At 39.2% G+C, this 54,825-nt stretch overlaps 3 protein-coding genes across 3 annotated transcripts; 1 reads left to right on the plus strand and 2 right to left on the minus strand.

Annotated features, from left to right (window-relative positions):
• Positions 1 to 7,875: 7,875 nt before the first annotated feature.
• Positions 7,876 to 10,787, minus strand: LOC6048420 (TATA box-binding protein-associated factor RNA polymerase I subunit B). The gene is made up of 3 exons (XM_001865308.2): positions 10,476 to 10,787; positions 10,211 to 10,415; positions 7,876 to 10,149 (listed from the first exon to the last, which is right to left on the minus strand). The coding sequence occupies exons 1-3, from the start codon at positions 10,642 to 10,644 to the stop codon at positions 7,965 to 7,967; spliced, it is 2,559 nt and encodes an 852-aa protein (XP_001865343.2). The 5' UTR covers positions 10,645 to 10,787; the 3' UTR covers positions 7,876 to 7,964.
• A 4,581-nt stretch (positions 10,788 to 15,368) lies between these two features.
• LOC6046294 lies at positions 15,369 to 46,522 on the plus strand. The gene is given in 11 exon segments (XM_038250233.1): positions 15,369 to 16,024; positions 38,159 to 38,357; positions 38,423 to 38,783; positions 38,849 to 38,942; positions 42,810 to 42,901; positions 42,904 to 43,539; positions 43,762 to 44,326; positions 44,328 to 45,064; positions 45,067 to 45,921; positions 45,924 to 46,040; positions 46,043 to 46,522. Coding segments are annotated over 11 exon segments (4,155 nt in total). The 5' UTR covers positions 15,369 to 15,974; the 3' UTR covers positions 46,492 to 46,522.
• A 334-nt stretch (positions 46,523 to 46,856) lies between these two features.
• On the minus strand, positions 46,857 to 53,056 carry LOC6046303 (partner of bursicon). Its single transcript, XM_001863478.2, has 2 exons — positions 52,659 to 53,056; positions 46,857 to 47,483 (listed from the first exon to the last, which is right to left on the minus strand). Exons 1-2 carry the CDS (start codon positions 52,810 to 52,812, stop codon positions 47,188 to 47,190), a joined length of 450 nt encoding a protein of 149 aa, XP_001863513.1. The 5' UTR covers positions 52,813 to 53,056; the 3' UTR covers positions 46,857 to 47,187.
• Positions 53,057 to 54,825: the final 1,769 nt, after the last annotated feature.

Genomic DNA, 54,825 nt, shown 5'->3' on the forward strand with positions numbered 1-54,825 from the left:
GCAAATTTATATAAATTTATCTTACCTATAGTATCGAAGTAAAGTTTGATTCATTGAAACTTGCAAAAAAACTCTAATTTGATAGAGATTTGAGTTGACCTTTATTATCAATCAACGTTAAAAAGAAACCAAATTAATCGTATCCGATTGTCTGTGGAAAAAATGCCACACACAAATAAAAATAAAAGTTTACAAATTTTATTCTCGCTGTTTGCCGCAACTGTCGTGTGAAACAAACAAATCAAGCGCGAGAGCTTTCCGCAAACAACAGGTTTTTCCCTCGGGTTTTCCTCATTTTTTCAGGCAAAGTTTTACAGACAGGGAAAACTTTTCAATTGATGGTATTTTAAGGGTGCCAAATTACGCACGAGATGATGTTTCGGACCCTGCGGTGGGAATTTTACGTCAGTTTGATGTTTTATGACTATTTTGTCTTTGGTTGTGGCGTAACATTGGCAGTTTACCCTCTAATGCCACCTTTTAAAAAGATTTTTATTTTTCCCTGGTTTAGGAGGTCATTTTGAGTTACTTTTATTCTAGGAAAAACTTTACCTCTCTTGTGTTATGTTTTTTTTTGTTTTTTTTTTTTAATTTGCATTTATCATATTAATTTTTATTTTTTATATTATTTGGGTTATTCTACCACATCTTATCGTTAACTTTGGCCTATTTTTAATCTTTCATTTTTTTTTTCGGCCACTTTTCCATTTTTTGCTTGGTTTTCATATTTTCTACTATAGAAAAAAATCCGACATTCAAAGATTTTAGAATTCAAGAATCTTAAAATAAAAAAAAAACATTTTTTCATTTAGAAATTAAGAAATTAAAAAAAAGAAATATCCAACATTTTAAATGGGCGTTATATTCAGTGTTTGGCCCTTTTAAAATGTTAGTCTTGATTTAAAAAATTTCAAAATATTTTTTTTCGAAAAGATCGGAAAATTTCACGAATGTTTCATGTTTTAGCATTGATATTCGGACCATTAGTTGCTGAGATATCGTCATTAGAAAATAGTAGGTTTTTTTGGTGAGATTTAGAAAACTTCAATTTTTGTGTTTCTTTTTCTTAAAGCGGCTCTATTTCAGCAACCCGAGGTCCAATCTTCAATGTCTCTTAGACAATTTTATAGCAAATTTTCTGAACTTTTCAAAAAAAATATTTTTAGAAATGGTCACTTATGGTCACTATTTTTAAAAATCGAAAAACTGCAAATATTTCGCTACAATCAAACTTTCGGTGGCTATATCTTGAAAACGGAGCCCTTTATCAAAAAATCTGTGAAGTACTTTTTGATTGCAAATTCAATTTTGCATTAAAAAATAATGTCAAACTTGTTTTTGCATGAAACATCGATTTATTTCCAAAAATCACTGTTTTTTTTTCAAAAATTCATAGCTCGGCGGCAGATTTTGTGACCATGTTTCTCTATGGCTCAAAAGTTGAGGATTTTTGTCCCCTAAAACATATCAAAAAATCTCGAAAATCAAAAAATACGTATTTTGGGAAATTGAGTTTTAGTGAAAAAAAAGTTGATAAAAAAATCTGCAAATTTTTTCCGTGTACCTATTTTTTTCTCAAAAGTCCTCAACAATACCTACAACTTTGCCGAAGACACCAAATTGATCAGAAAATTCATTCAAAAGTTACAGCTGTTTGAATATTTACATACCATTTTTGTATGGACAACAGCCAAAATTGTATGGAGACTTGTACACCCTTACCAAAAATCATGATTTTTTGAGTTCCAAATCCCGCTTTTTATACGATTTTTTGAGTTCAGGTACTACAACCATAAAAATGGTTATATGGGTTGAACTGAAAAAATCGTATGAAAAGTGGGATTTGGAACTCAAAAAGTCATGATTTTTGGTAAGGGTGTATGGGTGAACCAATTACGCAAAATAGCTTATTTGTTCATAGGGAAGGCCCCCACAAAGTTTAAGCCAAAAAAAAAACTACAAAAAAATAAAAATGGTCGAAATCGGCCGATTTCGTAGAGAGTAGCTCAAATCAAGAATTTAAAATCCAACTAAAAAAAAGTTTAAAATTTAAAAAAAACGGAAACTAAAGTTTTTTTTAACTTTTTTTTCAAAAACTTAATAAATCATCAAAAAAGATTTTTTTTTTAATATTAAATTTGAAAATTAAAAAAAATATGGAAATCTAAAACTTTAAAATTTTCATATTCAAAAATTTCAGAATTAACAAACTAGAAAAAAAAATCAAATCCAGGGATTCGAAAATTTAGATACAATACAATATCAGAATTAAAGAATTTTAGATTTTTTTTCCGAAGTTTGATTCGAAACCATTGTGCAATCATTTGAATTTTTTTTATGCATCAAGGCATGATCTAGACACTACCAAAATCACTGCATACTTCCACCCTTAAATTATTTGTAAAATTTGAAGAGTGCTTTTTTCCAATGCTTTTTACAGATAGGTTGAAAGATTTATTTTTGGCGAGTTTTTAGATCGGAGGCCGCTTACAGACGTGGTTGGGTTGTAGAGGGTTAATGGACTTGAAAATTTCGACGGTAACATTTCAAAAGGCATCATGTACATTTTGACACTTTCTGGGTTATTGCATATTCTGAAAGTACTCCTAATAAGCTACCTCTCCACCAAAAATGAGCAAAAGTTACTTCAGTAAAGTCTGTTTAATCATGATTTTAAATAAAGTAACATAAACAAAATCTCTGCCATCAGCAGTCCCTGTTTATATCGAGAAATTAAAAGTTAGAGTGTGTGCGTGCAACATGGAGTTAAACTTTTCGAAGTGCCATGGGAACCTTCACAGCAGCTGCACAGAAAGTTTAACTCCATGTTGCATACACTCTCACTTTTAATTTCTCGATAGCCCTGTCAATCTGTCAAACAAAAGACTACATGAACCTCGTGACGAAAAAAAAGCAACATGAACAAAGCGCCATGTACATTCGGCGAAGAAAAACGAATCATAACAAAGCGCCCCCCTCAGTGACAGCAGGGTGATATCGGTGATTTCAAAAGAAGTTATGTTTGTTTTTTCTCAAATAAAATTACGGAAATAATGTTTTATTGAATTTGGATGATCAAGTATCAATAAAAGCAACGTTTTTCATCGTTTGTTATCATTAGAACATCTTATTTTGCTTTTATATTAAAATGGAAATTGAAAATGGATGCTCAACATTCAAATGCGTTTTTCTCAAAACGCATGGTTTGTACATGATGCTTTTTGAAATATTGGCGTCGATTTTATTGATATACGCAATCAATTTGATCAACAAAATGGCTAGAATTTGAAAATGAATAAATTAGCTCCCAGCGGCAGGGTTACCAGGTCAAAATTAGAAAAATCTGGCAAAGTATCGATAAAAAATCTGGAAAAATCTGGCAGACGAAAATCTAACCATTCTCAATGGTGAAGGGAAGGAGGAAATGAATTAGTTCAAAAATTTGTAGAATTCAGGTTGTTAATTGATTTTATGACCTCAAAAATGTTTCATTAACATTCCCTCTAAGAAAAACTCATTCAATTTTTTATTCTTTTCAATTGAATTCGTTCATTTTAATCAAAAAGTTGTTCAAAATGGGCATGAAGTGAAAAATCTGGCAAAATCTGTCAATATCTGGCACTGAGAAGGATGAATCTTTATTCTGGCTGATACTTGAAAAATCTGGCATTCCCAGATTTATCTGGCAACCTGGCAACCCTGCCCAGCGGTGCGGAAACGTGCATTATCTATAGATACGGAGCAAAGCTAAAACTGGGGGTCCAGCCGATAGGTTTGCCACGCAATTAGATCTCTGCGGTGCAGATGCCCTCAGATTGTCAAATTGTTTTGGTCACGTTGTTCCAAATTGACGACTTTTTTGCTAACGTTGTTCCAAAACGGTATTTATTTTGAGAAAAGTTTTAAAACATGGAGCGTCCGAATGTTAAAATACAGTGTGCCGCGTGTGGTTTGCCGAAATGCAAAAAAACTATGCAGCATCTGTCGGTGGTGTTCCACAAATTTCCGAGCGATCCGAACCAGAGGAAACTATGGGAGGAGTTTGCTGGAAAATCTGGCGAGGCGATTTGCTCCCGGCACTTCGATGAATCGTGCTATTTTGTCAACGATGTTGATCTACAACAGCGGCGCCGGCTTCTCCGTAATTGTATATTCAAAACAAATCAAGTTGACAGCCAAATCAACGTACAATTTCAGTTCAACTTGCTGATTTTTACACTGCGGTAGATAGGCGGCAATAATCTCCTGTCACTCACAGCGAAAGAGAAACGTGATTTTATCTTGCAATAAGCAATATGAAAAAAATTATTAAATGTTACTTTTAAACACACACATTTTTTTACAATTTCAAAAGCCGTACCAACGATTACAATTCGGGACGATGGTGTAGACGAGCTGTTCGGATATATTTCGTCCAGGTCGAAGTCCGCGAAGCAGATCGTGTACGATGTACAACCAACGACGTCGTTTCAGTCAACTCCGACGAACTGTTGGTTCGAGTGGGTCGGATCGGACAGTGAGCATCGGCCTGGAGAGGTGCAGAGTTATGTTCCGGATTGTCCGGAAATTCCAGCTGTCGCGCAAAAACCGTTTCAAGCTGAGGAGCCAGTACCAGTACCGCATGCTGTTCATGCGAATGATTGTGATTTGCCGATCGTGTTTGAATCGGTCGCTTCGCCTTATCGGTGTCTGGATTTTGGTACGCGTGAGCCTGGAGATGCTGGATGCGACATATCTCTTGATTCCATTCTTCCCGTTGCTCTGGCGGACGTACATCGTCCGGCCGGCGAACAGCAGGTCAAAGCCGTGATTCCGCTGTCCGAACCGTACGTGACACAGGCTGCAGTGGATGCCACATTCGGCGGACAAGCCCACGCAACTGCGCAACCGCACGTGGCCGATCGGGGAACCTCCGGCAACAAGCGCGACAAATTGACAATCCAGACACAACGCGCAACGCTTCAGAAGCTCCGGCAGGAAGTTTGTATGTTGAAGGCAAAGCTGCAGCTTACATCGAGGCAGTTGCGAAACAAGGACACCGAACTTGCCGCTCAAAAAGCGCTTATCGACCAGATGAAGAAAGACCACCTCCACCAACTGCAACAACAACAACACCAATTCGAAACAGATTTCAAAGAAAAGTTCCGGAACATCGATATTCTAAAAATGTAATAGTTCTACTTCGCAATAAATTTTGATGATTCAAAATTAGTTAAAAAATTGTTGTTTGGATTTTTTTAGAACTAAGTCTGGATATTAGGAGGTTAACTCTCGCTTTACTTTTTCTAAAGGTCTTATGTACAAAGGAAACCAATGGCGCATTGGTTGTTTTGAAGAGTAATTTAGAATTATCCGAAACATGTTGTTGCTGTTTTTAATTAATTTATTTCTGGCAGCTTTAACTTTCTTGGTCATGCGTTGCCCTAAATACGAAACTTGATAAAACATAAGCTTGACATTTTGGGACCCGGGATTAATTAGGGAATTGAATTATATACTAGAAATGAAAAATACAAAAAAAATAAGGCATAAGATTCGACATGATTCTATCATCTAATAATCCTTAGGAAATATCGGTTGGTTTTGGCTTTTTGACGATTATCCTTGCGTTTGTCTGCTTTATAACTGGACTACGGCTCAGTTATCGAGCGCCCAGTTAAAAAGCAGACCAGTTAAACAACGCCCAGTTACTGAAGCACTGTAGTACTTAAACAGTCAAGAAAATTTAAAATTTCAACGATATGTTCAACAATACATATGAATAACTTTCAAACCTAATCGGTTATGGTTCAGAAAAGTATAGAACTACTACTATGCACTCAACGAAATCTGCAACAATTCTGAAAATTATTCAATCAAACCTCGAATCAAACACAATACTGCATCAAAGCGCTTTAAGCTCTCCCAAGTTTAAATCTCTCTACAAAAAAGGACATCTCAATTCAACCGTAAAACGGGAAAAGCTTCACACAGAAGGAGGAAAGCTTGTTGAGCCGTGAAGACCAGACAGGTGGTTAAAAATAGCTTTACACACGATGCCTGTGGTGCGAACGTGTTGTGCTAGAGAGGAGGGTTTGCTCACATACTGTGTAAAAAAGGGCAAATGTTTAGAGGATTACGCGCTTATGTAACGGAACGGTATAGCTTCCGGATCCGGTTTAGGGGGAGGAAAGAATGTTCGTACAAGCACGTTACTCTAGCTTTGTGTTGTGAACTTGTTTGAAACGTGGAAATAAATTAAAGGGGACGCGTTCAAGTTGCAAGTGCCCTATTTTCTTACCTCCACGTTGGCTTGGTTTTCATGATGACCTAGCTGGTGGCCTGTGGAAACGGCTCGTAAACCTTTGACCGCCGTGAGTCAGAATCGAGACGGCTAAAAGAAAGGGGCGCGCCAATGTGGGACAGGGAAGTAATTTGTGATTGTAGACGGTATTGTTTTGATTCGCAGTATGTTGAGTCAACTGCTGTGGATGTACCTGAGCATCGCAGAACGGGGCTCTTCTTTCCATTTTATCTACCATCTATATTCTGTTTATTTTGTTTCACTGATTCTCTAACACGCCTTCTGTTTATTATCGTTCACTTGTTTTAGATTTTACTTTCATGATTCTCTTATTTCTCAACGCTTTTCCACTCTATTTACTAATAGAGTTATCTAAGCCCGATCTCACGCACACTAGCGCACCATTTGTTTTGCTGGCGGGTACAAAATTTAACCTCAATCTTTTTCGTGTACGTACACGCAATACATGCGCACGTAGATAACTCTATTGATGCTGCTGTAACAAACTGTCTGTTTCCTCTTAATTTGGCAGCGATGTCAATTTTGTTTATCTTTATTTATCTGTTTGAATAATTTTTCATCTGCCCTATAAATTGCACTTAACACAATCTAAGCTTGTTTGTTACCTCTATTTATTAACTAATGTTAATTTTTTTATCTACTTCATAAATTATTATCTTTCTTTTACTATTGATTCTTCAAATAGTATATTTCTATCACTGTCCATTGTTTTCAATCTTCACCCTTTTCTTCTAACAAGTGAGGTTTGAGCCCTTATTCAATTTAACACAAATATTACTATTGTACTTTTGAAAAACTTTTATAAAATGCTTAGGACCAAAAATTGTTACAAAACACCGCGACAAAAGAAATAGCAACATATAAACACGACTCAACACTAGGAAAGCTTTCAGTAGAAAACAAAACGCAGTAAATAACAATTAGTTTTTGAATTCAAACTAAAAATAAAACACTTTTTGCTTTAATGAAATATGTTAGGCACACTTTAAAAGGTAAGGCGCTTATACTTACATCAAACCCTACGTAATGTACCACCCCCGGCCGAGTTAAAATGCGTAACCGGAAAAGAAGGTGTGCATGCCTGGCACGTACACTCAAAGCGTGTTCTAGCGTGTTGCTCGTACTGACTCAGAGCAAGGGTGAGATGTAGGTGTAAGGGCAGTGCGTGTTCGTCGGGAACCTGGTGCATAAGATCGGTCAAGGCCCGTTCTTACACTGAAAATTGTGAATTGCGAATTTAGAAAACAAAATAACTGCGCGGCCCTTCTTGACAGAAAAAGTCTTTCTTGACAGATCTTTCCAAGTGGACTATAGTTGATCCATCCAAAAAATGTTGTCCTGTTATTTGTTTTTGCATTAAAATGAAAAAAAAAGTGATTAGAAGTTGTTTTTAACCGTGTTTTTGACCGTTGTACATAAAAATTGACCTAGGGCTTTATGACCCTATTTTGGCTCGAGCCTCGACTCGATTAAGGCTCAGTGGGAAGAAACAAAGTTTTGTCTGTGTTTCTACGTGTTCTACGTTAAAATATTTTAAAATTTTGGCATTCGGATATGGATTTAAACAGTTTTCTACCTTTCCTGAAGTCTTGACAATAATTCTTTATTCAGTCGTAATTTTCGAAGAAAACAAAAACCTGTAAAAACAAATCAACCCCAGCTAGTAAGCCCGAATGACATCCTCCACGAACTTTTCCCCCAATTTCGACCTGAACTCCGTCCTAAACTGCACCTTAACCTCATGCGGCTGCACCTCCTCCTCCTCCTCACCCCCCATCTCGGTAAAGAACCACCGCTCGACGGGTTCGACCGCGTAGCAAAAGTAGTTCTCCACCCGAAGAAGCTCCACAAACAGCGTATGCGTGTTGTTCTCAACGACGCGGGCACACTCGCCGAGCACCAGCCGGAAGCTCTCGGGCAGCATGTGCGCAACCTGCTTGTCAAAGGACGCCTGGGTCGCTTCGGTTTCCGAGTACTGCCGCAGCCAGCACTCGTAGTTGGGACAGAGCAGCGTCAACGAGGAGAAGGGTTTCGACGGGGACGACCCGGTGGAACCGCCGGATGTTTGCGAGGAGAAGAGCGACTCCGAGAGGAAGGACGTTTCGTCGGGTATTCTGGCTTGGGGCGGAGCGACGAGGCGGGTTTGTTCCGCTTCGACGCTGTTTTCGATGATGATTTTGGCGAGCATTTCTTCGTGGGTTAGCAAGGGTGGAGGGATTCGTTTCAGCGTCCAGTTTGGGTCTTCCGGGATGATAGTGACCTTTGAGACGTTGTTATGCCATTTCTTACGCTCCGGATTTTTAGGAGGATTTTCTTGATAGTGGAACTTGTCACGACCCGATTTGGCCCGCTTGATGATGAGACGAATCTGGTGATGCTTCGTCAGCTGTTCGCGGAAGTTGGCTGGTTCGATGAAGGGAATAACGGTGCGATCGGAGTGGTCGACATACATAAACTCAGGCACGTGCACGGGGGAGGCTTTGGCGTAGGCAAGCAGGAATGTTTCCAGGTAGGACTTAAAGGGCGTCAGGCTGGCTTCAAAGTCGATGCTGGAGCGTCCATCGGTGCGGTTTGTTCCTGCTTGTCGATGGTTTGTGTCCACAACCTGCGTGACGACCTGTTTCAGATTAATCACTGCGGCACTTGCGATTCTCTTGTTGACCATGAACGAATCAACGTTGCGTTTCTTGCGTAAATTGCTGTCGATGAACAGCGTCGGATCCGGACTAATTCCGGACTCCCAAGCGACCTGCCTGTTGATAGGATGGTTCACCTGGCTGAGAATAATTTTGCGCATCTCGACGTACCGAGCCCACTCGGTGAACACAAACAACGGCTTGTAAGTGCCGAGTGCGGTGAGCCGCCGGTTTAGCTTTGCTGCCGACTTGGAAATGCTTTTTTCGGTAGAGTCGTTCAGTCCAAACAGTAGCTTCAACACAAAAATAATTATGGCCATCGCTCGGCCCTCATAATTCGGAATCTTTTTTGTTTCGTTAAACTTCAGCTGCGGCGGAAAAATCGCCAACAGTCGATCAATGTAGATCATCAGGTCCGCCGGCAGACACAACTCCGCCAAGTAACGCTTGCACAGCGCATGCCAATCAGGAGTAACGATTTTAACCTTCATAAACATGGACAAATCCGCTGTAGTCTCACGTAACTCGATATGACTGCCCACGGCTGAAGCCTGCAGTCGCCTTATGGTATCAGTGTAACAGTCCGGGTCCAACTCATCCGGCAAATATTGCATCAGATTCGCGTGCGGGATGTGCTCCTCCCGATTCAACCGCACCAAATCTGCCAACTGCAGCTGACTCCGATCGACATTCAACGCCATACCCAACATCGACACCAGCAGCGATCGCGTCAACGACTGCGGCTTACCACTCCTACCCTCCAGCAACATCTTGCGTCCATTGGGCAAATACAACTCCTTCGTACTGCAACAAGTCATCTCCCCATCCAAATCATGCTCATGCTTATCAATGTGCTCTTCCTGCACCCCAATCTTCCTCTTCATGTGCTTCTTCGCCACCCGCGAGTATCGAATCCTCTTGGGCTTACCACGTTCCTCTTCGTCCGTGTCCGCGCCGGATCTACTCGCGTTCAGCGATCGAATCGACAGCTCGTGCAACGACCGGTTCACATCCGACCGCTGGCTTGCCAAAAACGAATCGTGCTCCGCCGTCAGCAGATCCCGCTGCTCTTGTCTGAGCTGGCGCGAAACGGAGTGGCTGCTGCGCACCGTAGACAACGACGTACCCGTACGGCGTGAACTGGCACTGCTAGCACCACTGCTGCGGACGGACGGGGCACGTTTGCGGTTGTAGATGATCTCGGCGTCCCTAGAATTGATGTCACATTAGTCAAAATTGACGAACAAACCCAACAAAAAAAAAAACCTACGCCTTATGGTAAAACACCGGAAGTCGAGGCAACTCCGGCGCCTCCTTGTCGAAGAAGGCAATCTCCATCCGGCGCAGGTAGGTGGTCCACAGCTGCAGCACGGTCATCTTAAAGCTCGCTCCCGCCCCGAGCGTTGCCAGCAAATCTGTGTAGCCCAACAGGATGTAGTTGGCCTGCTCCCAGCTCGTGATCCGATTCAGTTTCTCTACAAAAAGGACGAAATGTGAAATCAAAAACCCCCACACTTCATAGCAAAGCAACTCACTCTTGGGTTTGGCCGAGATCTTAACCTTTGGGCCCTGGTCCGCACCCTCGTGGAACTCGTCGACCATTTCCTGGCCCCGTTGGGACTTGGTGCCACACTCGACGCAGTAGAAGAACCCGGCTTCCGCTGTGAACTCGTTCAGGCCACATACCTCGCATGCATCGGCCATTTCGGTGGGCGGTGCGGATTGTTGCTGTTCCGGGTCGAACTGGATGAAACGGCTTGGAAACCGATGGTCTTCGGCATACACGCGAGGGCTACACACGATTCCAAAAGGATTCAGAACAGATGACAGAAACAAAAATAAAAAAAAGGATTCAAGGACAAAGTTTGTTTACTTCTTTCAGTTATGTTACAGCGGCACGCTCGTTCAGCTAGAAGGTTCCTTGGTGGTGTTTTTAAGCAAAGATTCTACTTTGCATAGATTAATAACTCCCAAATTTCTTTAGAAATCAATCAACTGAAATTGCAGATTAAATTTTTTAACGACAAAAGCGCAATTCAAGTAAAACAATGTAAATGGGCCAAAGCCTAAGTGTAAACAAAGAGTCTGTCCTGGTCGTTTTTAATGTAAACATTACGATGTAACAAAACGGGTCAATTCTGCGGGCATTTCAGGGCATGAAACCCTGTGCCTGAATCCCAAATATGAGCTTGATTGGTTGCGACAGGACCTGGCGCTTTGATTTTGAATTTTAAATGGGATTTAACCCGAACAATCGGTGCGTTTTGTGTTTGCCAGTTTTGAGCCTCTTAATGATTTTTATATTTTTTTAAAAGCGTACAGCCCGTGTTCCAGGGATCAACTTTGCCGAAGAGTGCGAAAAGATTTGTCCACTATTCAAAATGTTACAGAATTTATAACACCGCCGCTTAAAACATCAACTTTTTCTTCACTCTCTTCAATCACTGACGTAAGCAGGATAAATTCTTTGTTCGACTTTGGCCCATTTACATTGTTTTGCTTGATTTTTTTGTAAATGTCCTAAAAGTCCTAAAATTAAGCTTAGATTGCTGATATTATTGTTTACAGCGATAAAGCTTATTTTTCTGAGTACAATGACCCTTTGTACGACTACAAAGAGTTTAAAATGGATTTTTAAACCAATTTTGAAAAATTAACCTTGCGGTCCTTCTTGACAGAAAAGCTCCTACTTGACAGCTCGTTCCAAGGTGACCATAGTTGATCATCGAAAAAATTTTGTCTTGTCGAAATTTTTTTAGCATTAAAATGAAAAAAAGTGATCAGAAATGGTTTTAATCGTGTTTTTTTACCGTTGTACATAAAAATTTACATAGGGCGTTAGTACTCAATTGTAACTTGTTGTATATTGGTTACGATTTGTTTAAAAAATATATAAGAAATATATATCTACTTCGGTTATGTTTGCAAACAACTGCTCGATCTCTGTACATGCAAAAAAAGTTGACTAGACAACATTTTTTTCGATGGATCAACTATGGTCCCTTGGAAAGAGCTATCAAGTAGGACCTTTTCTGTCAAAAAGGACCGCGAGGCTCGCCACGAGGTGAATTTTTCAAAATTTATTTAAAACTCTATTAGGTCGTACAAAGGGTCATTGTACTCAGAAAATAATATTTATCGCTGTAAACAATAATATTCGATGCCAACATTTCAAAAGGCATCATGTACACACCATCCTTTTTGAGAAAAACGCATTTGAATGTTGAGCATCCATTTTCAATTCCCATTTTAATATCAAAGCAAAATAAGATGTTCTAATGATAACAAACGATGAAAAACGCTTTGTTATGATTCGTTTTTCTTCGCCGTAGTCTTTTGTTTGACAGGTTGACAGGACTATATAAACAGGGACTGCTGATGGCAGAGATTTTGTTTGTGTTACTTTATTTAAAATCATTATTAAACAGACTTTACTGAAGTAACTTTTGCTTATTTTTGGTGGAGAGGTAGCTTATTAGGAGTACTTTCAGAATATGCAATAATGGCCTATCTACAATCACTTAGCTTAGAACATCTAAGTAAAGTAGTTACTTAGGAAAGTCTGCAACTTACGTTCGTCATCCACAATCAACTTAGAAAACTTGCTGGGCTGATATACGTTGCTATGCAGTTGTTTGTTTACCTTTGATATGGAAACGTCAACTTACCGTGGATTTTGAAATTTTCCAAACCAAACGTCAGTTTCTAATTTGATTACTTTTCCATTGTAGAAACTCAGATTCATTTCCATTGATTCAAATTTCTAAGCTAAGTGAAATTTTCTAAGCTAAGTGATTGTAGATAGGCCATAACCCAGAAAGTGTCAAAATGTACATGATGCCTTTTGAAATGTTACCGTCGAATTCAGCAATCTAAGCTTCATTTCTGGCGTTTTTTTAAAGGTTCAATAATACAAATTTTCAGTTTATGCTTTTTGGGTGTTTTTTAATACCCCTGACTCAAGGCGGTTTCAAAAACACCCAAGAAGCAAAAACTGGTAATTTGGTTTATTGGGCCTTTTCAAAAAAAAAAAAAAAAAAAACTCCAGATTGGAAACTTAAGTGCATGTAGGGGAAATATACCATTTCTCAGCCTATTTGTATTATCGGCCTATCAGCACTTTGATCATAAATTACAGCTTTCATAAAGTGTTTTTGACAGGTCCAAAGTAATAAATAGTCCAAACAAAAGTGAGCAAGCAACTCTCCATTGTTGGTTTATCTGAAATTTTGCTTCAAAAGCGGAAAACTGCAAAAGTGATTAGAATTGGGTACTAAAGCCCTAAGTCAATTTTTATGTACAACGGTAAAAAACACGATTAAAAACCATTTCTGATCACTTTTTTTCATTTGAAAGCAAAAAATTTTTTTTTGACGAGACTACATTTTTTCGATGGATCAACTATGGTCCCCTTGGAACGAACTGTCAAGTAGGAGCTTTCCTGTCAAGAAGGATCGCGAGGTTAATTTTTCAATATTGATTTAAAAATCCATTTTAAACTCTTTGTGATCGTACAAAGGGTCGTTGTACTCAGAAAAATAAGCTATATCGCTGGAAACAATAATATCAGCAATCTAAGCTTAATTTTAGGACCCAATTGGTCGAACAGCTTAGACTGATTAAAATGGGTATAATTCAAGCAAAACATTGTAAAAGGTCCAAAGTCAAAATGTAAACAAACGGGATTTTTACTGCAAACGATGCTTTCAGTCGTTAACTATCACTACATATCGAGAAAAGTATAAAAAGTAGATTGTTAGTTGAAAAAAATACAGTTTTGCAAAAGACCTAAGTTTATGAAATCTTGTTTGTTTTCATCCTCCACATAGACCCCTTGTACCAAAGGGTCAATATGGAAACTGGTTTGTTTTGTTTTGAAATTGTGTTAGTGCTAGAGACAAACACAAAGCCGTTTCAAAACAAAAATCAAAACAAAGTATGGCCCTTTGCGAAAAAAACAAGCGACCGTGATGCAACGAAGTAGCTATGCCGTGCAAAGCCTGCCACGAAGCACATTTTCACTTACGGTTGCGTCGGAAAGGACGATCATCAACCTGGCCCACTTGAACACGGAAACGACGAACAGTTGCACAGCCCGCAGGAAAGTCCAGACAACTTATGCGGAAATAGTTTTACGGCCAAGCCTAGAGCCAAGCGCAAATCGTACATCACCAAGCGGGCGTCTTCCACCGCCCTGCTTCGGCAGCAACAAGTTCCTGACAGTTTGGTCACTTTGACTTCGTGATTTTTCACAGCTCCTACTGAAACATTGATATGTTAACAGGGCATTCAACTACACTTTACAATGCTATCAGACTTACCTGCGTTTATTTTGATCCTTGGGGAGTGGTGAGAACTATCGTGAAGTAACGGGAACTTCTTTCTGATTCTTCAGAATCAATTCTTGAGGGATAAAAATCCCTACTTTATTGCACCTACCACTTTGCCTACAGCTTTAGGTGTCAGACGATCTCTTTTTTTGCAAAAAATATCACAAAAATCATTCAAAGACCTCAAAAATCAAATTAAAACACCGAAAAACTAAATTCGCTGCAAAAGGCCAAAAAGAAAAGTGAAGTTTGTTTTGGTTAATTCTGTTTTGGCCACTGGCCGAACAAACAAAGCATAAACATAAACAAAACAGAATCGTGTTTGGCCTGGGGCCAAAACGGAAAGTGAAACTGCCACTGTTTACAAAGGTATTAAAACGCAAAGGGCCAACACATATCGCTTGGAACACAAATTTTATTGCAGGGTCTATGTTGCTTTTTTATGAATTTTCTCGAATAAAAATCATTTGTTGGTAAATTTGAACATTAGGCAATGTATACGTAATAGTTTTCCCTCTTTTAAGGGAATAATTCTTCAAATTCTCACAGTTCTATTAAAATAGGATTTCAACAACTTTTCCCAAACTTCAAATTGATTTTTCTTAATGTTTTTAAAATCGACAACGTGCCTTTTACAATGTTTTGCTTGAATGGGTCCTAAAATGAAGCTTAGATTGCTGATATTATTGTTTACAGCGATAAAGCTTACTTTTCTGAGTACAATGACCCTTTGTACGAGCACAAAGAGTTTAAAATGGATTTTTAAATCAATTTTGAAAAATTAACCTCGCGGTCCTTCTTGACAGAAAAGCTCCTACTTGACAGCTCGTTCCAAGGGGACCATAGTTGATCCATCGAAAAAATGTTGTCTTGTCAAAAAAAAATTTGCATTAAAATGAAAAAAAGTGATCAGAAATGGTTTTTAATCGTGTTTTTTACCGTTGTACATAAAAATTGACATAGGACTTTAGTACCCAATTCCCCTATTTCAACTTAAAAATCCGTAAAAATATAAATACAGACTTTCCATCAAATACCCGGTGAATCTGACAACCCTGCTGTCAGAGTTCTTTTTGCTTGCGTGTTTGTGCTTCTCAAAAGTGACACTCCGTTTTCAGATTTCTCCTCTCGTCAGTTCAGTTCGCCAGCAGTCAGATTCCGTCATCGTCGTCGTTCATCGCCGTTGAGCAATCTACGAGAGAAAAAAAAACCTGGAATTTCCAGCACTTTTTGGGCGTGAAATCGGTTCCCCAACCCCGGAACATCCGTCGCGGAACGCGGTGCCGTCGGTGTAGTTTGTGGCAAACGGGTTGTGTGGCCCACACAAGGGGGTTTGGAACAGGGTAGAATCTTACTTTTTCAACACCTTCGCGAAAGAGGTGCGGTGGTGGCAGCAGGGAGTGAGTGAGACAGGAAGAGCAAGTGACCTGCTGGAAGTTTTAGCTCGCTTTCAAGGTGTGCGCTGGCAGTGTGTGTGTGTGTGTGTGAAGTAAAAGCTATCAAGCTGGAGAAGAAGAAGCAGAAGCAGGGGAAGGTTGTTTTGTGAAACGTCAGAATTAAATTTGGGTTGTTTTGGAAGGGCAGTGAGTTGGTGGAATAAATTGGGTCTTGCGTAGCGCGCGCCGTGTAGAAGAGGATTATCCTTCCGGAGCTTGTGTGTTTTCAAGTTTGGGAGGCGACCCTGAAGACAATCAATCACACAAAATGGATAAATTTATCAGCATGTGGAAGGTGCGAGAACTCGCCGATAAAGTGTAAGTATTGCAACTGATTATACATATTTTAAGTATCAAATTTAAAGAGTATAAAGTCTTCAAAATATGTAATAATATAATTTCAATTTTTGAAGAGAATTGTTTGTTTAATGTATCTTGATTATTTTTACAATGTGAACATTCAACTCAACGTTTTTCCCCTGGGCTTTGTCATAATGAGTGTCATAGGTTTGATGCTTGTTTGGCAAAGAGTATGATTTGATTCGATGTGGAATTAAAATCGAAGTGTTCAGTATATTGCTGAAGCTTCCATTTTTACACATGGACACCACTTCATGCTGCGAGAACCCACTTTGGCGTAGTCTCAGGGCTTAATCGATGGCCGGTAAGCTGTCATCGAGACAAGGAGGTTCTCTGATAGTGGAAATATCACATTTGTACAATGAACCGCTACATATGTGATTTTTCCCTATCTTAATGTGGGTGTCAGGTTAGGATGCGGGTTTAAAAAATAGTGTTTGTAGAATTTAGGATTTTAACTATAAATATCAACTTTTTATACTTTGCCTTTAGTTATTTAGGGACAAAATTAGTAACAGTGAATTTAGTAATTCAATCAGAATCGGTGATTTTCATTCAAGTAGCATAAAAACCATTCTAATTTGTCAAAATTTTCATAGAGTCTCGATCAATCAATAGTGAAATGATATCGGACTAAATTCGTTGATCTGTTGAACTAACGGTTGTCGGATTATGATTGTATCGACCATTGTTGCGAATCGAGGATCTACTGGAATTCTGACGAACAAATGGTCGTCTCTTTTTCAATTCACGACTTGCAAAATATCAACTGTTATTATTTTTTTTTAAAGAAGCCAGACAGGTTTTAAAAGAAACGTTTTTTGGTTAATAATTAAAATGTCGGGGATTTGAGATAAGAGTAGCTTTCGGATAGGTTGCTTTAAATCTTGTATTCAATTCAAGTTAGGTAGTTATCCGCAAATGAATGTTTGGACTTATACGAATAATTGAACATTTTGGACTTATGAATAACACACAACTGTGCATTTATTCTAGAGTCAGATCCATACAGCGTCAGTGTTTATTTGGTCGAAGTGTACTAATTCATTGGCAGATCTGATTCTAGTTGTAATGTACGACAAGACTACTGACGGACGTGACAGGACGAGGGCCCAGTTTAGAGGTTTCGACATCAACGATGTGCGGCTGGATCACCCTCCCAAAAAAAAAAAAAAAAATGTGAACATTCAACTCAACGTTTTTAAGTCATTAATTAATGTTTATTTCGTTGATTACCAAATCAAAATCAAATTATTCGCTTTACATCATTGCCTTAGCGTTCTCGATTGCGAGATTCCTACTCGAAACTTGGTGCCCGAAGGCTTGATTGTTGAGGCGATTGCAAACCTTTTTCTACACCCCTAAGCTTCCATCCACCCCGGGATTCGAACTGACGACCTTTGGATTGAGAGTCCAACTGCCTACAAGCGACTCCACTGAGGCAGGACCCAGAGGGAGACGACTCCTACACCTGGATTGAGCTAACGATATAAACCTCTAGGTTAGACCGGGGCCAACATTTACTTCCACATCCGACGGAAGGCGTGATCAGACAAATCTCGTCTTGAAAAATGCCACAGGGATTTTCGGGGATCAAACCCAGGCCGACTGGGTGAGAGGCAACCACGCTTATCCCTACACCACGGGCCCCTATGAGTCATTCAAAGAGATTCAATAAAAATTTTCTTGGGAATGTTGAATGGGCCGCTCTGACTAACGGATATCTGGTGAAAATTGTTCATGCCGTTCAGGCTTGAATTTTTTTATTTACTCATGTATATTCGGCCTTAAATATTTATGCAAATTTCACTTCAGAAAAAGTTCTACCAAATCAGCATAAACTTGTGAAACAAAATGTTTTCTGGGAGTGAAATGAAAACATCACAATCATAATGTAGCCTCATCTAAAAAAAAGAAATACTGCGAGATTGTGCATCTCCATATTTTAACCAAGAACATCGTTCCCGTCAGCACTGCATAAAAAGTTTTACGACGTTTCACGCGTTCACAGTTATGTGTGGCAGTGTGAGCAAATTGTTGCTGGAGAATAATAATTCAGTGCTGCCTGTGTGGAATAGCACGTGGATCATTTGCATACTAAGCGCAATCTAATTGTAGACTTTTGTCTAAATTATCTTGCAATAAAATCACCCAATAAAGATGGCTCTGGCATCGGTTTCCACGTCTGTTGAATCGATTCGCCAGAGAGTCCCAACGGACTTGAACTTTCTTCTATCCACAGAACAAATTCGAATTAGATCTGCTCAAGTCGTTTAAGTCCAGGAATGTGTATGTGTCCTCGGGCTCGCCGTCCCAGACAGATGACGTCTCCCGAAAGAAGTGTCAAGAAGCATGTTCGCAAACAGCTCCGTTGTGTTTCTGTTTATCCATGCACTTGTGCCGTACACTCCCCTTACCAAGCTTGGAGAGATGGTGTGAAATGAGTTTTCACCAGGTATGAAGAGTGACAGCATTAACACACCCACACGGAGCTTTCCACAACTCCTGCAGGGAAAAACTAAACCCAGCCCAACCCTACGGCGGTGGTCTATTGGGAAATTTTTGTGGCCCTCGCTTTTTGACGTTAACGGGCGGGGTGTGTTTACACTGTGTCCATCCTGGCGGACAGCAACCCATTCTCGCACCCACTTGAGTCAGCGAAATTAAAGCTGCTTTTTAAAGGGTTTGTCTAACCTTATACTGCTAACATCTAAACCAAAAGATTTTACTTTTTTTAATTACTTGGAATTTTGAGTATTGAAGAACTATAACAAACAAATCTGTATAATTTCACTCCGTCAAACTGAAATACCAAGAAAAGAAAACCTGATAACAACTCTTTTCCATCTTCGTTTTATCTTTGGACATTTTATTTGTTTATGCATTCATTCTTCACTTTATCGCCAAGTGATACGACAAATCCTCTCCAGACTTCAATCCATTACTTTTGCGCTAATACAAGTGTCGTGGTAGTGTGGGAGAGCACTTCCCCCACTTGTTATCAGGTGGTTGATAACTTGCTTTTTTACCACCTTGAACTCACTCAAATTGTGATTTCTAGGAAAACAAAATGTACAATGCGCTTTCGTGGACGTTTGTAGCAGGTGTAGAAAATTTTTAACCTGTTGCGATTCAATCTACTCAAGGACGTATTAGACTTTGTCAAACAAACAAACAAACTTGTTGACAGTTTGCCTGCTTTGTTTGTTTGCGGAAACGTCAGCCTGCATGCATTTGGATTTGTTTGCGAGTTTGGCAAACTGCCAAACACAAAAAAGTGCAGGTTTGTTTGCCAAAGTCTGATACCTCCTTCACACCATTTTAAGAAAAGGTTTTAAAAGATGCATTGAAATGAACGTGCATTCGAAAGAAATTAAATTTATTTTATTAAATTTTAATCCTATTCAAACATTTAGAATAATTTCAAATGTTGGGCCCACAGATCGATACAAAGAACTGTTAGTTATAATTGAATAGTTTGAAACCTCCAAGGTGCTCCAAGTTTCCCACATTTCGAGCCAAACATTTCATTAGGGCACAAAACCAAAAACCGCGATTCGAAAAAAATCGCTGGCAAACAGTGAACAACTTGTTTCAATTCCTAGAAAGCAAAGAAAGCTTGACTGGTGGTATTTTTACTGATGATACGATAAAACACATCATTATCCTCAATGCTTCTTAATTTATGATGATTTTCGTAATAAAACTCATAATTTTATAAAAATCTCGTTGTTGGGCCCTTTTCACATTCCAGCTGTTGTTCATAATGGGCCCTTTCTAAATGCAATTTCAAAGAGGACTGAAAGGGCACTAAAGCGCTGTCACCTGATTGTTGTTTTTAGTGATGTTTATGGGCCTTTTTGTTTAGTTAGAAATAATGAGGAATTCAGCGGAAATTTTGATAATTGGTGAAGTTTAGTGATCGAATGGTGTAGATAAGGTATGTGAAACATAAAAATTCTTCAAAAGTGTACTGAACAGCAGCAGCGGAGCCGTATAAAATATTGTATTTCGACGATTTTTTTTTCTGCAGAAATCCTTGGTGAAACGTAAACCAAACTTTGTTTTGAAGTGAATTAGTGTTAAGAATGTATGAAAAGTTCACTTTATAACATAGAAAGTTCCTTAACCACGAAAAACTAACGAAAAAGAAAAGGGCCCAATTGAACTTTTTTTCTGGTTTGCAGGGTGGCCACTCAAGTCGGGAAATCGGGAAAGTCGGGAGAAAGTCGGGAATTCGCCAAAATCCGCCAAAAATCGGGAAAAAGTAGGGAATTTATGATTTTTTGTCAAAAGTCGGGAAAAGTCGGGAATTCTGAGCATACTTGTTTGAAAATTAGTTTTTAACTCTTGAATAATTTTGTGATATTTTGTACAATTTTCAAATATATTTGAGTATGGAAAAGCTGTTTAAGACGTTCAAAATCTTTATGAATATTGGAGTTGGAGAATCAAATGATCGCTATTAATTTTTGTTCATAAAACAAGAGGTAAAGTTAATCAAAAACTAATATAAAAATAGAGCCTAATGGCCAGCTTAGAATTATGATTCTATTTCATTTTGTCACATAATTGAATATTTAAACTTGAGTTTGGCAATGTTTTTTTTCTTGTAAATATTTGTAATTGTTTAAGTAAATTCATTAAGTAATTTTAAATATTTTTTTTTCCAAATTTTACCCTTAAACTTTTTTTTGTGAGTATGGGTAAATAACCCACCATATATAATGCTTGATTTTCAGTTTGCGGAAAACTTAAATACATATCGAATAAAATCCACAATAATTGAAAAACTTTTTTACGTTTTGAAAACATAAAGAAAATATTGAAATTGCAAAAAAAAATAATCCAGGAAATTTTGAGTTATTGCTTTGCTTAACTTTTGCTTAAAATAAGTGAGAAAACATAAAATCATATAAAACTGAATTTTCATTTAAAAAAAAAACAGTTAAATACTGCATACCATACCGATAAATTGACATTGATTAAAAAAATCAATATCAAAAATTACAAAATTAAAAAGGGAACTTGGCAAAAACATTTTCTTTTACGAATACCTTGAAATTTTTCTAAATCCTTTTAACGAATAATAACTGCAATTATGTTTTAATCATTCTTTGATTTAATATGGTGATGTTGTTGATTTTATTGGGGGAACTTTAACCCTATGGGTCATGATGATGAAGTTAAACAAAATTATCAAAAACTTTACGTTTGCAAATTTAAAAAATACCATGGAAGTTATAAGTATTGTTGAACTTTTGATTATTTTTTCAATGACTAATTGTTTGTGTTTCTACTCTGAATCATAATAATGAAATTACATTTTTGAAGTATTCTTTATTTGTTGTTACCTGTTCTATACCTACATTTGGGTTTTTTTTTAATTCATTGAGATTTTTTTTTTCGGTGGTTAATATAGACTTTTCTTATAGGAAGTTTTTTGTTTGAAATCATTCTTTAAATAAGAAATGCCTAATTTTTTAGCATTCTGGAAAAGTCTGGAAAAAAGTCGGGAATTTGAAAATGGAATTTGAGTGGTCACCCTGGGTTTGGAGTGAACATTGTTATGTGCCCTTTGGTGTTTTTGAATTTTTCAATAGAAAATTGTTTGCTATCAATCTGATTCTTGGAGGGCATGTAGGGAGTGTACTAATGAATGGAATAGTGGAATAATCCCAAATGTTTACGTTTTGGTTTTGTGTCCTAATGAAATGTTTGGCTCGATTTTTTCAACTATCAAAACTTAACTGTGTCGACTTGGCATAACATTCTTCACCTTTTCGATTGCGAACAATCGTCCAACCTGTAGAGGCCGCTACCTTCGCTACGCCGTTTTGCCTTCCTCACCTTACTGAGGAAAGGCTATAAAATCACTCGAAAAATGAACTTCTTAATTTGACCTCGTAGACCCACCTTCACGTATACCTATCGACTCAGAATCAAATTCTGAGCAAATGTCTGTGTGTGTGTGTGTGTGTAGGGATGTGGGTCTGTGCACCAAAAAATATGCACTCGATTATCTCAGCACTGGCTTAACCGATTTGGACCGTTTTGGTCTCATTCGATTCGTCTTGGGGTCCCATAAGTCCCTATTGAAAATTATGAAGTTTAGTAAAGTACTTCAAAAGTTATGCTAAAAACGATTTTGGCGCATGTCCGGAAGATTGTAAAAAGGGTGGTTTTTGTAAGAAACCCTGTCATGTTATACATTTTCAGAAAGGTATTAAAAAGACCTTTCCAATGAGCCTAAAACATTAAGGATCTGACAATCCTATCAAAAGTTATTAGCACTTAAGTGATATTTATACACTTTTTGGAGGCCGGATCTCAGATATTTCAATGACAATGATGTCCGGGTCCATCATGCGACCCATCGTTAGTTAGATAATCGAAAGACCTTTCAAATGAGCCTAAAACATCAAGGATCTGAAAATCCTATCAAAAGTTATTGACACTTAAGTGTTATTTATACACTTTTTGGAGGCCGGATCTCAGATATTTCAATAAAAATGATGTCCGGGTCCATCATGCGACCCATCGTTAGTTAGATAATCGAAAGACCTTTCAAATGAGCCTAAAACATCAAGGATCTGACAATCCTATCAAAAGTTATTGGCACTTAAGTGTTATTTATACACTTTTTGGAGGCCGGATCTCAGATATTTCAGTAAAAATGATGTCCGGGTCTATCATGCGACCCATCGTTAGTTAGATAATCGAAAGACCTTTCAAATGATCCTAAAACATCAAGGATCTGACAATCCTATCAAAAGTTATTAGCACTTAAGTGTTATTTATACACTTTTTGGAGGCCGGATCTCAGATATTTCAATGAAAATGATGTCCGGATCCATCATGCGACCCATCGTTAGTTAGATAATCGAAAGACCTTTCAAATGAGCCTAAAACATCAAGGATCTGACAAACCTATCAAAAGTTATTGACACTTAAGTGTTATTTATACACCTTTTGGAGGCCAGATCTCAGATATTTCAATGAAAATGATGTCCGGATCCATCATGCGACCCATCGTTAGTTAGATAATCGAAAGACCTTTCAAATGAGCCTAAAACATCAAGGATCTGACAAACCTATCAAAAGTTATTGACACTTAAGTGTTATTTATACACTTTTTGGAGGCCGGATCTCAGATATTTCAGTAAAAATGATGTCCGGGTCCATCATGCGACCCATCGTTAGTTAGATAATCGAAAGACCTTTCAAATGAGCCTAAAACATCAAGGATCTGACAACCCTATTAAAAGTTATTGGCACTTAAGTGTTATTTATACACTTTTTAGAGGTTTGATTTCAGATATTGTGATAAAAATATTGTCTGAATCTTCCATGCGAACTATCGTTGGATAGGTTTTTTTTATCAGACCTTGCCGATGAGCCAGAAATATTGATGGTCTGCGAACCATATCAAAAGAAATGAGTAATAAAGTTGATTTGTTAAACATGTTAAGGGGGAATGTTGCTATTTTTACTGAATGTATTGACTTTATGAATATGAGGAAGGCACCAACCACCTAAAGGTGGATTAAGTAACGTTTTATATTAAGGCATTCAATCGGAAATTCCAGCAGCGTGTGTTTCTGCACCGATAAAAGCTCAAACTTAAGCTACACGGAAAGGGGACCTGATGGTTGTGGTGGTGGTGATTCCGGGTATTATGGTGGCGTTTCGTCTCGTTCCACGACACGGTGCTGCCAAAGATGGACCAGTTCTGTACACTACCGAGGGACGTCTAAGAATGTAGTCACAGATTGACAGATATATATTTTTTTTTTCATAAAACCATGTTTTATTCAAAAAAAAAAAAAAATATGAACCCCGATGAAACTACTTCAAAATGTATTAGCCAGCAAATTGTCATGAACTTGTCTACGCTTCTGATACCAAGTCTTGCATGAATCAAACCTCCTGAACCACCCAAGAAAGGAGCACCCAAATATGTCAAGAAGAAACATCGAAGAGTTCGATCGCTTCGCGTTACACACACAGTTAATTATAGGCACGACACGACGAAGCACTTGAAACTCCTCCAGCCGAGCACTCTTGACGGTCGGAAGCTTTAATGGAGTGTCACGTAGAGATAGACGACTGTTCCATACTACGTGTGTTTATGTCTGTGACCTGGTCTCAAAAATTCAAAAAACAGACAGTCGTGACGAATCGAGCAAAAAATGTGTCAATTTCATAGATATGTATTTTTTGGGGAATTTTTTAGGTTTGATTTAATTCATACACATTTTAAAATTCTTGTGCAAAATTCTTAGCTGATACTTTATTACAAAATTAAAAAGGTTAAATCTTCCCAAAATTCTCTAAATCAACTTTCCAGCAAATCTCGTTTCCACTCATTGAGCTTTACTGGTTCCAGAATGAAAAAGCACTGAATCGCGCTCTGACGGATAAGAGCACAGTTTCCACTAGTTTTTTTTGCCCCTCTAACAGTTTTCTCGTTTCCTTTTGCACACTTTAACTTGTCCGTGATGGGTGATTGTGGGTGGTGGTTTCTCTCAGCTTCCCACAGCGCCATCGTGACAATACACAAATCCCACAAGAAGCCCCATTTCGTCCCTCTTTCAAGGTCGATCCACGGCATTAGCCCTGGGATCTGGCATGTTGTTTGATTAAAATTGGGAAAAACGTAGAAATATGTTGACGAAAGTTCTCACATCGATTAAAAACAGTCACATTTGTAAAAAAAAACAGTGTATAAAGCGCGAAGTAGTTGGCGGATCCTTAAGGCAAAATCATCGTGCATTTAATGAGTTCCTTGGCAGGAACAATAAAAGCCATACATCATTGCTTCTTCTTATTCTTCCTCCTCTTCCCAAGTTAGCCGCACGCGTACGACATTGTAGGTTGGTCCCACTTGTGACGAAAAGACCATCATGGGTAGACGGATTTAAATGCCATGCATCAGGGCGCGATGGATGGCAGTGATCCGGAAGATGGATGTGAAAGCTCGTAATAATAATGCCGAATGGTGGGAGTGAGCTGGGTAGTGGCGGGAGCTTTTTGTTCTCGGCACTGTTTCAAAACGCATACACTTATGTGACGAACAGAATAAAGGATTTGCCTTTCTCATCATCAGGCCAGGATTGTGTAAAAGTTACAGAAATAAATTATTAGGTGGGGATAGGCTCTCGCGCTGCTTCCAGCGACCCACCATTTCGAGCCAAACATTTCATTAGGGCACAAAACCAAAATCGCGATTCGAGAAAATCGCTTGCAAAAGTGCACAACTTGTTTCAATTCCTATTTAAAAAGCTTGGCTGATGGTATTTTTACTTATGATACGATAAAACACATCATTTTCCTCAGCTCTGCTTGAATGCTTTTTAATTTATGTTGATTTTCGCAATAAAACTCATTATTTAAAAAATCTCGTTATTAGGCCCTTTTAGCTTTCAACTGCTGTGCATAATGGGCCCTTTCTAAATGCAATTTCGAAGAGAATTGAAAGGGCACTAAAGTGCTGTCATCCGATTGTTGTGTTGAATGATGTTTATGGGACCTTTTGTTCAGTTAGAAATAATGAGGAATTCAGCGAACATTATGTTAATTGGTGAAGTTTTGTGATCGAATGGTGAGAATAAGGCATGTGAAACATAAAAATTCTTCAAATGTGTACTGAACAGCATCCGCGGGACCGTATTAAATATTGTGTTTCGGCGAAGTTTTTTTCTGCAGAAATCTTTGGTGAGACGTAAACCAAACGTTGTTTTGAAGTGAATTAGTGTTAAGAATGATGAAAAGTTCACTTTTAACGTAGAAAGTTCCTCAACTACGAAAAACTAACGAAAAGAAAAGGGCACAATTGAACTTTTTCTGGTTCGGAGTGAACATTCTTATGGGCCCTTTTGAGTTTTTGATTTTTCAATAGGAAATTGTTTGTTATCAATCTGATTCTTGGAGGGCATGTAGGTGTCCTAATGAATGGAATAGTGGAATAATCCCGAATGTTTACGTTTTGGTTTTGTGCCCTAATGAAATGTTTGGCTCGATTTCAGAATGACAGAGCTCCTTGCAGTCAATTCCGAGGTCGCTGAGGATCAAGGCTTGAAATGGAGCTATCACTGAATGGGACTGCTCGATAGTCGATAGAACTTTCTGTTAGCGATCATTTCCCAAAACGATATTTGATCGCTGACACACAATGCCCAGAGGCGACGCGTGGCCAAAATGTTTACCTGTTCAAACAATCTTTTCAGTAATTTTCAAGTTTTTTAGCTCAATCATATTTAAAAAATATTTTTTAAACATAATAAAGAGAAATTAGATGATAATATTGCTAAATTATTGTGAGAATTGTTAATCACATGATTTTTATTGAAATAGTAACTCTTCCAAATTACAGCAATTATCATTCTTTAAGAAGTGTGAAATTGAAATACTTTTTACATTGTAGTTTTCTATAATTAGCTTGTTTTGTAAATAAAAAAGCTAAATCGAAACATGAGGCGTAATCCAACCACAGGATTTTCCCTCGAGTTTTATTTAGAATGACTTCTCTTATGTTCCATTGGATTAGATTAAAGCAAAAATAATTCATTAATCTCAATCCTCACTAAGCAAACGTTCCGGATATTGACCATTCTAATCCTGAAATCACGTGCTCTAGTTTCCTGACCAAAACAATTAGGCCATACAAATTGTATTTTACGTTTCTCTTCAAAATTTCCCTAAAAAACTAGAGGAAAAAAAATAATATCGATGAGAATTATTTTTTTCATTTGACAAAAGCTCGTGCAATCGATTGAACGTTTAACGTTTATTTTTGCATTGATTTTCAAAATGGGCTATTTAAGCATATAACAAATTTTGAATTGATAGCCACAAATAAAAAATAATTGCCATAGTTAAGTATAAAAAATCTGTGATTTTTGTTATTTTACTGCATCTCATATCTCAATATAAATCTACAAAAAATAAAATAAAAAACATCACTTAATAAAATTTTCCCAAAAAATTTAAACGATCAAAACTCAAGAATTCAAACCAAGTAGACATTATTACGACAGCTTATTTAAGCTTTATTTTGATTTTTGTTTTTGGACAAACAACATGTAAAGATTTTGTTCTATTTTCTTCCAAATTATTTTGCATATCTGTCGATGAACTTGCTGCTCACTTTTAACTGAGCTATTTATAACTTTGTTTCAGATAAAACCGCTTTTTGGAAGCAACAAGCCGTTTTACTATTTTTAACAATTAAAAAAAATACAAAAATATTTGAGCGAACACGCCAAATCGTCTTGGAATCATGGAACAGCCAAGCGCATTTGTATCCATGTCGGCTCCCCTCCCACTAACATTTACACACAAGATCCTCTGTAATTATTAAGTCAAATGTAATTACAAAAGCCGACTCGGTCCTGACCAGGTCCCAGTACCGAAAAGGACCTACTAAAAATAATTTTATGAAAAAAAAATGTATCCATAGTGCTCTCAATGAAAATCTAACGAGCACCGAAAATTCTCTCAAGCAGTCGCCAACCTGTTCGTATTTCTCCATGCACGAGTTCCCATACAACGCATCCAAAAATACACAGAAAGACCCCCCTATTTGTACACGCTGGACGGTATGAATGTGGTAGTTCAGGGTGTGCATAAACATTCGTTCCTGAAGGGATGTGTGTTGAGTAAATAAAAATCGTGTGCTCCTTCAAAATCTAGTGAATTTTGGTGCAAAAGTTCCACTTTATCGCTACTCGGAGGGTTATATCAATTAACGAAGCTCAGTGAAATGTGATGTTGCTGCTCTCTCGGCTGAACTAGTGTTTGCCTCTATTTAATTTCACTTTTTGTGCTGATGTTTACACTTCGTAAATCATTAAGTTGAACTCAGCCAGCACGCCACAAGCTATACTCCTTCAGAAGTCTCTCTGAGTTCCAGTGCTCTGCTATAATGAGTAACCGCTCAACTCGCTCTAACTCAGTGCCGTCACTGGCATCACTGTTCGAACTCGAGAATGGGAATCAAAACAAACGATCCCGCAAAGAACTTAACAAGGATTCTGTGCCAACAATGTCGCTGGAAGACCTTTGGACCAAAATTGAGTCAAAATGGACTCGTTCAAGCAGGATTTCGACAAACGCATCGATGGACTGGAAACGCAACTTTCGCAGCTGAAGACGGAGTGCACTGCAAGGATTGATGATCTTTCGGAAGCTGTTGTAGAAGTGCGCGCCGACTTGAATCTCGCTTCAAACTGGATTGGACGGGTCGAGAAGTACCAGGACCTCATCATTACCGGCGTACCCTACTCACCGACGGAAAATCTCAAGACTGTCTTCCGTGATATCGCAGCTAAGCTCGCATACGATCCACTCGATGTCCCAATGGTAGATCTCAAACGTTTGGCCAAGCCCCCCATCGCTGCCGGATCCGCGCCGCCGATTTTGTGCCAGTTCGCCATTCGCAACGAGAAACGCCTTCTACAGCAAGTACCTCAGCCTAAGGAACCTCAACCTCGAGCACATCGGCTTCAACAACAAGAACCGCATTTTCATCAATGAGAATCTAACCCCCAAGATCGCGAAATCCGTACTGCTGCTATCAAGCTGAAGAAAGAAGGTCGAATCCAGCAAGTGTTCAGCAGAGATGGAGTTGTCCACGTCAAGTCTAGAGGAGGTCCTGCTGAAGCTTGCTACACCGTTGAACATCTGAGATCCTGCAGCAAATAATCCCTTTCAACAAGCTACTCTTTTCCTTCCATTCTTCCCTTGTATCCAATCCCCAAAATTCCCCCATGTTTTCTTCCGTCCTAAAAGCAAAAAAAAAAAAAGAGAAATGCAAAAAAAAAAGAAATGCAAAAAAAAGAAATGCAAAAAAAAATCCAAAAAAAACAAAAAAAAAATTAACAAAATAAAAAAACACAAAAAAAATACAAAAAATAACTATTAAAAAGTCCGTAGGTGACACAAGCCAAGTGTCGCTGAGATAGAGGACTCAGCCGTAGGAGAAACCCGACTCCTTGTGGGTCGGTCGCCTGACCTACAATGCGTCCTGCGGTCACTCCGTAGGGGTGCGCAGGACGTGGTAGGTTAAGTGGTTACTCCGTAGGGGCGAGCTGAACCCCCGAGCCAGTGGAGGCCACTGACGGCTGTTCCAAAACAAACCCTTTTCCCTTTACGCTTTTCTTTTTCCTTCCTCAAGTTTCTCCTATGAATCCGTTTCCCAGTTATCCTTGACTCCATTTTCCTCTCCTAAAAGTAAAAAATAAAAAATAAAAAAAAACAAAAAAATAAAAAATAAAAAAAAAGAAAAAAACAAAAAAAAAATTTAAAAAAAAAAACGCCAAAAAAATACAAAAAAAAATAACTATTAAAAGTCCGTAGGTGACACAAGCCAAGTGTCGCTGAGATAGAGGACTCAGCCGTAGGAGAAACCCGACTCCTTGTGGGTCGGTCGCCTCTACAATGCGTCCTGCGGTCACTCCGTAGGGGTGCGCAGGACGTGGTAGGTTAGTGGTTACTCCGTAGGGGCGAGCTGAACCCGAGCCAGTGGAGGCCACTGACGGCTGTTCCAAAACAAACCCTTTTCCTTTACGCTTTTCTTTTTCCTTCCCCAAGTTTCTCCTATGAATCCGTTTCCCAGTTATCCTTGACTCCTTTTTCCTCTCCTAAAAGTAAAAAAAAAAAAAAAAAAAAAACAAAAAAAAAAAAAAAAAAAAAAAAAAAAAAAAAAAAAAATTAAAAAAAAAAAAAAAAAAACGCCAAAAAAATACAAAAAAATAACCATTAAAAGTCCGTAGGTGACACAAGCCAAGTGTCGCTGAGATAGAGGACTCAGCCGTAGGAGAAACCCGACTCCTTGTGGGTCGGTCGCCTGACCAAATGCGTCCTGCGGTCACTCCGTAGGGTGCGCAGGACGTGGTAGGTTAAGTGGTTACTCCGTAGGGGCGAGCTGAACCCCGAGCCAGTGGAGGCCACTGACGGCTGTTCCAAAACAAACCCTTTTCCCTTTACGCTTTTCTTTTTCCTTCCCAAGTTTCTCCTATGAATCCGTTTCCCAGTTATCCTTGATTCCCCTTCCTGAAAGTTAAGTTCCGGTGGACCCTGAGACGAGTATATCCCCGTGCAATCTGGATTGTCGGATCCTGGACCATTTGCGATGTTGGCCTGTTGCTGTTGTTGCTGCTGTGTTGGTGCTGAGATGTCGGTTGTTGCTGCCCTCCTGACGTGGCGATGTGATGTTTCGTTTGCTGGTTCCTTCCTGCGGGCGGCTATCGTTGATTCAGTGCTGATCAAAGTTCTTTACTGTGATCCTAACCTCTGAGTGAGTTATTGCCAGCACCATTCACTAGTTTTTTGGAGGAGTTCTTTGATATGTTTCTATGCTTTTTCAATTTAAAAATTATAGTTTTAGTTTTAGAATTAAGTTTATTTTCTCAAATGTTGAATCTGATTCTGTTGTTGTGTACAGGTTAGGTTTGCGCCGTCCTTCGATTTACCTTTATAATGGCTAGTTCAACAACTGGAAATGCCTCAGCTAACCAATATATAACAAGAGCTGTTGTAAATGCAATCTTTGATAATACTAAACTAAACATTTGTCAAATCAACGTACAAAGCTTGTGTGCAAGAAATTTAGTTAAACTTGAAGAATTAAGACGAGTTTTCAAGGATAGTAAAGCGGATGTTGTTTGTTTTACTGAAACATGGCTTGATACCTCTATTACTGATTCTTTAATCGCAATTGATGGTTACAACTTGATACGAAATGATCGTAATAGACACGGAGGTGGCATTTGCGTTTATTACAGAGAGGCCTTCAATGCAGAGTTGTCGAAAAATCAAAATCCGTACGTGATACTAGTTCTACCGAATTTTTGTTACTTGAAATTGAATGTCTTAATGATAAATTGTTAATGGGAGTCTATTACAATCCCCCAACTGTTGATTGCTCTGAAATTCTTTCTGCGCAAATTTCAAAATACTCAATGAAATATAAAGCTTGCTTCCTAATAGGAGATTTTAACACCGATCCAAATAGATCTGGCGCGAAATCAAAGCGCTTCAATGATGTTTTAAGTGGACTAGCTTTTCATTTTGCTAATAGGGAACCAACATATTTCTATCAAACAGGATGCTCTCTTCTTGATCTACTATTAACTGATTCCCCAAATCAAATTTCTAAATTCAACCAAGTCTCCATGCCAGGCATTTCTCATCATGATCTAATCCTAGCTTCACTTGAATTTTCTTTTACCATACCTGAAAATCGTTCTTATTATCATGACTATAATAATATTAATTATGCTGAATTAAATGAAGCCTTCAGCAGAATAAATTGGGCAAACTATTTGAATTGTGCTGAGCCAGATATACTTTTAGAATTTTTCAATGTAAATATGCTAAATCTATTTACGCAATTTGTTCCTTTAAAGGAGTTCAAAGTACGCAAAAATCCATGGTTCAATGCAGTCATTGAAAAGGCCATGATTGATAGAGATCTATCCTATAGGAACTGGAAACGTAGCAAATCCATTGAAGACAAAAATCATTTCAAAATTTTAAGAAATAGAGTAAACTCTTTAATCGAAAAAGCTAAATCTGATCATAGCAATCGTATTCTCAACACAAATGTTCCAAGTAAAAAACTATGGAGTAATATTAAAAACTTAGGAATAGCAAGTAAAACTAAATCTCCAGTTGTCTGCAACAGCTCAGTTGAAAATATTAACCAATATTTCTCTTCAAACTTTTCGCCTTCTCAAGGTGATTTTAACTCTAATTTAGCCGCTGTGGATGGTTTTCATTTCCGCGCTGTTGAAGACTATGAAATAGTGAATGCAATCTCTTCAATTACTTCTAATGCTACTGGATTAGACAACATTCCAATACGATTTATTAATCTTATGCTTCCACTCATCCTACCAATAGTCAAACATCTATTTAACACAATTATTACAACTTGTATTTTTCCTCGGACTGGAAAAAGATTAAAGTAATTCAATTAAGAAAAATCATCGTCCTGTGATGTTACTAATTTAAGGCCTATCAGTTTGTTAAGCTCACTTTCTAAAGCATTTGAAAAGATAATTAAATATCAGCTTACTGAACATGTTAATAGGTATGATCTTCTTCATCCATTGCAGTCTGGATTTAGAAAAGGTCATAGTACAGAAACTGCTTTGATTAAGGTACATAATGATGTAGCACGTTGTATTGATAGACGAGGCGTTGCTGTTCTTCTTCTTATTGACTTCTCTAAAGCGTTTCATCGAGTATCCCACACTAAGCTCTTAAACAAATTGGCCACATCATTTGGACTTTCCCGACCTGCCGTGTTGCTAATCGAATCTTATCTAAGAGATCGATCTCAATCTGTTTTTCTTAATGGGTTTCATTCTTCTTTTGTTGATATTCTCTCCGGTGTTCCGCAAGGTTCAGTACTCGGACCTTTACTTTTCTCGTTGTTTATAAATGATTTACCTCCAGTTTTAAAATTTTGTTCTGTGCACCTCTTTGCTGATGATGTGCAAATTTATCTTTGTTCTGATGCAAATATTAACATTGCTGATATGCAAAGAAAAATAAATAGCGATTTACTAAAAGTACAGAGCTGGTCAGAAAAGAACTTGTTAGCAATAAATCCCGCAAAAACTAAAGCCTTATTAATAAGTCGTCTCAAAACACCCCCAAATCCTCCAGAGCTTTTCCTCAAAAACGAACTGCTCGAATTTGTCGATCATGCTTGTAATCTTGGCGTCATCTTTAGAAATAACCTAGATTGGGACAAGCAAATTAATTCTCAAATTGGAAAAATTTATGGCTCTCTGAAACAATTGAGTTTAACTACAAGATTTCTTAATTCACATACTAAACTTAAACTGTTTAAATCTCTGTTATACCCACACTTCATTTTGGTGATTTTATATATCCTAACGCAACTGTTGAGTCCCTAAATAAACTCAAAGTGGCTCTAAATTCCTGTGTCAGATATGTTTACAATTTATCTCGATATCACCGAGTATCACATTTACAGAAAAATTTAATTGGCTGCAGTTTCTCTGACTTTTACAAGTACAGATCATGTCTCACACTCTTTAGAGTAATGCACACAGGTGAACCTAATTATCTTAGTTCCAATATAATTCCTCTAAGATCATCCAGATCTAAACAATTCCTAATACCTCAACATTATTCTACTTATTATAGTCAATCATTATTCGTTAGAGGCATTTCAACCTGGAATCTATTACCTTTAAATATCAAAACAAGTATGTCTATACCTTATTTCAAGCGCAAACTCCTGGCCGAACTCAACAACCCGAATCAGTGATACATTTGAGAAAATGTGTAGTAAATTTGAGAAAATTAGCATTAATTTATTTAAGTTAAGTGAAATTGAATAACTCCATCACTAAGTGAATTCCCGCCACAATGTAATGAATTAAAAGGCACGTGCCTTATATTACATGAATAAATAAACAAATAATAATAATAATAATAATAAAAGCTTTTGGACAGCCGACATAAAAGCGCGCGAGCCGAGACGCGAGCAGGGAGAGAGCAAAATCTGAAGTTTTCTCTTTTTTGGAACTCGTGCATAGAGATCTCCACGGTTTCTCTTACGCACACCACGATTCTGTGTTTGTATTTGTATTTGAAGTATTGTTTTGGTTTTGAACGATTGTGATTGACTGAATTCCAAGCAGCTGATTTTGTTTACACTTTTTTTACGCAGACATAGGCAAATCGAGTAGATCAATCTTCTGTAAAAACCAGCTGTTTACCACAAAGGACACAGCTGATTTTGACAGACGAATCATTCTACACGATTTGCCTATGTCTGCGTGTAAATTTTGTTACAAACTAACACACTCTCGCGCGTGGATATCTCTATGGAGAAATCCAAACAGGTTGGCGACTGCTTGGGAGAATTTTCATTGACGCTCTATGATATGAATAGAGATATCTACGCGCGAGAGTGTGTTAGTTTGTAACAAAATTTACACGCAGACATAGGCAAATCGAGTAGAATGATTCGTCTGTCAAAATCAGCTGTGTCCTTTGTTATACCACGAGCACGTGGTAAACAGCTGGTTTTTACAGACGATTGATCTACTCGATTTGCCTATGTGCGTAAAAAAGTGTAAACAAAATCAGCTGCTTGGAATTCAGCCAATCACAATCGTTCAAAACCAAAACAATACTTCAAATGCAAATACTAACACAGAATGATGATGTGCGTGAGAGAAACCGTGGAGATCTCTATGCGCTTGGTTGTTTCATGGTTCCAAGAAGAGTTGGCGTGTTAGTTCAATTATTTTAATGAACATTTTTTTAATTCTTTCTTCAGAAAGAAATCAAAATGATCACCAGATCCTGTCCTATGAACAGGTTGAACAGGTGGACATGACGCCTCTGTTCCAGACATAGGCTCTTTGGTCCAGACACCGTCAAAACGGCATTTTAAAGTTTCATACGCCCATTTCATATGTTAGGCCAGATTTTTGAAACTTCTCAATATTTTTCTTTGAAAGGCCAACTTATCACCTTTCATTTGTGTATAACACAATTGAAATCGGTTAAAATGGCGAGGAGTTATGAATTTTCGGAAAAAGCGTTTTTTGCGAAATTCGACGAAAATTGCCATTTTTTAGACCACCCTAACACGGCGTGGGTCACCCTAATGGCCAAACAATGCTGTGCCATGCTGTTTTTGTGGGGAATTGCTGTATATTAGTATTGCGTGTGTGTTTTCAATTCTTTAAAATTCCAAATTTTGCTGTTGTTATTTTAGTTCTTCATTTTGCTCAAACTTAAATATTCGGCTGCCGATCCCGATGATGCTATGAGACGCGGGTTCGATTCCCGCCTTATCCACTGAGCTTCTATCGGATGGTGAAGTAAAACGTCGGTCCCGGTTTCTCCTGTCTCGTCAGAGGCGCTGGAGCAGAAATCCCACGTTAGAGGAAGGCCATGCCCCGGGGGGCGTAGTGCCAATAGTTTCGTTTTTTTTTAAGTTTCATGTTTGATTCCTATAGAATTGCAAGTTTTTTTAGCCCATTGGTTCTAGCTAATGGTTAGTAAATACTAACTAACTTTTTTTTTGTAATTTTGATTTATGTTCGACAAAATTCATCGAACTGAGACATTATTATCAGTTCGTCCTACCTTTCTACTGATTTTTTACCGACATTTTGTCTTATCGACCTTTTGTCTATGAACAATTATGATCAATCTTAGTTTATGGTATGCCACCCCTAAGTATATAGCCAAGTACTAAAAGCCTTTAATTTGTTACTTTTTTCAATCTGAGATAATGCACAGTTTAAAACAACCCATCAGTTGTGCTTCGACGATGAACCCGTCGAGATGGAAACTGCAAACTGCTCTCCTAGCGCTGGTCCTGTACACGGCCGAATCAATACCCGTAGAAGACTACGTAGTGTCCGTGGTTGAAGAGATGGCAAAAGTGATCGCTCAGTTCCACACTGTGTGTTTTCGACCCCTCGGAAAGGCATCCCTTTGATGGTCCCGTGGGGAAGATTTTAACAGATCAACGACTGAATGATGTGACTAAAGTCGTCATTACCAAGCCATTTTTGGTGGATGAAAATTTTGACTTGTGCACCGAACCGACGATGGTCGTCGTGCGTGCGGTGTTATTTAAGGGAAAAAATCTAAATTTTCTGCAAAGATTCAAACCGAGCACTAGGGTGATGCTTTTGTTTGTAGAAATGGATGAATTCTTAGTGTACGGACGAGTACTGATAGCTTTGCTGTATTACAATGCGGTTTTCTTGAACTTGAAAACTCATGAAGTTGTAGTCTTTGGCATTGTGGAGAGAAAAATGTTGGACTATCCTGCCAATTCGAAAGATTTGTTCAAGGGTTCGTTCAGGGACAATATGCGTGGAAAATTGATCAAATACATGGCCAGGCAACCGATTGCAAGAGGGGAAGCATTGATCAGTTGGATGAATAGTACTGCGTCGGTCATGAACACTACAGCAGTTGAGATGCATCACAACTGCCCTTTGGAACAAGCAGAGTTCATGCATAAATGCTACCGAACTTATTTCACATACAACAAGATTAGCATCGAGCTTTCCGGACTTATGCTTTTTCGCCCAGTCGGTAGGGATAACTTCGTTTGTCTTTTCTCAAATTTACAAGATAATGTTGTTTTGTTGATACCGAGATCACCACTTAGCATTGTAAAACTGCTGATATTACCGTTGAAGTGGCAAGTATGGATCACGTTGTTAGTCCTTTTGACCACATTGGAAGTGATTCATCTGAAATTGCCAACCATTTTTCAGAACGACCCGATTATCTTGGTCATTTGTGGATTTGAAAAAGTCAACCTGCATAGAGCTTCACGTCGGGAAAAAATCACGCTGTTCCCGATGATAGTTTTGATGTTCTTTATTGTCAGTGCCTACGAAACTAAACTTTTAGCATTCATGGTCAACAGACCAGCGTCCAAGGAACTCAGAACGTTTCAAGATTTGCAAGAGTCTGGCGTGAAAATCAAATCGAACCTTCTGCTGAATCCAGCTTACACTAATATTCACGGAGTGGGAAGTTTGGTAATCAACAGCACGGAAACCATCTTCAACATGGACATGATCCATGGCCACATGGTCAGCCGAGAATTGGCCAAACTTGTCCTTCCGAAGTATTACGATTCACTCCATCGACTACACCGCTATCATATCATGCAACAAAGCTTGGGAGTATTTCCCATAGTATTCATAATGGAATTTCGAAGCCCACTGCGGAACGCTTTCGAGTACACGCTGAACGTGCACATCGAAAGTGGAATTTGGAATCACTTATGGGCGACAAGCACAAAGCACGCGATTAGCAGAAAAATTGAAAAGACTTCTAGGTTCTACTCCGAAAACAGCAGTCCTCTAATGTTGACCGATCTTTTACCCGCCTGGATGGTCCTGGGATTTGGATTTGCTGCAGGATTCTCTATTTTCGCAGTAGAAAAGACGTTCGGATTTATAAGGCGATAAAAATAAGCCAGTGGTATTCAACATCAAAACTACCCTCTGAAATACCCGTGCCGCGTGACTCACGCTATCCACACATACACTCATGATCATGATCATGATCCGTACCAATCCGCTGTGCGGTTTCTGCGGTGGCATGTGCCGGTTGTCCCCTCTCGCACCGGCCGCGGACGATCACCTTCAAAAAAAAACTTGCCTTCTCTTCTCTACGCTGTCTGGCTGTAAACACACGCAACGATCCTCACAGTTCTCAGACTCAGCTTATACACCTGAGTAACATTTCTGCAACGGTGTACGCGTGTACGATCGCGTAGAATGGGGAGTAAAATGACAACAACAAAAAAACTGGTGTTTCTTGTATAGCTAACTGAATGAAATCCTTGACGCGAAGAACGACTTGGCCTGATGATCATGATCAGAGCTGAAAATGTCAGGGGTCCTGACGCGAAAATCGGCGACGCATACACGATTTTTTCAGATCCATTCACTGAACCGCAAAACCGTGACATAAACAAACCCGACTCAGTCGTGAGTGCCCTAGCTCACTGAGCAGCTGCAATGCGAGACAGTAGTCGACCAACGCTCATTCGACGTTGCACGCACACACATAAAGAAACAAGTTTTTACACAAAAAGTTGGTATTTATGCATGGAAATGTAATTTTAAATATAAGTTATGGTTGTTTTAAGTGTTTTGCAGAGTCTAGAACCATTCGATTGTTTAAAAATGGTCAAAATAGTGTTTAGAGAGGATTTTACGAGTCAGTCATACGACACGAATTGAGTGAGTGTAGCTCATTTTTTCACGTCTCTCATTCTCCAGCAGCCGACCGGCATGAGTCAGGCGGCAGTGGTTGAACAGACACAGTAGGCTTACAGTCACATGATAGCAGAGAACTGACATTTTGGTTTGCTTCATGTGTACGCTGGGTTGGAAGCATTTTGCAGGCCTGATCATGATGACACGGTAGCTTAGAGCTCTTTTACGGCGGGGGGTAATTTGGGCTACTTTAGGCTCTCGTTTGCGAAAAGCTGTTCAACACCGGGACTAATTAGATCTACCTTCCTCTCGTTTTCTTCCTTCCAAAACCCAGCACCAACGTGGTGATGAACTACACCGAGATCGAGGGCAAGGTGCGCGAGGCCACCAACGACGAAGCGTGGGGCCCGACCGGTCCGCTGATGCAGGCTGCCCACGCCACCTTCACGTACGAGCACTTTCCCGAGGTCATGTCGATGCTGTGGAAGCGGATGCTGCAGGACAACAAAACCAACTGGCGGAGGACGTACAAGGTGGGTGTCAAATTCTTTCAATCATTCTCCTTCAGAAATACATCCTCCAAATTTCCCCTCGCTAGAGTCTCCTGCTGCTGAACTACCTGGTGCGCAACGGGTCGGAACGGGTGGTGACCTCGTCCCGGGAGCACATCTACGACCTGCGCTCGCTCGAGAACTACACCTTCGTGGACGAGAACGGCAAGGACCAGGGCATCAACGTGCGGCACAAGGTGCGCGAGCTGATCGACTTCATCCAGGACGACGACAAGCTGCGGGAGGAGCGCAAGAAGGCCAAAAAGAACAAGGACAAGTACATCGGCATGAGCTCGGAAGCGATGGGCGGCGGAATGCGGTACGGTGGATCCGGCGGAGGGGGTGGCGGCGAGTACGGAGGGTACCGGGACAGTGGGTACGACGGCAGGAGGAGCGAGGATCGGGGATGTGAGTTGATCATGGTGATGGAGATCTTTTCATGTTATGGAATAAAAATTGTAATACTTTTGTAGATAACGAGGGGAGAGATCGCTACGAGTATGACTACCAGTACGACGGAGAACGGGAAGATTCAGATACGGAGTCAAATGGGCCTTCGTCCAACCGGTAAGTAGCCAGAAACACAGAGCCAGAATGGCGTTGGATAACGTAATGTATTTAAACAAAAATCGGGTCATCTTCTGGGCACTGGAAAGTGCATTGTTTTATTGTTAAACTTGAGTCCAACTATTGAAAGTTCAACATAACAAAGTTTTATGCGTTAGAAATCTGTCTGAGCGAATGGTGACTGAGTGACTCGCATACGACTCTCTCCACGCCATGGCTGCATTCAAATAATTGCTGTCACCACGCTGCACTACACAAACAAACAAAAAAGAGAGAGTGAGAGAGAGAGAGAGTGCATGTGAGTGCCGAGCTCGTTTCCGTTTCTTTCAACTTGGTGTGCGTTCACTGATGGTAGCGACGATCATGACAGGCGCTTTGTGTCAGCATTCAAATATGTATCGTTGCCAATGATAATTGCTGACTGATACCATTTTCAATTGTCACTCAGTTACTAGCCGTTCTTTGTCAGAAATTTAGATACCTTGAGTTTTTTCTATAGGTCAGGGGTGCTCAAAGTTTTTGGATGCCGGGCCAAATTTGAAACTCAAATTAGCTTGCGGGCCAAATGTACAATATAGTTTATTTAAAAAAAATCGTTATTTTAATTTAAATGACTAAAAATTACATCAATAAGTTGAAGATTATTAAAAAAATTGTTAAGCTTTGAAAATTTTTGCTATTTGAAAATAAGACAAAACAAAAAAATACAGTTTTAATCAGTTTTATTGTTCAAATAGTTCTGGTTAAAAAAATGGGAATAAGTTGAATGTGCTTGTGTATTTATGGAAATTGCAAGTATTCTATTGAAAATAGTGACATAAAATCTGATAAAAATGTGTTTATCTTTAAAATAAGTATAACAAATGAAAAATCGTTGCAAAATTACTGTCCAACTATTAGTCCTCTGTAAGTATTTATAAAAGTTTTCGTGTGCGCAAAATAAAAGCAAAAAATATGTAAAAATTGAAATTATATGCCAGAATTTCAACAATTTACATTCAATATTAACTATTTAGGTTTTTTTATGATTATAGGACCTTTTTGCAGGCCAAGGATTGATACCTAAGAGCATGCAATGGCACTGACCTTGTTGCGTGCTCTTCGGTTGACGTCCACGTAAGGAACATCCTGGAAGGAGCGTAACTAACTACATCCGTAGTTCTGTTAGATCATCCGAATTATCTTGATCAGAACAGTATAGCTCTGGTTCCTTGCAGTGTCCTATTTTCTTACCTCCACGTTGGCTTGGTTTTCATGATGTCCTAGCTGGTGGCCTGTGGAAACGGATCGTAAACCTTTGACCACCGCGGGTCAGAGTCGAGACGGCTAAAAGAAAGAGGCGCGACAATGTGGGAAGAGTAATTTGTGATTGTAGACGGTATTGTTTTGATTCGCAGTATGTTGAGTCAACTGCTGTGGATGTACCTGAAACATCGCACAACGGGGTTTCTCTTCTCTTCATTCTCAGCTACCACCTATCTCCTATTTTTATTTTGCTCTTCTGATTCCCAATTCTTCACTGATTCTTCTATTTAATATCCAACATTTGATTTTAATTTTACTGATTTTACTTTTGATTCTCTTATCTCTCAAAGCTTTTCCACTCTTTTCTATCAATTCTAACAAACTTTGTTTTGTTTTTTTTTCCTTAACAATATACTTTTCCTTAATGTACTAGTAATATCAAGTCTATTTATCATGTGTCTAATCTTTTTTGATTTTATTGCGAATTTATTTATTTGAATAATTCTTTATCTGTCCTATAAATTATCATTACTATAATCTAAGCTTATTTTGTATCTCTATTTATTAACTATTGTCTAATTTTACATCTAATACATCTAGCTTCTCATTTTTATTCTTCAAAATACGCTCATCATTCTCTTACTATAGATTCTTGATTTTTATAAAATAAATTCTCTTTTACTGTCTATTGTTTTCAATCTTCACTCTTTTTTCAAACAAGTGAGACTTGAGCCGTTACTCAATTTATGGAATGGTTAAAGGATTAACACAAATATTATTATTGTATTTTTGGTAAACTTTTATAACATGCTTAGGACCAAAAATTGTAACAAAACACCGCGACAAAAGAAATAGCAACAGATAAACAGACTCAACAATAGGGAAGATTTCAGGAGAAAACAATACACAGTAAATAACAATAACAAGTTTTTGAATTCAAACTAAAAATAAAACAGTTTTGCTTTAATGAAAGTTGATAGGAACACAATAATTGGTTAGGCGCTTATACTTACATCAAACCCTACTTAATGTACCACCCCCGGCCGAGTTAAAATGCGTAACCGGAAAAGAAGGTGTGCATGCCTGGCACGAACACTCAAAGCGTGTTCTAGCGTGCTGCTCGTACTGACTCAGAGCAAGGGTGAGATGTAGGTGTAAGGGCAGTGCGTGTTCGTCGGGAACCTAGTGCATAAGATCGGTCAAGGCCCGTTCTTACACTGAAAATTGCGAATGGCGAATTGCGAATAATTGGATAATTGGTAACAGATTCCAACTTGAGTTTGGCAATGGTTTTTTTTGGTGAATATTTTTAATTGTTTAACTAAATTCATTTAGTAATTTAAAAAAAAAATTCCAAATGTTGCCTTTGAACTTTTTTTTTGTGAGTATATTGTGGCTAAATTACCTACCATAGAAAACTAACGGAAAACCTAAATATCGAATAAAATTCAAAATTGAAAAACTTTTTTACCTTTTGAAAATATAAAGAAAATGTTGAAATTGCAAAAAAAAATAATCCAAGAAATTTTTAGTTATTGCAAAATTGTTAAAAAAAATGTTTCTTCAATTATTTTGCTTAAAATAAGTGGGAAAACATAAAATCATATCAAACTTAATTTTCATTGAAAAAAAAGCAGTTAAATACTGACCACTAGATATATTAAAATTGATTAGAAAATTTAATATCAAAAAAATAAAAAAATATTAAAATTTAAATAACAAGCCATAGTCTTCACATTTAAATGAAAAAAGTGTTTTAAAATGCATTTTACACTAGTTCAGTTGTTTTGCAATCATTAGTTTTCAAAAAATCTAAGATCTGACAAAAACAAAAATTGTATCGAAAAAAAAAGATTTTGCATCGAAAATTTTCAAAAAATCTTAAGATTTTTTAATAAACCCAAACATGCTAAAAATGATTTTAAACGCAGGAGTATGTATTTTAATTTGATTTCAGCTGGTTGCACTTGAATTTTCATAAAAATTTTGAAGTTTATTGTAAAAATATTTTTTTGCCCCCTGATTTTTCGGGCCAATTTTCAAGGGGGTGACAAAAACTTTAAAAATATTTGTACCAGCCTGAAATGCCTATTATTTGAGCATTCTGGAAAAGTCTGGAAAAAAATGTCGGGAAAAAGTCGGGAATTTGAAAATGGAATTTGAGTGGTCACCCTGTTAAATATCACAGTACCGTCAGTGGGGGTGACATTGGGTTTGGGGGGTGAGATTTTTTACGGATTTTACCATTTCTCAGGTTTGTATATTCTTGAATTATTTCAATCTTATGCGCCAGCATCTTAAATTACAGAAAAGCAAATAAGGGGCCATCCATTAATCACGTGGGAACTTTTGGGGAAGGGGGAGAGGGTTGGCGATTGTCCACGCTCCATACAAGAAAATGTATGGACAATTCAAGATAATTGTCCTCGAGGGAGGAGGGCAGGGGGGTCTGAAATTTTGGAAAACCTGGTTTATGGATGGTCTTTAACTTTGGAGCATTTTTGGATTCATATTTTAGTTTAGAGGGATTTTGAAAAAATAAAAATAAAAAACATTTCGTTATACAGCGATTTATATCCGGAACACTCACAAATTTGGAACAATTATTATCTTTCCCGCCAGATATTACGACAAGGAGCGCTCCAAGAGCCCCGCCACGCGACAATCATCCTCCGTTTCGGCCCACTCGCACGCTTCCGGCTCGACCCTCGGCAGCGGCGAAAGAAGATCAATCTCAACATCAAAGCCCCGACGACCGTTTCCGCCGTGACCAAACAACCCGGCTCGAAAGCGACCAAGAAGATCGACATGGGTGCCGCGACCAGCTTCGGCAAATCGACCTCCACCGGAACAGTGACCAGCAGCAACGTGCCGACGGCCGACCTGGGCATCAACTCGCCCACCCACCGAAACACCCACGCCGAGGAGATCCTCGTGACGCACGACACGACCACGACCGCGGACGATCTGTTCAAGACGTGTCCCGGCCCACCGTCGGTCGGCAGCCCCGGCAAGCTGGAGGAGTTGGACGATTTTAACCCGCGAGCCGCGGACGTACCCGCTGCTGTTGCTGCTGCAGCGCCCGAGTTTGGGGACTTTGAGTCGGCGTTTGGTGCGCCGCCGGCGAGCAAACCTGCTGCTGGGGATGACTTTGCGGACTTTGCGGCGTTTGGTTCGGCGGCTGTGCCGACGCCTGTGGCGCCATCGACGGATTTGTTCTTTGGAATGAGTCCGAGCAGCGGTAGTTCGTCGGCGAATCTGTTTGGAGGGATGGCGCAGCTGACGCCTGCGGCGCCGGCGGCCAACGACCTGCTGTCGGACCTGAGCGGACTTTCGCTGGGCAGTACCAATGGTGAGTTTAGTTTTTTTCTTTGCTTTTTTGAACGATTTTAGTTTGTTGCATCGCTGATATTTAATGGTAGTTGCATGCAAAGCTTCGACACGGCCGCTGAAAACGAGTTGAGTTCGCCGGTTCTGTCTCTCGCGCGCGCGTTTTTTGAACCCCCCCAATTCTCAAAAAAGTGTCCTGTTCAGTGCGGGTGAAAAAACGTGCGTCACCTTTGTGTCATTTCAGCTGGCGTCGAGTTGAGCCGCTGTACGCAGGATCTTGTCCGGGTGCTGCAGGAAACGCCACGAATACGTTCCGGGGAGGAGTTGGATGCGATTCGGCGGGGATTGGATGGCTTGTTGGAGTGCTTGCCGGGGCCGAGGACTCCGGAGCAGCTGTTTCGGGTTGATCGGGAGGATGGCGGAGCCGTAGATTGGGACCGCTTTGCGGCGGAGGATTATCCGGGATTGCTGGAGGAGTTGGTGGCACGGTTTGACGGGGAGTTCCCCGGGATGCCGGTGCCGGATGGGCGCGTTTGGAGGTTGTTCTGCGTGGATCGTAACCGGGGCTTTGTGGTGGAGAATCTACGCGTGTTGACGGACGCTACGCTGCTGGAGCGGAATCGAGAGGTATTTGCTTTGATGTTGAGTAGATTAGTTCAGGACGATGACTGGCTTGGGGCGATCGTGGACGCTACGTTGGTTGATAGAGGCTCGGAAATTGACGGATTGACGAGGCACAATGCCCAAGTTAGCAGCGATCAACTGGTGCAGCTTCTGGTAGCCATTCCAAACCGAGTGGCGAACGTACTTCAGAGACACTCCGGATGTGTTCCTGCCAGAACGATTTTCACAAAACCTGCTTCAACACACCTTAAAGGCCATCGATTGCGTAGCCAGAGCAACCGAAATCCATCAAAATCTCACCACAGATCCGACTTTCCTCTCGAAGCTACTCAGCAAGATCGTCACCGACTTCAACTCCAATAAGCAATCTACCCATCTTCAAACATCTCTCCGAATTCTATCAGTTTGGGCTCACTCAAACTCCCACAAGCCCCTACTTCAAGCCATCTTCACCAACCTATCCCGCCCAGCCATCGAAACTATCGCAGTAATCACGCTCAACAAAACCATCGACCTGCACGACCTCCTCCCGGAAACCCTCACCGGCGATTGGCGCTACGTCCTAACCCAGAAGATCCCCCTCTTCAGCACCTTCCCCAACCCGGATCCCATCGTTGAAAATCTCCTCCACCTGCTCGCGAGAAAGAACAAACCCCTTCTCCACGGCCTAATCCAGGAACTCATCACGGTTTGGTCCTCGCGCACCGCCATCCAGCGAACCCCCTTCGAGCAGCATCTGTACGCGTCCAAGCTGCTGCTGCTGGCGATGGCCTACCAAGCGGAGATCGGGAAACCCTCGGCGGAGCAGGTTCGCGAGTTTCGGCGGTTGCTGTTTGGTGGGCTCAAGTGCCACCTGGAGTCACCGGTCAAGCAGATGCGCTGCGTCGGGATGATCGTGGCGGAGGTGATTTTGGGCCGGTTTGACGAGGGGACGTTCCGGCGGAGAATCAACTCCGGTTTGAGTTTGAAGGGTTTGATGGGAGGACGCTGGCGATGGTGGAGGAGTTGAGGAGCTTTGGCGGTAGGTGTCGCTTTGCTGGAGATGAGCTGTCCCAGGGATTGATTGAGGGCGGGGACGTGCTGGACGAATTGGTTGAGAAGCTGTTTGAATGCTCAACTGAACGGGATGAAGTGGTTGCTTTTAAACCTGTCGAGACTCCCGTCATTGCTGAAGTCGAGGTCGTAGACATGAAACTACCAGACAGTAAGAAAATCACTCGCAAAGAACAACGCGACAGCGATGACTCTGAACTCGACTCCGACGACGATCTGGAACCGTACGATCTTTCAAACGATACCAAAATCGACCAGGATCGCCTCCGGCCGCGCTACCTGCTAGATCTACGCGAAGTTCTGCTGGACAACTCGGACCAGCAAACGCCGCAACGCTTCGAAATCGCAATCCAAGCCGCTCCAGACCTTATCGATCAGCAAATGGCCAACAACGACCTCAAACTAGCCCTGGACCTACTCCAAATCTTCCTCTCCCTCGAAAGTCGCTGCTACATGGAAGACTTTGAACAGCTCAAGTTCACCTGCCTAGTCCGCATCGGAACCACCTTCCCAAAACAATGCGCCGAATATCTATGCCGAGAGTTCCACTCCGACATCAGCAAGTACTCCCTCCAACGGCGCATCCTCATGCTGGACATCCTAGCCCAAATGGCCAAAGTCCTCGCAAACCTGGACAAAACCGACAAACTCCCAACCCCAAAATCTCCAACACAGCCCCAAAAACCGCCCACCAACCTCCTCGAGTCCAAGTTCCGCGAAGAAGCGGAACAAGCCCGCGCGCCCTCGCCGAACGCATCGTTCGCGACCGCATCCAGTCCAAAACGCGACGCTTCAGCTCGCGCCCGCTCAACGCAACCCAACCCCCGGAAACCATCAACCGCTTCTCCCCGTCGCCGGTCACTTTTTCTACCCGCTGCTCCGCGGGTTCGGCTCCAAGCAGTTCCTCTTCAGCGCCAATCTGTCCTTCCAGTACGACGCGGATCAACTGCTGCTGACGACCTTCCTGCAAACGCTCGCCGTGCTGATGATCTGCGCGGAGAATTGTCCGGACGGGCGTCGCTTTGCGCGCGAGCTCGTCCAGCTGAGCGTGATGCTGCGCTTCAGCGAGGAGCCCAAGGTGAGGGCCAGCGTGCTGCAGATGTTGGCCGCGGTGCTGATGGCCGTCAGCCGGGAGGTGCTGAGGCAGGATTTGTACGCGGAGCTGATGGAACTGCGCGCCTGGTTGGAGGAGTGTACCCGGGAGAGTGTGGTGGCGCGGGCTGAGCAGAATGAAGAGTGTCGGGAGTTGGCGAGACACGTGCTGATGATGTGTTACGGGGTGCTGGCGGAGCAGTGAAGTTCGTGGTCACAAAGTGTGTCATTTGAAATCATTGTAGCATTTGAGAACTGTTTGTTCCAATAAAGTTAAATTCATTTAAAAAAATCATTTAATTTAATCCGAACAAAAAATCTATTGACTCCATCCAATGCTGACTCCACAATTTCGTATTGCATTAAACTTTATATGCAATCGATTTTGTTTGCGAGAGACATGATCAAATGGTTTTAAGGCTTTAGTGTGTAGAAGGTATCCTTCCTTTAGCAACTCCGACTCCTGATCCTCAAAAAGACCTGATTCTACCGACTCCTGGTACAGTTCTGACTCAAATTCTACAGCCCTGTTTTTAACGGAACAATTTCGGAAATCAATTAGGTCATTAGTAATATCGCAGCACTTTTATTAATTGTTATTCTACAAACATATTCACACTTCAAATATTTTCCTACTGTCTACTACACAAACAATCGTACAAACCAAAATTTCACAAGTTGAGATTACTCTGGATATATTGCATATAAGTTCCTACGAGGGGCATCGCATCATTGCGGTGAGGACAATCACCAAATTGAGAACAAGGGCCAGTACTAAACTTACTCTAAAATTAATCATAAACTCGCTCGTTCGTCGTTCGTCGTCATCCAGTTTAACTCAAGTCACATAATATCCTGTTTTTTTTATTCGGGGGGTCCGTTCCATCCAAATCTTCCACATTTAACGCACCAAATCGCCGCACTTGTAGCACTTGCAGTCGATCGGTTCCTTGAGGCGAATCTCCATCGTGGCCGAGTCGTGGTCGGTCATGCGGACACCGTCCGGGTCGTAACAGTGGGTTAGCTGCATCTGGCGCTCACGCAGGAACGACTCCCGGCAGCAGTAGCACTCCTTGAGGAAGCCGGTCGCCGTGATGACCGACGGTTGGACCTGGCTGTTGCATTTGCCCTCGCACTTGTTGACCGTGACGTCCCCGTTGCAGGTCCGGTAGAGGCGGCCCAGCTCGTCGTATTCCTCTGTGTGATGGATGAATTAAATGGAGTTTGTTTAATGAATAAACACTTCTACTATGGTTTTCCAAAAATTAAATAAATATACTGAAAAAAAGTTGCTTAATCCACCTGCAGGTAGTTGATGCCTTCCTCAAATTCATATAGTGAATACATTCAGTCAGTATTGAATAATCCCCCATAAACTTTGAAAAAATATTTGCAGCGGCCTAAAAGTGTTTTCAAAAATAAAAATATCTGTAAGTTTAATTAATTAATTCTTTCCAAAATTAAACTGGGATTTCAAAAAAAAAAAAATGATTTTTTGCATACTTAAAAAAAACTCCTAGAATTATGTCGATGTGCAATCAAGATTCTTTAAGAATATAAACTACATAAACTTGAAAAAAAAATTGCAACGGCCTTATTTTTTCGACCTGAAAGACCTTTCCAATGAGCCTAAAACATCAAAGATCTGACAACTTTATCAAAAGTTATAAGCGCTTAAGTGTTATTTATGCACTTTTTGAGGGCCGGATTTCAAATATTTTGGAGTAAACTTTTTCCGGATCTATCTTGCGACCCATCGTTGGATGGGTAATCAAAAGACTTTTCCATAGAGTTCAAACGGTTGAAAACCTGACAACCCTATCAAAAGTATATTAACACCAAACTCCCAAGCTCGAGAAAAAGGGGGGAATTTCCATACAAATTCCCCCTTTTTCTTGAGCTTGGGAGTTTACGTGACATTTTTTTAGGGGTCAACTTTGGCTGTGTTTTTATAGCAGAAAATGTGAAAAACTAGCAAAAAAATGAAAAAGTAACTGTAAAAACATGAAAAATTTGATAGGCAAAATGTTATGATAGGAGATGGTAGAATATGCCAAATACTACCGAAAACAAACATAAACTTAACAAGATAGATGCAAATTAAAATACAAAAAATGAAACAAGAAAAACATAAAACAAGAGAAGTCAGATTTTTCGTAGAAAAAATGACCTCGTGAACACGGGAAAAATAAAAAAAAATCGAAATAAAAATTTGGACAGTAGAGGGTTAATGCGAGGGTGGCACCAACCACCTTAAGGTAGTAAGGTTTTATTTTGTAACTCCTTTTTTATCGCTCTAACATGGCTAGAACCATAAATACCAACTTAATCTATCTCAGAAAAAATATGATTCAATTGAGTAAAAAAGTAACTATGTATTATTCTGGGCAAATTTATGTAATATTACATGCAAAAATATGTAGCCAGTCATGATGAGAAACTATGCTACAACCTGATAGCAGCACAAGCTTGGGCAAAATCCTCTCCATAAGTGACTTCACTTCTTGTATCCGGCAGCAATTTGGCAGCTGTCTATACAAAAATGATGTATGAAAATTCTAAAGTCTGTATCTTTTGAAGGAACTTTTTGTTCGATTTGGTGTCTTCGGCAGATTTGTAGGTATGGATAAGCACTATACTGAAAGAAAAAAAAATTATACACGGTAAAAAAATTGGTGATTTTTAATTTAATTTTTGTTACTAAAACTTAATTTGCAAAAAAAACATTTTTAGTTTTTTTAATTTTTGATATGTTTTAGGGGACATGAAATGCCAACATTTCAGAAATTTCCAGGTCGTGCAAAAAATTTTTGACCGAGTTATGAATGTTTGAATCAATGTAACGCCTTTTTGAAATGTTAGCATTGATTTAATTTTTTTTAATATTGTTTTCGAAGAGATCGGAAAATTTTACGAATGTTTTATATTTTGACATTGTAAATCGGACCATTAGTTGATGAGATACCGACATTAGAAAATGGTGGGTTGCTTGGGAGAGACTTAGAAAACATCAATTTTCCTGTGTTTAACCATTTCATGGAAATATCTCAGCAATTAAGGGTCGTATCAACAAAGTTCAAATAAGCAGCAAAATATAGAGAATTTTCTCAGCTTTTCAAAAGTGAGCAAACATGTGCACTACTTTAAAAAAAACATAAAAAACTGCAACTATTTTCAAAAAAAAAGTTACCTAAGATGACTTTAACTTGAAAACGGTGCACTTTATTAAAATTTCACTTAAGTACTTTTTGATTACAAATTTGATTTTACATCGTAAAATGATTTTGTAACATTTTTGCGACCAATATTTTGATTTTTTTATATCAGTATTGATTCAAAAATTCATAACTCGGTCAAATTTTTTTTGCGAAACCTGGTGTTTCGGTGTTTTTGAAACCGCCTTGAGTCAAGGGCAGGCCTGCAAAAAGTTTCTAACCCAGCGTACACAAACCAAAATGTCAGTTCACTGCTAGCATGAGACTGTAAGCCTATTGTGTCTGTTCAACCACTGCCGCCTGACTCGTGCCGGTCGGCTGCTGGAGAATGAGAGACGTGAAAAAATGAGCTACACTCACTCAATTCGTGTCATATGACTGACTCGTAAAATCCTCTTTATACACTATTTTGTTTATTTTTAAACAATTGAATGGTTCTAGACTGTGCAAAACACTTAAAACAACCATAACTTATCGAGAAATTAAAAGTGAGAGTGTGTGCGTGCAACATGGAGTCAAACTTTTCAAAGTGTCATGGTAACCTTCACAGCAACTTCATTGAAAGTTTAACTCCATGTTGCACACACTCTCACTTTTAATTTCTCGATATTCAAAAATTCATTTCCACGCATAAATACAGACTTTTTGTGTAAAAACTTGTTTCCTTATTTGTGTGCGTGCAACGTTGAATAGAGCTATCTAAGCCCGATCTCACGCACACTACCTTACCATTTGTTTTTGCTGGCGGGTACAAATTTTAACCTAAAGCGCTAGATGGCTGATCGAATATATTCAAGGCTGGGCCACTCACGACTGCGCCGGGTTTGTTTATGTCACGGTTTTGCGGTTCAGTGGCTGGATCTGAAAAAATCGTGTGAGCGTCGCCAATTTTCGCGTCATGACCACTGACATTTTCAGCACTGGTCAGGGGTATTAAAAAAACAACCAAAAAGCAAAAACTGAAAAATTGGTTTATTGGACATACTAATGATGCAAAATGACTTCTTTGGGCATACCGAAAGCAGCAAAAAAATTTCAACAGGATTTTGTAAGAGCAATTCTCTACCAAAACCGGAAATGGATTTTATTTGTTTTTTTTATTTGGCTCAAACTTTGTGGGGGCCTTCCCTATGACCAAATAAGCTATTTTGCGTCATTGGTTCACCCATACAAGTCCCCATACAATTTTGGCTGCTGTCCATACAAAAATTGTATGTAAATATTCAAACAGCTGTAACTTTTGAGTGAATTTTCTGATCAATTTGGTGTCTTCGGCAAAGTTGTAGGTATTGTTGAGGACTTTTAAGAAAAAATAGGTACACTGAAAAAAAATTGCAGATTTTTAATCAACTTTTTTCACTAAAACTCAATTTCCCAAAATACGTATTTTTTTATTTTCGAGATTTTTTTATATGTTTTAGGGGACAAAAATCCGCAACGGGCTTCGATCTAAAAAATCGCCAAAAATCATTTTCCAACCGACTTTCGATCTTTGAAGAGCATTGGAAAGAAGAACTCTTAAAATTTTAGAAAATTTCAGGGTTGGAAGTTTAACTTGTTTTATGTGATTTTGCCATTGTTTTTAAAAATGTCAAGTTGACCCCTAAAACTTTGGGTGTGTTTTTACTAAGGGAGCGTTCTTTTATTACGTAACGCGAAAAATCGGACTTTTAGACCCCCTCCCCCCTCGTAACAAAATTTCCATACAAATTTCAAAATTTTGTATGGAGCGTAACACGGCCTCCTCCCCCTCCCCCTACTGCGTTACGTAATAAAAGAACGCTCCCTAACATTTCCTATATTTTAAATAAAAAGAAGAACAGTCATCCCACATATTCGGAACACTTTTGTGATAATTTGTCAATAGCATGCCAAATGTAGCTTTTCTGTCGACCCTACTGTTTTTAAGACCTTTATTTGGACATTTTATTGCTATTTCATTAGTTAAATGTAGTACTGAAAAAAATAGATAGGCAAAATGCAATTATATTAGGTTGTAGAATAGGCCAAATACTACCAAAAACAAACATAAACTAAACTAGATAAATGCAAATTAAAATACTAAAAATCAAACAATAAAAACATAAAACAAGAGAATTAAAGTTTTTCGTAGAACAAAAGTTGTTCAAAATGACCTCTTGAACACAGGAAAAATAAAGATTTTCGAAAGAAAAAAAAAATGGGCAGTAGAGGGTTAAAAAATAATGTCAAACTTGTTTTTGCATGAAACTTCGATTTTTTTTCAAAAATCACTATTTTTTCAAAAAATCATAACGGCGGCAGATTTTTTGACCATGTTTCTCTATGACTCAAAAGTTGCGGAATTTTGTCCCCTAAAACATATAAAAAAATCTCAAAATTCAAAAAATACGTATATAAAAAAAATGATTAAAAAATCCGCAATTTTTTTCCGTGTACCTATTTTTTTCTCAGAAGTTCTCAACAATACCTACAACTTTGCCGAAGACACCAAATTGGTCAGAAAATTCAGTCAAAAGTTACTGCAAGGTTTGAGTCAAATAAAAAATACAAAAAATAAAAATGGTCGAAATCAGCCGATTTCGTAGAGAGTTGCTCGTAAGCTTTTGAGATGGAACGATAATAGTTTTAAATGATAGTTTCACAGATTTTAAAATTTATTTAATTTATGTTGAGTATATTTGTTGGATCCTCTACCCCCAAAATTGTTATCCAACATCACCCAAAGTTAAAGAACAGGGGATCGTGCTCATGAAAACGTGAGGAAGTGCTATTTTGCGAGAGTATAGTCCTCTCGCGTGTTCATTTGTTCATTGGAACAGTTCATCCTATTGAGTGGCTTATATGGACAAATGACCGCTACTTAGCCACCGAACCATGGGGCTTATACGGCAAAGGCACGGTTCAATATGCCGAAGGTTCGAGTCTCGGTACCGGTACTTTTTTTGATAGATGAACTTTTTTTGAAGATGATCCCATGAGTAAAGCACTCTCGATAATTTAGGGATCTATCCTCTCCGTACGCACACAGTACCATTTTACTACCGAATCGTGCTCTTTATTCTCTCGTATGCCGATGTCCAGTTCTGGGTGTAAGAATTAAATAAAACAGAGACATCCACTTTCTGTTAACGCTTTATAACCTCAACACAAAAACCACCCCGCTTCGCCCCCATACCTTTGATCAGATGAATCTCCGACGGGAGCGTTTCGCACGTTTCATCCCCCGGCTGGTGCTGGCCGTTGGCCCCGATCGACCGGTACAGCAGCTGGGGCAGCAACGCCACGCAACAGACCGTTGCCAGCAGCTGACCGGTGGCAAGTTTATGCATTGCTGCTGCTCTTGCTTCCTAAATCTCCTTCACTCAAATCACAGCGCGCACCACTTTGGCCAAAATCAAAACCGACGACCACTTCACGCACTTCCGAACGGTTCAACGGTACAGGGCAATCTGCGAGAATGGCCACCGACTGCCGGGGTTAATAAGCAAGCTTGGGGTTTCGTTGAGATGGCCGCAGCGGGAGTTTGGGACATTGGGCAAGGTTCCCCAAATGTCCCGCTGGGCTGCTCGACAAGCATTTTCCGCATGGGAGCTGGTTGGAGTTTTGAAGAAAAGCATGTAATTGTGGGGTGTTAATGCATGCATGTTTTCCATGGCTCCCAATACTGACGGAGAAGTCGATGACTTCTGATGGCTGTGGCTAGTCATCGTTGCAATATTGCGTATTACGACACCGCATCCTATAATAGGTTGTGATGTGGTGAGATGAAAGTTCATGGCGACACTTTTTGTGACCCTTTAGCTGCATTGCTAGTTTAGTTACTAAAATATCCTAAACTATTCGCAAGAAATTGTTTAGTTGTTTGTTAACTTGTGTGTAAAACAGTAAAAAAATATTTTTTTTATTATTCTGACCTGTGTTTTATTATGCAATTTAACAATAATTTTTGTTAGAATTTCACTGCCCATGTTCGCATAAATGTCCCATATGCAAAAATAGCAAACTGAGAAAAACGCATTTGAAGTTTGCCCCACACATAAGGCTACGTGTTAAGTTTTCACGAAAAAACTGGATTTCCTCCCGATTTCTAGAACAAAGTACTGGATTTTATAGGCTCTTTAGAAAGAGCACACGATTTTGAACCAAACTGCATCAACAATTCAAAAGTGATGAAAATGCATATGGGACATTTATGCGATCATGGGCAGTTCACTCTATTCGAAAAACATTTTTTTTTTTTGACTGGGAAATGCAGACAGCATTCTTGAGGTATCAATTTAACTTGATTATTCAGCTGGGTGTAAAACCGTAAAAAAATGACTAAAAATATTTGCTACAGTGTAGACTCGATTATCCGAAACCTAGAATCCTTTTTTCGAATTCTGTTTTTTGTATTTTTTAAGGCTGATACTGAGCTTGGAAGGAACGAAAAATTCTATATAAAAAACAGAAATGGCCTTTTGCAAAAAATTAAGTCCTAAGTCCAAAATTTAAAAATAAACAAATTACATAAAAAAATAAATTCCAAAATAATTCGAACACAAAAAAAATTAAAAATCTTCAAATTAAAAATTTAAGGATTCGGTCAGCCGCCTTTCCAGAAATTAAAAAAAAATGAAAATTAAACGGTTTAAAAACCTGAAAATTTCAAAATTGTAAACTTGACAACATAAAACAAAAATTCAAAGAAATTGTAAGGCTGGTACAAATATTTTTAAAAGTTTTTGTCACCCCCCTTCAAAATTGGCCCGAAAAATCAGGGGGCAAAAAAAATATTTTTACAATAAACTTCAAAATTTCAATGAAAATTCAAGTGCAACCAGCTGAAATCAAGTTAAAATACATTCACCTGCGTTTAAAATCATTTTAAGCATGTTTGGGTTTATTAAATAATCTTAAGATTTTTTGAAAATTTTCGATGCAAAATTTTTTTTTTCGATACAATTTTTGTTTTCATGAAATCTTAGATTTTTGAAAACTAATGATTGCAAAACAACTGAACTAGTGTAAAATGCATTTTAAAACACTTTTTTCATTTAAATGTGAAGATTATGGCTTGTTATTTAAATTTTTATATTTTTATTATTTTTGCCCCCGTCCTTGACCTCGCCCAGGGCCAAGGGACAAAACTTTTTAATATTTGCATCGGCCTAATTTAAAAAAAATAATTCCAAAATCAATCATGAATCTAGGGATTTAAAAAAAATAGAAAGCAGATCGTACTCGATTATCCGAAGTCCTCGTCAAAATTTCACTCCGGACAATCCATCATGAAATTTGGATCATTCTCCAATTGTGGGTTTTCAACCCAAAAAAAACCTCTAAAATGCTCAAAAGTTATC

Source organism: Culex quinquefasciatus, chromosome 1, assembly GCF_015732765.1.
Source record: "Culex quinquefasciatus strain JHB chromosome 1, VPISU_Cqui_1.0_pri_paternal, whole genome shotgun sequence".
In the NCBI taxonomy this organism is placed as follows: domain Eukaryota; kingdom Metazoa; phylum Arthropoda; class Insecta; order Diptera; family Culicidae; genus Culex; species Culex quinquefasciatus.

Excerpts from the sequence above, each read along its gene's own strand:
- LOC6048420 (XM_001865308.2), bottom strand. The coding sequence starts at position 10,644 with ATGGCCGATGCATGCGAGGTATGTGGCCTGAACGAGTTCACAGCGGAA. Across the intron at positions 10,416-10,475 it reads GATCTCGGCCAAACCCAAGA|AGAAACTGAATCGGATCACG; the intron begins GTGAGTTGCTTT and ends TCCTTTTTGTAG. Across the intron at positions 10,150-10,210 it reads CCGGTGTTTTACCATAAGGC|GGACGCCGAGATCATCTACA; the intron begins GTAGGTTTTTTT and ends CATCAATTCTAG.
- LOC6046303 (XM_001863478.2), bottom strand. The coding sequence starts at position 52,812 with ATGCATAAACTTGCCACCGGTCAGCTGCTGGCAACGGTCTGTTGCGTG. Across the intron at positions 47,484-52,658 it reads GGAGATTCATCTGATCAAAG|AGGAATACGACGAGCTGGGC; the intron begins GTATGGGGGCGA and ends TCCATCACACAG.